Source organism: Eumetopias jubatus, unplaced genomic scaffold, assembly GCF_037043125.1.
Source record: "Eumetopias jubatus isolate StellerSeaLion01/CBP00866 unplaced genomic scaffold, mEumJub1_p1.0 scaffold_12, whole genome shotgun sequence".
NCBI lineage: Eukaryota > Metazoa > Chordata > Mammalia > Carnivora > Otariidae > Eumetopias > Eumetopias jubatus.
Window position 1 is genome coordinate 11498180 of NW_028274818.1, and position 66830 is coordinate 11565009.

Here is a 66830-nt window from a genome sequence, read left to right on the forward strand (position 1 = left end):
TCTGTAAATTGGAGTGGGTCTTGCTATGGTTCCTCTATGATCTGCTTTGAATTACCTTGTAATCCTAAAAACTGTGTTGCGATGTTCCAAGACAACAATGCCCCCAGAGCTCTTTCAGAGTCTCAGGACTAGATGGATTGTTTAGCTGGTGGTTTTTCCATTGAAGACTCTAAGAGGTTTGGAAGGGGATTCCAACTACTCTGTTTCTAACAGTTCTAATTCTTAATTGATCTGTTATAAGGTAAAGAGACTCAAGTTATAAAGCTTTGCGTTTTATCATGGCCTCCATATCCAGCCTTCGAGTCATTGATGAACATCGATTAAGGCTACCAACATAATGTGGTACCAAACTGATCTACAGGTATTTCCTCAGCCCTGGAGGTATTTGGTTCAATGGAAGAACAGGTGCACAGACTCTCGTCTTTCTCCCCTAGTGACAAGAACCACGTTTCATTCCTTCTAACTTTTCAGATCTCCTGGAAGCTAAAAGAACACTGGTGACTGGTGAGTAGTTAGAATCTATGTCCATTGAGAGGCCCTGGGACTCAGGTGAGATCCAAGTCTCCACTTTGCCATGTACTGTATGAGACCTTGGCCAATGTCTCATAACTTCTTCAAGGTTCAGTTTCCTCATCTCTTAGATGAAAGTAATTATAATAACTACTTCTCAGGGTTTGTGTGAAGCTCAAATAAGTGAATTGATACGAAGCTTCTTTGTATAATGCTAAACCATTATACAAAGGGTAAATAGGGAGGGCGAGCCTTTAAAAGCTTGATTCTAACATCACCTGTCAAGGTTGGCACGGAATTGTCATTTTTGGATTATTTTAGAGACACAAATTAAGACCAGATGGCTCATAAAATTCCTTATGTTCTTTTGGCAAATCTGTAGCAGCACCTGCTAACAAATGAATCCAGATCTTTAGAGCCAGTCTTTCAGGCCACAAGCATCTTATAAAAGTGCAGCACCTATTATATGCCACATCTAGGCTAGATTCTCTGTGGGAGACGCTGGAAGAAGAAGCAGCTCCAGATATCAAGAGTTTTATATCTTGTTAAACTCAATCCAGTTAACTCAATTAATCAACCAGCCCTCACTAGAACATTCTACACGCCCAGCTCTGCCAAGGTGCCACAGGAGAGACATTCTTGCCCTATAGGAATTTGACATCTGAATCATTTCATGGCTCCCTTATCTTTAAAAACGGGGACAAGAGTTGTTATAAGGCTAATAATAAGAGAAGGCAAGAGTCTACCTGGAAATGAGAAAGCAGTCCTCACCAAAAGTAGACTGGAAGGTCAGTCATGAGCTTAGGAGTTCTCAGGACAGGATTACCATAGCGACTCAGCATTAGAGCTTGGAGATTCCGCTCCTTAATGAGGTACAATCAGTGTGACTCTTTCAACCCCTCTTTTGTTGTGTGACCAACTTACTGGTACTGCCTGTCCCTGTAACCATGGGAGAGGGAGATTCTGAATGGTCTTTGTTGTTGCCAAGACCATACCCATTCATGTTTTAATCAACCAGAAACCTCCAGTTCACTTGGCATGGAGTGCCCCTGTTTAAGGAAAAGTCCACATCTGCTTCACCCAACAAGGACAGTGAATGAGTTTGGTTTGCTCCAGAAGAGCCTGCCAGCCTGGCAAATACTGCAACGGTCCTCTTTAGAAAATGGCTTTTCTCCCTCTCTCCCACACTCCTTATTTTTCTCCCCCACACTGAGAAAACAACAAGAGTCAGAAAAACAGCCCAACGGACTGGAATAATTGGGGGACAGTTTATAAAAGAGGCGGGGAAGAAACTGAACCTTGAAGATGGGGTGACACCAGATATCCAAGAAGATAGAGATGCTCCAGACAGACAAAACTGGTTGAGCAATGACAAGACTCCCCAAATGAGCTTCTCTGTAAGTCTATAACTCCCTTAAGTACAGCAGTTGGGACTCACTGCTTCCTCTTGCAAGTTGGGAACAAAATAGCAAAGGGAAAGTGACCACTTCTTTTTGTGAAGGAGTTATTCTCTCTATTGCTAGATATTGATATATGTATTTAATAATCAAGCTGAAAGTTTTTTTCAGCTTCCACACTCCAAATTAGGCTTTCTTCATTCTGGTGGTGATTTTTCTCCCTTCCCAGGTGTGGCCTGCTGGTTCACTTGCTAAGAATAATAATAGCAGATTATAATGCTAAATTTATAGACAACCTTACTATCAGTTACTATATTCAGTTCTTTATGTGCTTCATCTTGTGTAATCACCATTATGCAATGCGTATTATAAAAGGAGACTCTACCAAGCAAATCATTAACAAGAGAAGGAAGACTCCCCCCAAGGAAGTAATATTTAAACTGAATTTTCCCAAAATACGGTGTAAGAGTTCTGGTAATCAAGTCTGGGAAAGACATTCCAGGCAGTGGGATTGGCATCAAAGAGATAGGAACAAGCATGAGATGTTCCAGAAAAAGCAAGTGGTTCACCACCATTAGATGATAGGGTCCTTGTGGGAAGGGGTAGAGCTGGGACCAGACACGCTGGAAAGGGCCAAACTGTGGGGAGATTTGTATGCAGTGATTTTATCAAAATGCAACAGGAATCCCCCAGCATGACTTTAGCAAGGGAGAGGCTTTGTCAGATCTGCATCTTCGAACATGTGGGGCTGTGTGGAGCATGGATTCATTGAGCAGGGAGACAGGAGGTCGGGGCAGCCCGCTGGGAGGCCATCACTATGGTCATCCAACTGAGAGATGATGAAGAACGGAACTGAGCCAGTGATGGAGGAGAGAGAGGATCCGCCTCAGTCAAGAGGTCTCTGCCTCTAGGGCTGAGAACGCAAGAAGACTGGAAATGCTAGCAAGCAAATCCCCTTGGCACCAGGCTGGAGATGCGTGAAGCCAAGGGGACAGAAGCTAAAATTGGTGCTAGGCAAGTTCAGAAGAGGGAGTGTTTACAGCCTGGGGACTCCAGCGAAGCTTCCAGAAGGGGTGCTATTTGAGCTTCCTAGCCACAAATGAGTAGGATTTTAATAGACAGAAATATCTTGAAGAGCATCCCAGGAGGGAACAGCAAATGCAAAGATTTTAAGAGTGGAAAAGCATGAGGCTGACTGGGGAGATAGCAGGACAAAAACACGCTGAGAGGCCAACCTCCCCATGCTGCCCCAGCTGAAGAAACCCTTGAGCAGGATCCTGTCAGCTTTCCTGCTCAGGCTGGTAGGCGCTCACTAATAACCCCTTCCAGACAGGGGTAAAAGAAACGATACATTGTCTTTATCATAGAAAACCACAGATAATGGTCTGGACAAGCTCAAGGGCCTGGAATACCACTCCCTCAGTAAAGCCCAGAGCACGTGGCCAGGGCTATGGGATAGAGGCTTCATCAAAAGGAGTTTCTGTTACAAATCTGTTAGGCTTTCTTATACTCCGTTCCTAGTTTCCTTTGGGCAAATGGCCCTGCCTCTCCCAGCGCTTTGTTGTCCTGCATCTCCTCTCAAATTGTTTCAATAACGAGTCTTCCATCCTCAGCAAAAACCAAATGGCAAAGCAGGGCTGGTGGCGGTTGCTGCAAACTCAGGTCTTCAGCCTGGAGGCAGCTCAGGGCTCCCCGTCTGCAGGCTCCCTGGGTCCCCACCTGGGCCGAGAGGCCTGCAGGCTGAGGGCCCCATTCCCGCCCTCCTCCCACCTCTCTTTATTCACCGGCAGCTCAGAAAGCTGTTTAACAGCAAGTGAAACATTTATCCCCTAATTCTCAGATGTATGTGATCTGAAAAAAATAACAGAGGAGAAAATATCCTGAGGACGTCAGAGGAAGGGAAATGTGGAGAGCAGATGCCACTATTTGGTTTTGTCCCCGTTTTATCTTTTAAAAATACATAAAACATGAATAACTAGGGAGAAATAGTTCCAGCTTTTGGATAAAATCAAAAAAGGGGGTATTTTATAGTTTGGGTTGCACTTCTTACATTTTAAGTTGTTTTGCTACTCAACACACTTCATGAAATCATAAAATTCTGGAGCCGGAATAGAACTTGAGAGGTGACTTATTCCAGTTTCTGGTTTTTAAGTTGATGAATGAGCAGCTAGGCCAGAAAAAGCCCTTTTCCTTTCTTACTCAGTATAGAAGTTTCCCCTCTTGGCCATGCTAGCCTTATTGTACCAGGCAGAGAGGCAAAAAGATTTCGTTAGGTACAAACACTCATTCACTGCTTTTGTTCATTTACTAATTATCTACTGAGCACCTACTAAATACGAGATGCTCTGAGAGACAGTGGAAATGCAGACATGATTCCTGAGTCTCACTTACTGACTGGTCTTACCAGAGAGGGTGGTGTGATGTCACAGTATCCAGAGGACACCTGAAGAGCACAGCGTGGAGGCGGACAGCTGAGAGAAAAGCTCAGCCAGACCGATGATGAAGCTGTGGTAGGATGGACCTCATTTTAACGTAAGCAGTAGAAATATCCAACCATAAAAATACCTGTGTGTCATCCTTTGGTTATAAAAGGATGTCCACAACAATCTCCTTGTTTATTTTCCTCATGGTCGTGTGAGGTAGGTCTTATTATTATGCCTGACGTATACATAGAGAAATGGAGGTCCAAGTTTTCCAAAGTAGTAGGTGACTGACTCGGAAGTCAAATTCAGGCCTCAGGACTTTTAGATCTCTTGCTCTCTTCTCTCCCTGAGGTGGCCTTTCCATTATCATTTCAAAAAATAAACGAATAGTATGGAGCATCTCTGGTGTCAGGCACCGTTGTTTATGTTTGTTGTGGCAGGAGACAGTGGGTGGTACAGAGATGAGTAGACCCTCAGAATCATATAGTCTGAGAGAGGAAGAACCATAGAATCACACACAAAGAGAAAACGTGTTTGTTTGTTTTACAAAACTGAGTCACCAAAAAGTAAAACAAGCAGAGATTGTTACTGGAGTCTGGGGAAGGAGACATCACCACATCATGGGCCAACGTGGTGTCATGAGAAGGATGGGCCAATAAAGTTTGCAGTTTGGGAGTAGAGTCAATTAAGGGGAAAAAAGGAAAACCATTAATTTTTTATGAAAGTGGTTGGAAGCATGGGCTGTCGAGTCAATCAGGGGTGGGTTTATATCCCGGTCCTGTCCCTCTGTGGTAAGTTGGAGTAATTCACTCAAACCCCACCAGACCACGTAAGCATTCAGTGAGATCATGCACGTAAAGCACTGATCACAGACCAGGAATACACCAATTCCCAATAAATGGTGGGGATGGGGATGGTGGTGACATCACTGCTAACATCGTCGTCGTCGTCAACCCTCATTCTCTCAGACAGCCCGAAGAGGGTCCCTCAGGCCACCCCTGAACATGGCTCCCTGCCACTCACCCAGGGGCTAATCTAAGAGCCGCTTAAGAAAATGTGGCTCTCTCCTCACCTCCCCTCCTGTCTTCAGTCCCCTGTGCCTGACTCTTGCAGAACAACCATTTCCACAATATGGTTTTTCCTTCAGGATCTCCTTGTTTCCTGGAACTTTCTGTGGAAGTTACATTCCTCTAGAAAGGACAGTCCTTCTCCCCAAGGACCTGACCAGTGACTGTTATAGTCCCCAGTGTACCCTCCACAGATAGGAGTCAGGGGTACCCTAGGACGTGTCTGCTCTCCCCTAGAGATTCTCTCTTGGTCTGCTATTATTTACTGCATAACTCTGGGCTGCACTATTAGCAGTCAAAGCTGTAGGGGACCCAGCTGCCATGAAACAGACACATAAAGGAAAAATGTGAAGCCAAAAATGAAGTGCTGCAGCTGAAATCTGTGAAGGAGGCAGTGCTTCTATTTAGAGTCTACCAGCCTCCCCAGCAGGCGTCCATACACTACTCTCCTCCCCCAGCCCATGCTCCCTAAGCCTCCTCCTACCCTCCAACAAGTTGTCAACTACTCCCTGAAGGAGAAGCCAGAAAGTGTGCCAAAAAAGGGCCTTGGCTGGGAGTCAGGACCCTGGGGTCCAGGTTGCATTCTGCCAATGATGAGCTGTGGGAACTTTGGCAAGGGACTGAATTTTTCTGAGCCTTCATTTGTAAATGACTAGACCAACGCTGCAGCTCTAACCCTTGGTGATTCTGCTGCTGTGCTCATTTCTTAGCACATATTTTATAGATACACACACACGCACACGCACACGCACACACACACACACGCACGTGTGCACACCCAATCACTCATTAGTGAATTATATTAACATTCATAACAGTTATCCAGCTGTCAGTTTGACGTGAAAAGCAAAAGAATTCTCATATTAATACTACAGATAAACATTACTTTCTGTAAGATATAAAATCCGATTCAAAATTACAGGAAAAAAGGGAAGTTTTAAAAATAATGTGTAGAGAGTATGAATAGATGATTCATACAAAAGAAGGTGTAAATAGTGAAAAACACTGGAAATACATTTTCTCTTAGGAGTAAAAATATAAATCAATACATAAATTAATAAATATAATAATATATAAATATGACATAATAAAAATAAAGTAATAAGTATATTGATATATTAAGACATATTATAAACTCTTATTAGTCAAAACAGAAACTTCTGCATCAGAAACAAATATATCAATGGGACAGCATAGAGAACTCAGAAATTAACATGTGTGTGGGTTTGTGAGTATTTAGGTGGGTGGGTGTATACCTAACATATGATAAAGATGGCAACACAAACCAATAAAGGGAATACAGATTATTTAGTACATGGTTCAGGAGAAATCAATTCCCATATGGAAAGTCAATTCACAAAAGAAATAGCACAGATGTCTAAAAAAGCATTTAAGGCACACTCGAACTTGCCAATAATCAGAGAAGCTGGATTAAAACAATGAGATACAAAGTGGTAACTTTTATAGTTTTCAGAAAGAAAAAACAGCTGGTGAGAGTGTAAACTGGAACTGCCATTCTAGAAAGAATCTGCCAGCATTTAGCAAAACTAAACGTTTGTTTTTCTTGCCCAGTGAATTCACTCCTAGGTATAAATCCCAAAGAAGTTCTCCCATGGGTCCATAAGTGTGCGTGTACAATAATGTCTCCTATGACATTGTTTGTAGTTGCAAGTAGCTGGAGGCAAGCTAGTTTTTTATCACTAGGGATAATGAATAAGTCATGTGCAAGAAATGCAAGCTAAAGCATACTGTGCAGTAATAAACAAAAAAGCAAGGATAAATCTCAAAAAATATATGGCAAGCAAGAAACAAAATGAAATTTCTAACACAATTCCGTTAATGTAAGAATAAAAAGAAGAAGACAAAAATGCATACACAAGAATCCCAGTGTATCACTTATAAAAACACAAATTCAAGGACACATTAGAACGGAGTCAGTCAAGAAAATTCAAACCCCCAGGCAAGAAGGGATTGGGGTGCACTCAAAAACACTGGAAGGGCTAAAGGTGTGAGGGGCAGAGAAGACCACCACTAGTTCCCAAGTTCCCTACCAAACTTCAAAAAATAGGAAGTTGATACTGTCACCCATAAGAACTAAAGGAAATTACCACCAATAGTACAACTGCATTCGCACTGAAGCAAGTGATTTATGAGAGAAGCCCAGAGGTTGCTGCAAGATTTCATATCCGCCAAAGCCCACACATCTGCTTGCAACTAGGGAGGAAAAATAATGTTCTCCTAATTCTAATGACAGCATCTCTCATGAGTGAAGTATAAACTAGCACCCTTCTGATAATGGAATCTGGAACATATAAGCTTCTAGCTTGGTGAGGCAGGGAGCACCTGAAAGGACGTAGGAATGGCACTGAATACCAACAGACACTCTTCTGGCTGCCCAGGACCCATTCACACCCTTCCGTATTTAACTTCCAAACAACAAGAGTATCAGCAGCACACTTTCTGCCTACATGATGCGATTATCCCTCATGCAAATAAAGAGGCATTCACCCTCTCCACAAAGAGGTTCCCAAGTGGAACATCATTGCAATCATTGCCTAGTTCAATGTCACTGAATCAATCTAAAGACATGTACTTAACCACCAACAGCATATTTTACATAAAATAGTAGGGGAAAGGAAGAGGGGAAATGGAAATTCTATATTGCTTAATATAGACAAATAAAGACATAGGAACCTATACCTAAGAAAATATGAATGCTGCTATAGACATCATTTCTACAATCGATCCCAAGATTATAGCTGATCTTTTAACTCTTATTCCACTACCTATTCCATGATCTCTTTGTTCTTCAACAACCACTTCCACTGACCATGGTTCTTGATCTAGGACGGTGACCCAAAACTTTATTCCTAAAGGGCCTGAACCATTAGTGGCCCTGACTCGGTTGGGCTACCATAGTTTTCCACTAAATTTTTCACTGGCATGAAAATACTAGTAGACACCCCTAATTCCCCAGAATCCACATATGTGCTTTCTGATTCTGTCTTAAAGCAGCAAATCTATTTAAGAATTGGTCCCTTTAGACAACACAGGAACACCCCCTCTTCTGTGTCTCTTGGATCAGTGACGTGAGGAGAACAAAATGGAGAACCTTCCATTGCATTGTAATAAAAACTAAAGACAAGGAAAAAAGCTATCAAAAGAAGTCACAGCTTTCCTATTGGGAAGAAACAATTTGAATGACAACTTCATAGCAGAAACCACAGAAGTCGGAAATGAGTGGCGTAACATTTCTCAAGAGCTGGGGGGGGGGGGGGGCGGAATATCTCAACCCAGAATCTTATAAGTAGTGAAAATATCCTTTGGGAATCAGAGAAAATCAGACATTCTCAGATAAAGAAAAACTAAAAGAAGTTTTCCCCAGCAGGGCTGTCTTAAAAATATATCTAAATGAAAATCTCTAAAAAGAAAGAATATGATAAAATAGGGAACTTTTGGAACCTCAGGAAGGAAGAAGAATGTAAGAAAAAATATGAGTAAATACAATAGGCTTTTGTCGTTGTCCTCCTGCATTTTCTAAGTCATATTTAATGGTCGAAGTAAAAATTATAACACTGTCTGATATGGTTCTAAATACACATGTATATATGTATGTAAATAAATGTAGAGTAAATATTGAAGAAATGTGTATCATAGATGGGCCATCAGATTTTTTTCCCCCAGGAGACCTGCTCCACAATTCATCCTAAGGATTCTAGGTCCACAAACGTGTTTAGGAATGGAAATTGGATCAAGGGCCATAACTATTATGATGACTTTAAGACATAAAATATTTTTGTTTATGCATATCAAGTAAGACTTATATAGCTTTCCACCTATTGATTCTTGGAAGAACATGCTCAATTATATATCAAAGATTTCTGGAGGTCGAACCCTTATTACCCACTTTAACCCTTCTATGGGTAATCTGCTCATTTGGTCTCTGTTGGTTAAATGTTGCTTTTTGGTCTCTGCTGTTTGGGAAGAAGTGCATTTCAATGGCACTATCTCCTGCCTTCATTCTCAACTTTCAGAGAAAGTCACTACAGAGCTTTCAAAGAATGCCAGTGCTCCCCTCACCAATGTATGTTTTATGCCTTTCTGAAGGAAGTGTCATTTGGCCCCTTTCCAATGAGCCAGTAAGGAGATAGGTAAGTAAATTCTGGCATATCAATTTATTTACTGTGGGACAGAGTTAAATCCAGTCTTCAACCTGTATCAGTTAACCTCTGCTGCATAAACAATCTTTCAAAAACCATAGATTAAAACTGCAAATACGATTTCTGGGATTCTCTGGGATTATTGAGCAGTTCTTTGGGCTTAAGAATGAATGATTTAGGATAAATCACATATCTGAGGATTTTTCTCCAAGTCTCCAAGTTATCACTCATCCACCAGTAGCTAGCCTAAGCTTGTTCAAATGGTGGCAGAATGGTTCCCACCAGCAAGAGAGTGCAAATCGCAATGCCTTTGCTTGGATCATGTTTGCTAATGTCCCATAACCAAAGCAGGTTAAATTGTCAAGTCCAGATTCAAGAAGTGGAGAAAGAGTGAAATCATTTTGATGGAAGAAGTGGTGAAGTCCCATTACAAAGGGGTGGGTATACAGGAGTGGAAAGAATTATTGAGTAAATTTTGCAAACAAATCATCACAGAGTCAGCCAACAGAGAAAACTGTAGAGTCATTCCCAGCTGCTGAAATTGACACTCTGAACCCATAATTTTTTGATAATGCACCCAAATCAATAACTTCAACAGATCTCATGTTCGTTTTGATTTATCCTGTAATGGGCAGGTGGGTGGGGATCAAAGATCATCAGCCATCTCTTCCCCAGTCAGACTTGTACTTGTCCCTCTGGGTTAGGCTGGGCTCTGACTTTAGTTACAAGTCTATAGGTAATGAGAAGTGGCGGGAGCAGGTTTTGAGAAAAACTAAGATCTACTTATAAGAGAATTGCTCCAGGCAGTTCCAGCAAGCTTGCAGTCTTTTCCAGCTACACCAACCTCCTCAGATAATGGAGAAGCTGCTGGGAAGAGAATGCCAGTCAGATGTGGGCTTTAAGGCAATCAGATCCATCCAACTTTTCCCACATGTTCCCAATTCACTTTTTATGGTCCCTCCCTTTGCAAAGCAATGTCATAATTTTCACGTGTGACATAGCAAGGCTGTGAATTCAACCTGCAATGTAATTCTATAAGACACGGGATCAAATTGTGGATCTGACATTTTTATACATTGGCCCAGCAGGCACAACATCTAAGAGATTCTTTTAGCTCAGTCATCCAGGCTCCCTGGTTCCCCGATTGTGCTTTAATCAGATAATTTAAATTCTCTAAAGGAGTCGTAAGCCATTGTCCCACTCCATAGTCCCAGTAGTCTTTATTTCCATCCTTAAAGTTTACTGCAACTGCTTCTTGGTCACTCAAAGTCTCATCTTCAAAAGAAAATTTGCAGGCAACAACAGGTGATAATTTGAATAATACTTTCGTTAGTGCATGCCATGGATTAATACCCACACCACTGGCAATGATATCACCATTGCTTTCAAATGTAACTAGGTCAAAGAACAAATCCAAGTTTTCCATCTATAAAGATATATTTCCTACAACCACTACTGATACAAAATATTTTATCAGTCAAGATTCGGTCAGGAAAACACTAACACGCAACGTATTTTGAGCAGGAAAGGATTTAATACAAGTAATTAGGTACTTAAAAATTGACGGAGTTGCTGGAGGAGTAAAAGGTCAAGGAAGGTTGTTTCTACCTCTCAGAGAATTAGGAGGTTTCTGTCAACCAGGTCAAAACTGCAGGAATTCACTGTTGCAGAGGATGCAGTAAAATGTTGTAAAATCTCATCTGTCTAAATCCTGATGTCTGCATGCCACAGAGGGAGGAAAATTAATGACATCTCCATCTATTCTCTATATCCTTCCAAATCCTTTATAAGAATTTTTCGTTGACAAAATATAAAGTGGAACTTTACTGTCAAGAGACTCTGAACACTGTAATTCCCAAGGATACTTGGGGAGAACATATAAGAAAGGTGGGATTTGGAGACTGAGTGGGAGTAGAAATTGAAAAAGGAGAAAAATAAAATAAATTTAAACAAGAAAGAGGCTTTGTACAGATGACGACAATCTGCTCTGAATTAAGGAATATAAATAAGACAATTCTCTGCACCTGAGGTCCAGTGGGGGGGGAGACATGAGAAAATAAAGAAGCTCATTCACTGCAAATAGATAGAGCTCCCTGGGAACCTAATGTGTATATTCATATCAAAGTCAAAAAATTATATCTTCTTACTTCTTCCTTATTCAAAAGAAATTATTCAAAAGAATAGAACATATTGCATACATTAAAATCCTTTTTAGTATTACATATGAGAAAAGAATAGTTGACCTTGATATTCTCAAAAGCTACAGCCTGAGAATTTTGAGTATTCTATATTTGCGGATTTGTTTACTTTTCCCTTTAACTTGGTCATTCTTTTGTTTCATGTATTTTGAGGCTATGTTATAAATTATATACAACTTTAGAACTATTCTGTATCCCTGGTGGATTGGCATTTTATCATTATCAACTATCCCTCTTTTGCTACAGTAACACTTCTGGACTTTGTCTTCTTTATCCATCAGGATAGCTATTCCAGCTTACTTTACATTATGATTACATCATACCTCTTTCCATCATTTTATTTTCAAAATGTCTGTATCTTTTTATTTAAGGTCTGTTGCCTGCAGGCATCATATAGCTGGTTGTGATCTTTAATCCAGCCTGTTATCCCTGTCTTTTAATAATGTCATTTAGTACATTTACATTTACTGTATCTACCAATATATTTGTAATTAAACTATTATTCTACTGTTGGTTTCATAATGTCTTGCTTATATTTTCCTTTTACTCTCGTTTCTCATCTTCTCTTGAACAAAGTCTCAAAGTTTTTTTTCAGATTTCTGTTCTCCATTATTAGCTTGTTAATTATACATTCTTCTACTATTTCTTTTTAGTGGTCACCCTGAAGATTAGAGCATCTATCCCTAACTTTGTGACGTCTAACATAAATTAGAACTTTTATGTCCCAAGATAAAACATGGACTTAAAAACACTTTAAATTCCAGAGTGCCTGGGTGGCTAAGTCAGTTGAGCCACCGCTTTTGATTTCAGCTCAGGTCATGATCTCAGGGTCCTGGGATCGAGCCCAAATCAGGCTCCGCACTCAGCAGGGAGCCTCTTGATGTTCTCTCTCCCTCTCCCTCTACCCCTCCACCTGCTCGCACTTGCTCTCTCATCTTCTCTCTCTAAAATAAATAAATAAATCTTTTTAAAACAACATTTTAAATTCCACTTTTCTTCCTCTCTTTTCAAGCTTTGTTGTCAAGTATTGTATTCACATATATTTCACACCCACAGGACATTATTATTATTTTCTATGAAAATAGTAGTTTATATCCATCCATGTAATTATCCATTATATTGTTTTGCGTTTCCTTCTACAATTTTTTTCCAATCTGGGATCATTTTACTTCTGCCTGAAGAACTCACTATAGTATTTTTTTAGTATAGATATGCTGATAAGTTGTTTCTGTTTTTATAAAATGTGACTTTATTTTGCCTTCATTTCAAATATTTCTTCTGAGTGTAGAGTTCTAAGTTGACAGTTATTTCCTTTCAAAAATAAGTACATTATACCATTGTCTTCCAGCTTTGATTGTTTCTCTTGAGAAATAGTTAAAGTCTTATTTTCTTCCTTTGAAGACTCCTTTCAAGGTTTCTGTAGCTGCTTTCAAGTTTGTTTTTGTGTTTATTTTGTCTTTGACTTTCTTAAGTCTTATTATGATATGACTAGGAGTGGATTTCTTTTAGCGAGTTTGGGATTTATAGGGAGTTTTGAATTTGTGACTTGATGTCTTTTGTCAGTCTGGGAAAATCTGTGGCTTTTAATCTCTTCAAACATTTGTTCTGCACCATTTTCTATCTCTTCTCTTCTGAGGTTTGAATTACATTGGATCTTTTCAAAAGTCCCAATATGTTAGTTACATTATTATTTGTATTATTCTTTTCTCTGCTCTATACTTAAGTTTATATGTTTTCTGCTGATGTATCTTCTAGTTCATTAATCCTCTCTCCATCTGTATTTAATCTATTATTAAAATAGTTTTCTTGGGGAGCCTGGTGGTTCAGTTGGTTGAGTGTACAACTCTTGGTTTCAGCTCAGGTTGTGATCTCAGGGTTGTGGGATGTAGCCCCACATGAGGCTCTGTTGCTCAGCATGGAGCCTGCTTGGGATTCTCTCTCTCCCGCTGCCCCTCCCCCTGCTTGCATGCTCTCTCTCTCCCTAAAATAAATAAATAAATAAAATCTTTTTATAAAAGCCTGTTTCTTTTTCCAGATTTTTTAGTTTTAGTTCTCAAATTTGTTTCTTTTTTATAGATTACATTTAATTTCTAAAATTTTAGTCATGTATTCTTTTTTCTTAAACATATTAATCACAATGTTATTAGGTGTCTGTATATGATAACTCTCTCTCTCACTCTTTCTCTCTCTCAGATACACACACACACACACGCACACCATTTATCTATCTGACAACTTTTTGTTAAATACTAGGAACAAGTGGACTACGACTACTGAGAGTATAAATCGGTAAAATCACTTTGGAGAGGTGTCCATAGTATCTAGGAGAGCTAAACATAGCATATGCAACATAACTCAGCAACTCCTAGATATATACCCAACAGAAAATTATTACCTATGTACACCCAAAGATATGTACAAAAATGGTCATAACAGCCTTATTTGCAATAACTCAGAACTTGAAATAGCCCAAATGTCTATCAACAGTAAGATTTAGACAAACTGTGGTAAATCTTACAAGAGAATACTATGCAGTTATGAAAATGAACTACTGCTACACATCATGATGGATGAATCTCACAAACATAATGCTGAAAGAAAAAAACCAGACAAGAATATACACCATATGATTGTGTGTGTGTGTGTGTGTGAGTGTATATATTTCAAAAGAAGCACAATTAATCCAGGGTGTTAAAAGTCATGATTGTGGCCCCTTTTGAGAAAGAGGGGATGATAGTAAATGGAAAGGGACTGGTAATGTTCTACTTCTTGATCTGGACATTTGTTACGTGGATGGGTGTGTTCACTTTGTAAATATTCATCAAGCTATACAATTATGATTTGTACACTTTTCTGAGTGCATAATTCCAAAACCCTATTAAAAATAGGAATGAAACAACAACTCAGTGGACTACTCTTAAATTACTAAAAGTTATTTTTATTTTAAACTATGGAAAATATTTATGATATACTAATACATAAAAAGTAAGATATAAATTGTATCTGTATTACAACTACAATTATTGTATAAATAAGTATTATATGGGAAGTTTTGGAAGAAAATAAACCAAAATGATGAACGGTTATGTTAAAATGAAGACTCAGTAGGAAATTTTTAGGGGCACCTGAGTGGCTCAGTCGATTGTTTGTCTTCAGCTCAGGGTCTCTGGGTCCTGGGATTGAAACCCATGCCGGGCTCCCTGCTCAGCAGGAAGTCTGCTTCTCCCTCTGCCTCTCCTCACTGCTCATGCACTCTCTCTCTCAAATAAATAAATAAAGTCTTTTTTTAAAAAAAGACTAAATAAGAAAATTTTAAAAGCATTTTCTTTAATGTCAATTCCGTTTTTACAAAGTAGAGCACTTTTATAGAAAAAAAGTAAAATTTTGTAAATGTTGACTTTTCATTTTCTTAACACTAGTAAAAATCTTAACAATCTTTTTTTGGAATTATCTTTGGTATACAAAAAGCTAATAGCAGATGGATATCAGAATTACCTGTTGGTGTCAAAGACTCCCAAGCTCTACCACTCTCTTTTGATTATTAACCGATAATGTAAATTAGTCACTAATCTCAGTGAACTTTTTGTGTTATGGGTCATTTGATAATCTACTGAAAATTATGGAGCCGCTCCCTGGAAAAATACATATGCCTACCTATGATCAAATTTGTAAATGATTTCCATGAATTTGTGAATCCCCTGAAAGCCAAGGACACAGATCCATAGTGATGAGGCAAAGCCCCCTGTCAATGAAGAACTGAATCCTCTGAGCATCAGAAAGTCCACATTTGTCTAGAACTTAGTGTAAGAACAAACCCTCTGATCCAACTCCTCACTTCACACACAAAAAACTCCAAACTTGGACGTCCATGAGACTTGTGCATGGTCCCAGGGGTACTCTGTAGAAACACTGGAATAAGCACAAAACTGTAAGAAAAATACATAATTTAAAAATATATATATTGAGGGCGCCTGGGTGGCTCAGACGGTTAAGTGACTGCCTTCGGCTCAGGTCATGATCCTGGTGTCCCGGGATCGAGGCCCGCATTGGGCTCCCTGCTCATCAGGGAGTCTGCTTCTCCCTCTGACCCTCCCCCCTCTCATGCTCTCTATCTCTTATTCTCTCTCTCTCAAATAAATAAAAATAAATAAATATATATATATACACATATATATATATATATATATATATATATTGAGCCTTCTGAGAGTCACCATTGATTTTAGTGCCAAATCCCCCTAGAAGTGCTTTTTCAGGCCCCTCTGTCCTGTATTTGTCCACACTGTGAGGCTCTCATTCCTGCCTTCAGTAAGTCTCCCAGTTTACCAGCTGTGTGACTTTAGGCAAGTTGCTTAATCCTCCTTTGCTTTAATTTACTCTTCCATAAAATGGAAATGATAGTAGGACTCACATCCTGGGATCGTTGCTTTGAACAATGCCTGCAAATTGCCCAATATGTATATCATCATTGTTTTTACCATAGCACAATTAATTTGTAGAATCATTGTGTTAGGTATCATTAGCCTGTGAAATAATACATATGCATGTGCTGGGTCAACATTAAAGCAACTTCCATGTAGAAGACATCATTATTAACATAGTTGGCTCGATAATGATGATAGTCATAGGTCATAAAATTAACAGGGATGGAATATTTAACCTTTTTGAAACCTTGACAGTTGTTCTGTTTGGGGAATTGAAGAGAGCGGTCCCAACAGAATCCCAGAGAAGAAAGCTGCCTCAGAGGAAAGATGACCCTTAGATAAACAACCATAAACAGATTTCAGTATCATCATTAGGGCAACAAATCACCCTTCAAAAACACCAGCTGACAGCTCTGTGATCCAGTACTGATGGGAAAGTAAACCCTGCTGGGGTGAAATAATTGAGGGAAATATGGCCGGATTAGATGTCATCTGATGAGTTTACATTCTATAATAATTTAAGCAGTCATCAGATCTCCGACCCTGCCTTATCCAGCTCTGCAATACTTAATATTTGTGGCCGCTCCTGGTGGCTCTCCCTCAGCCCTAACTCCTGGTCCAGGATTTGTTGAAGTAAACTGGATTTCCTGGGCGTGATTTGAAATAAATTAGCCATGGGATTGCCATCTTTCCACCAGGTTCCCACTGGGTTCCTGTACATACTGCTTTATTCCCTCTTTAAAAAAAAAAAAGGATTTATTTATTGATTGAGAGAGAGAGAGCATGGGGGTAGGGGCAGAGAGAGCGGAAGGGAGAGAATCTCAAGCAGACACCCCGCTTAGCATGGAGCCCGATGTGGGGCTTAATCTGACAACCCTGAGATCACAACCTGAGCAGAAACCAAGAGTCCCACGCTTACCCAACTGGCCATCCAGGCACCCCCATACTGCTTTATTCCAAGCGCTTAGAAGCACTTTTTAACAGCATCTCAGCTGCGTCGAGAGAAGAATTAATCATTCATCTGCTGGTCCCATCAACCAGGAGGAACCGATTAAATTACCAGATTTCACCATGTGCCTTATGTGCAGCATGAAAAGCTGGGAAACAATTGTAGGGTTTGAGTCAGAGCAAAAGAGGCAGCCCTGAGAAGGGCCAGAGCACAAGGCTGTCCCATGGTTTGTTGTGGTCCATTTGGGCCGTCCACCTTCCTGAGCTGATGCGGCAGCAGCTCCCCTCTGTCGGGTTGCCTGGATTCCTTCACGAAATTCCACTTTCATATTTTCATATTTATGAGTTTGCATGGTCGTGTTCTGCCATTCATTTCTGCCCCTTCCCCATCTGTTTCTATGAGGCGGCCACATGAGAGGAAAAAAGAAGACACCCTAGAAACTAATTCCTTGAAGTAAGAATTTACTGTCTCTGCCACGTAGGGGAGCACAAAAGAAGGGGAGAGGTCCTACTGTAATTCACTCTTGAAAATGTGACAGCTGCTGGGTGTCTCAGGTTGGGGATGGGAGCAGTGAGTTTTATGTTCCAGGACCCAAAGTTTGTCTTCCTTCTTGATCTGGGCAGCAAGGGGACTTCTTCTGAAAGACTGACCAAGTTCATGAAGCATTCAGTGTGAATATTCAGCTGGGTGATTCACTCAGTGTTTTCACTGTCATTGAGAATAAAACAGTGTCAAAGTTTGAACGGAGCTGAGAGATTATTAAATCCTACCATGTTATTTTACAGATGGGGAAACAAAGGCCAGAGGGATCATTATTTGCCTGAGGTTGTATATGAGGTATGTGGCAGAGCCATGTCCAGAAGCCTCAAAAACTCTTCACTCCCCAGGCCAAAGGATTTTCCGAGAACGAGCCTCCTGAGTTCCATGCATCCCTATCTTGTCTTGAGACCCCGATGGAGCTCAGACTCAGAAAATTGCTGTCAGTGACAAAGAGGGCACTGCTCCTACAAGTGTAGTTCCGCACAAACTTTCTAGATGACAGGAATATTCCCTGTGATCCAGGAAAAAAATCCACTTCAAAGAATATGTTCTAAAGCATACAGATGTGCAGAAAGTTGTATGTAAAAATAGCTTCGCAATTAATAATACAGAATTCATATTATAAAAAGATCTCAAAATTATATGTATGATAGCAATCTTTAAATTACAGAGAGTGATTTGAAGGACATGTACCAATTGTGGTTAATTGGATGATAAAGAGGATTTTCCTCTTGGGGTCTTTCTTTTCTCTTTTTCCCAGAGTAGATGCATTTATTTTTTATATGCAAATATACGACGCTTGGAGGAATATAACATAACAATTTAATTTCTGAAAATTATGTCTGCCAGAGAGATGTGTCTTCCCCTTGATTCGTATGCCTTCATCCTTCGGTGCAGAGCCTCAGCACTTTATGCTTTAAGCAAATCAGAAAAAGGCTCTGGAAAGAAGAACCACTATCAGCTCAGAAAAGAAGAGTTCCTTATCCTTTCTTTCTTTTTTTAATTTTACTTTATTATGTTATGTTAGTCACCATACATTGCATCATTAGTTTTTGATGTAGTGGTCCACGATTCATTGTTTGCGTATAACACCCAGTGCTCCATGCAGCACATGCCCTCCTTAATACCCATCACCGGGCTGACCCATCCCCCCACCCCCCACCCCTTTAAAACCCTCAGTTTGTTTCTCAGAGTCCACGTGGTTCATCTTTCCCTCCGATTCCCCCCCTTCATGTTTCCCTTCCTTCTCCTAATGTCCTCCGTGCTCTTCCTTATGTTCCACAAATAAGTGAAACCATCTGATAATTGACTTTCTCTGCTTGACTTATTTCACTCAGCATAATCTCCTCCAGTCCCATCCATGTTGATGTAAAAGTTGGGTATTCATCCTTTCTGATGGCTGAGTAATATTCCATTGTATATATGGACCACATCTTCTTTATCCATTCCTCTGTTGAAGGGCATCTCGGCTCTTTCCATAGTTTGGCTATTGCGTTCCTTATACTTTCTGGGTTTATTGAAATGAAACAACATGACTTCTCTTGTTTTACATCAGACACTAAATCTAAAGTAATAATCTGAACAAATGGGCCAGTTCTGATTTTTCTTCCTTATCCCATAACATAGCTCCAGTGTGACAGAACATAAAATTAATGGCCCCAGTGTAAACTAATGTTGCAGAAACATCACATTTAATTTTTTATCTGAAATAAACAATATAAAATGTAATTTCATGGTCTGAAATTAAAGGTTACAAGTCTTAAGCACTTGGTTTTCCAAGAAGAAGAAAAATATATCCAATACTATATTTTTATTTATACTCCTAAAACATAAGGTCTTTGTAGAAATTAAAACAATACTTAAATCAAGTACAGATACAATACAGCCTGATGAATTGCATTAGAAATCCTTAAGAAGTTTGCCCTGCATCAGGCTCAGTGCAGAGTGGGGAGTCTCCTAGAAGATTCTCTCTCTCCATCTCCCTCCCACCTTCCCCCCACTTGCTCACTCTCTCTTTCTCTCTCTGTCCTCCTCTCTCTAAAATAAATAAATAAATCTTTTTAAAACAGAAATCCTTAAAAAGTTGAAACACTTAAACAAAAATAAAAGTGAATAAAAGTAAAAAATATTGCAAACAAAAATAATTTATGACCCTATCCTGTTCATCGTAGTGCACAGCACTAGATTTACAGTAACAGGTACAGTTAAAATGAACACTGAGGTCACTTTACATAAGTAAGATGATGATTCTCAAATGACATTAAAAACAGTTGCTTTGATCTTTGGGGGCTTTGGCTTTGTAATAAGTATGTAATAAATATCTGTACTACCTTGTCCATGTTAAGCACTTACCTTTCTCCATTTGAAAGTCTTTCTTTGGAATCACACTGTCCCACGCAAAGATGTTTAACTCGAAGACTACTTAAACTCTGGAGAAAAGGCAGCAACTCAGAGTTAGGTATATTTGAGTTGTCACTTGCTTTCTTTGGCAAGAAAGAAGAAACTGCATTTTTAAGGTCACTCTCAAGAAGAGAATGGTTTGGGGGTAAAATTTTACACAATCTGACATATATTTCCTCCACCGGTAACTGTGGAATTTCCCCAGTGCAAGCATTGAAGGCTTCAGTCACAGTTCTAGATGTCAATCCAGTTTTGCAAGGAAAAGGTGTGGAGGGTGACTTCTCCAAGGCTCCTGAAGAACAGGACGATTGTAGATCAATCACACATCGGCGTCCAATATTTCCCCAAACTGACTAAAGCTGCTCTCCAATGGGAATACGATGCTGCTCCTAAAATTGAGCCATATTCATCAACTGCTGAGCACCAGGTGACAACTTTGACCCCATGATTCCATGATAGTTTGGACCCTCTGGAAGTCACTCCTCGGTCACAGAGCTGGAGAATCTGTGGAAAACTACACCATAACTTTATTGAGGAACACCCACTGCTTTTCACCAAAGGAGAGTAAATTTATTTTACAAGCATGACTGGAGGATGCCAATGTGAAATATCTTTTATAGAAAATAATTTTGTGCTCACTGCATTAGGGTCACATCTCAGGTAAAAGAAGCAGGGGTTTTCATCTTGGCTGTTCAGGCCTCTCTTCAAAATCACCAGATCTCGGCCGCAGAGCAGATGGCACCAGCAGAGCTGCTCCCAGTCCAACTCCCCGGCACCCAGACCAGCCCAAGTGAGAGGGAAGCACTTGCTGGGCTTCCTCCCAGGAAGAGGCCAGCAGCGGTCAGCAGGTCAGTCCTGCAGCCTCACCCCAGGCTCTATTATGACACTGCCAGCCCAGGCCAACCCTGGAACCTCTCTGTGTTTTTCTATGAGTTTTTTTTCCAAATTATATACACTGATATGTTTGTATTTTAATGTTTTAATTGGGGAAAATATTACTTAAAATAATCCAAATGTTTTAGTAAACATTTCTTCATTTTGCTCTTGAGCAATCCCTCTACAGAGTGCTCCTTTGAAACCAGTCTTCTAGTCCATGAAGTGATTGGACCCCCCACCCGCACCCCACCACCACCACCAAACTACTGACCCATTCTGATACCCTGCCTCTGGAGACTGCATCCCTCTTCCTTTGCCTCCTCCAACATTGGAGCTCTCAGGTCTACTGAACTCCTGCCATGAGATGCAGTCTCACTCAAAAAGCCAATATTTTAATCCTGAGTTCCAGCATCCCAATATTCCAGCATCTGATGTCAGACAGAACCATAGTGCTTAGTTGCCCTGACAACCACATTGACCATTTACTGAATCATTCCTGTGCCTGGTGTCCCAGATATGTACTCCAGTTTGGTCTTCTCCTTGTTCTTGCTAGAATTCCAGTTCAAGTCCCCCTTCCTAGTTCCAACATCCTCTGTTGGCTCTTCAAGTCTAGTGGTTGAGAACCTAGCATACTTTGAGTCTGTATCCACTGGAGCCATGACATACAGAATCAACTGAGGTTGAGATTCTTCAGGGAGAGTTCCCTGGAAGAGGTTCTCATCTTCTGACACTCAAAGCATAGCAGAAAGTTAGCAATAGTTTAAGGGTTTGTGTTTAAAGAAATATTTGGGTGAGCTTTAAATAAAGAAATTCTATTTCACTGTAGACACAAACAAACCATGGGGGTCTTCTAGAACTTGGCACTTTATGGCTTCCAGAGATGGCAACTCAGTCATTTGACAGGAAGAAGATGAGGACAACACATCACCCAGCAGGGATGCTTCCTCTAGCCCCTTATCATCTCAGTAATTTCAGGAATTTATAAAAGAGATTTAAACATAATTTTAGGTGCTCATACTTCTAAAGTTGTTTCTGAGGAAGCTTCCAAGTAAGAAAGCAAGCTCAAGAAGAAAATCAAACCAGAGCTCTGAGGCAACTTAGCTTCCCTTAAGCCCCACTCGTCTATAAAAAAAAATATTTTAAAATAGTTTTCCCTCCAGAGTACAAGAGAGAACTCTTAGGCAGGGTTCATGTGATGGAGGCATGGAGTAGGGACAGTGGAAAATGCACATCCCTGACTTGCCTGTGTGAAAGGAAATGATAGCTTTAGTTTTGCCCATTAAAATCATGTTAGTGTATAAATTTTTGGCAGGAAATTAAATGATGCAAACAGATAGAGAAAGCAGTATCTTAATGCCCAAAGCAGTTTGTCCCTTAAATACAATAATATAATAAAACAGGGGAAAAATTTGTTTCTGAGCATCTGTTTTTATCTCAAGAGAAATTTTCAGAGACTAGGTGGTAAAATGGCTTTTGGAAACATGTGAACGTGAATCAGGCAGAGCCGGTATGAGGGGACAGTTATGGGGCTCCTGGTCTAATGGTCAGACCAAGAAGAGGGACAGCACCTCAGGAGGAAGCTTTACCAGCCACGTAGCACATGGCAGGACCTCGCTCTAAGCCTTTCAGAATCATCCACTTCCTTGGTACTGGAATACCTCAGCCCAGGGCAGGCCCGTTCAAGGTCATTGACTGGGGCCTGGTGATTCTGTCACTGAATCCGATTTCCTTGCGGTATATTTGTTAGCACATTCTACAGCTTCAAGAAGTCAGACAATACAGGGGGAGAAATACACTTGGGGCCAAGAACAAGAATTGAATTTCCTATAAAAATAGCAAACTACAGGAACCTCTAATCCCTATAGTTCTTCCATGCAAGCCATACCCAAACCACATCCCAAAGACGGAGGGGAAGCAACTAGGGGATGGATTATGTGGTCTGTGAGTTGGAAACTATGCAAATACTTGATTGAAGATTAATAGATAGAATATTATGACAGTTACGATTTCTACAAATATGTTATTTCTATTTTACATATAAATGCACTGATAAAGTTCTATAAGGATACACCTGTCTCATAACAGCGGCCCTCTAAATGCATAAGCTCTAGGAGAAGTGGTTGAGGAGATACGCCAAGGCTTCCAGAACTAAGTGAGATTAATTTTGAAGACTATGTTGGAATTACCAAAGCAAACAAGGGAAAGATGGTATTCCAGCAAAGAGCTTAGCCTTTTAGGGTAATTACCAGGATTTGAGTATAGCCAGAATATAGGGGGCTTGGGAAGAGCTGATAAGAGATGAGATTGGAAAAGGAAGCAGGCATATGATCTTGATGGGCCTCGTATTTAATTCAAAATAATTTTAATTTCTGCCTATAAGCTGTAGAGAGTCTGAATTTGATTACAAGTAATAGAAGGATCATCCAAGAGTGATTCAAATAATAACATCTGTTTTGTCATGTATTAGCTCTATTCCCATGAGGACAGGGAGGAAAGCAAGAGCGGATGCAAAGCAGCTACCCGGTTGGACAGGAGACATGTAGCCAGTGGTTTCTGAGATGGTGCCTAACGAACACCTAGGACAGCGGTGAGTTGAGGGAAAGAGCCAGGTGGGGAGGGACTCCCATTTGGGGGTGCTGACATGCTTGGCCAACTTGATTTGGAGGGAGAGCCAGAATTCATCCCTGGTTTGCCAAGAATGCTTCGCAAGAGCAGACAAAACCAACCCAGGGTGGGAAAAAAGTCAGACCGGTGTTCCAGGAGGCAGAGACTTATAGAAAAAGAGCATGAGGGAACTTTCTGGACTGATGGTAATGTTCTACACCTTGATAGGGGTTTGGGTTACAAAGGTGTATCAATTTGTCAAAATTGATTGAAAATTACACCCAGAGATTTGCGCCTTTGTGTGTAGAATTCACCCTCCACCTAAAAAATAAATAAATAAATAGATAGATAGATAGATAGATAAATAAATAAATACACCCTAATCAGACACTGCTTTCTAGTTCGTGAATGCAAAGTAAAGTATTTAGGAGTAACTGATGAAATGGAGGACTTTGAAATGTATCAAAATAGAAGGTAGATTTATGGATGAATGGAGACATGGAGAGGTAGGTTGATATGTGTAAACAAACACAGCACAAGTTAACTGTATAATCTTGGTGGTGTTCACTGCAAAATTCTTTCGAACAATGTTTAGAAATTTGTTATACAAAATACGGGAGGATGTGGGAAATGACCTACAAAAATCTTTTCTCAGAGCCTTAATACCTACACATACTTGGTTTCACATAGTCACACCCCTGGCACAAGACAAACCTGATTATTCTCCGATTATATCGTGCCACAATACTGGCAACCTGAATTCCCAGGAAAATCCTTTCGCTGGATGGTTGTGTAGACACCACCTCCCAAATTCTGACCACATTGTTTCAAACAGAACAGTTTTCATTCTTTAACCAACAGCGGCCATCCAGTAGTCCTTCATCAATTGCAAGAATTAAATTCTTGAAATCCCCAGGGTATGTGAACTGAAGAATTGAAGATCTTATTAGAAACAGTTGTGCTGGAAAACAGAAGTTCCAAAAGAACTTAAAAAAGGAACAAAAAAAAAACTTCTCCTAAATATTTTCATATTTTAATGAAAACAAAAACAGCAAAGTAAATACACAATTTAAATTTTTAAGTATTTTGAAATAATCATTAGTACCACAAAATTAAATATGTATTTGCCATCCTTTCCTCACTAGACCATGGTTTCTCCAACTCAGCACTATTAGCATTTGGGGCCAGATCATTCTTATTTGGGGAGGGGCTGTCCTATGCGCTCAATGATGTTTAGCGGCATCCCTGGTCTCCATCCACTAGATGCCAGTAGTTGGGGTTTTTTTTTTAAGATTTATTTATTTATTTTAGAGAGAGAGCATGTGGGGGGGCAGGCAGTGTGAGAGGTTGAGAAGCGGACTCCCCACAGAGCAGGGGACCCTGAGATCATGACCTGAGCTGAAATCAAGAGTTGGATGCGTAACCAAATGAGCCACCCACGTACCCCTAGATGCCAGTAGCTTTCACCTCAGTTGTGACCACCAAAAATGTCTCCAGACATTCCCAAATGTCCCCAGGGGAGAAACTGCCCCTGGTTGAGAATCCCTGAACCAGATCCTTTTTCTGGTATTCTTTTCTCAGCATTTCAATGAGATGCTTGTAGATACATTTTGCTTTGTTCTGAATAATTCACATACCAAGAGGTACCCGTTCTGTATCAAGTCCTTCATCCGACTGTCCAATGCCTTTCTGGTTATATGGTTCTAAGTTGTTCTGCCTGCTTCAGAAGGAACACAGGAACGTTGGAGCTTGACAGAAGAAGCTTTCACTAACCTTTATCTAAATAATCTGCTCAGCTCTCTGCTTAGATCCTTTTAACTCCCCACCTCCCTCTACCCCTCTTAGACACACACACACACACACACACACACACACACACACACACACGTGTATAAAGACTCCCCTGCACAGAGTCCTTCATGCCAAAGTCCCCTTCCTAAACCTCTCTCTCTTGCTCTGCATCTGGCATGATGTCTCTTTTCTTTGCCCCAACACAAGTCTCCTAACTTTTTCTAATGATCCCCAATTTGAGTGACTCACAATTCTGGGCTTTTCATAATTTCAGTAAGACATGAAAAGCAAAGCTAGACATATCAGAACTTTGGGGAAAGAAATCCAGGCTAAGAGGAGGGGTGACCCGATATTCTGCATTCAATCCAAGGTTTAGAGCTGCCAAGTTGGCATGACAATCCACACTGCCCATGTGGCGTTGGGACTTTCCTAGGTGGGTAGTCTCCTTTGCCACTCTGTGTGGTGCAGAGTCACTCTTGGTATTGACAGGAGAATCCATAGGACTCCTCTTCTGACCTAGGAGGGGTTACAACCCTTTCAGTGGAGACTGCTTCTCTAGCCGTGATGAGATAGTGCAGGAAATTTCCCTCAAATGGCAGCTGTGGGGCCACTCTGGATGTTACCCTAGCTAGAAATGCCCTTTGGGTCTCCTCAGAGCTCAAGTTCCATGACAACTCTCAACCCCACTGTGTAGCATCTTCTGCCCAGACTCCAAGTGCGATGGTGTCACAGACTAGGTATGCTGGCAGGAGGACTGAATCTCCCCCTGATCCTGCTGCCCCCCGTCTCCAAGGCTCAATGCCCTGCTGGGTCAGAGACTGACAAGGCTTCAGGTCCATTGCATTTTCAGAAACACTGGATAGAAACATTCAAATTAGCCCAGCTCTCAGGGACAGGAAAGAGTGATGTCCCACATCCTTAGAGAAGCACCTCTCTTACCCATGATACCTATAACATCACACTGCATCATCCTGACGCCAGCACCCTCCTCTTCCCCATCAGACCACAAGCTCTGTGAGAACCAGACTGTAGATTGTTCACCACTGGTTTCCCAGCACTGATCACAGCACCTGGGACAGAGCAGAATGAGTAGAAAGGAGGAGAAGCAGACTTTCAAGAATATCGGAATTTTACAATCCCTGAGTTGTCACCAGAAGAACCAGGCAAAAGGATGTAAGGATAAGTCTGTACATTTGATGAAAGAATTCCTGCCCCACGAAGAGGTTTAGCCTAACTAGTTTCTCATCCCAGACACAACCCGACAATGCTTCTGGGACCCTGACATTTGATTTCTGGGCCTGTGTTTGTTTAGCCACAGATCCATCGGAGTCACGATGACTGGCTTCTCTCCACACCTTCTTCACAACCTCCCAGAGTTCCAAGGCAGCGCTAGAGCCCCAGAGTTAGACCCCAGCATCCCAGGGTTTTCTGGGCATGTATTGCCCCATCCTCTCAATCCTCCAAGTCAACCAAAACACAATTGCAAAACTTGAGGATACTGTGGGTTCAGATAGTCTGGAGCTGAGGAAGGATTTTCTTTCCTTGGATCTTCATTCCTGTCCCAGTCAACCAATAATACCTTTGACTGTCAGCCAATCCACTAACTATAAGTCAGTAGATGGAGGGTAGATGCCAAGGGGCGTGGCCTGTGATTGAGGGCACACCAGCTGTAACTTCCACCTGGCCTAATTCAAGACCTCTTTTGCAAGCTACATTTCCTTTAAATATGGAAAACAAAAATGGGAGTAAAATTGGTGAAGCACCTCTGGAAAACAATTGGGCAGCATCTGTCAGAATTTGAAATGATCTTACCCTACAACTTCGTATTCTACTTCTCGCTTGGAAAACCCATGTGTGAATAAGATAATAATAAAAGTAATAAAGCAGACACAAGGCTGTCAATTGCAGTGTTTTTTTATAATACTGAAAAACTGGAAATGAACAAAATGCCCAACAACAGGGCACTATAAACCAATAGACGCATACTAACTAACATTGGTTATGGGAAATGAGTCCCAGGTGGGGCAGTTCTGAATGGTGCAGACAGCAGAGGAAGTGCCTGCCACTAAACTCTTTGCACCAGCATGAGTAGGTCTCTAAGACAAATTAAGTTTAAAAAAAAAGAAGAAGCAAATGTAAATAACATGGCAGGCACCCGTGTGCTTAAAGCACACACTCAAACACACACACAACCTGGATATTTTCTATGAACACAACACTAGGCATGTAAATAGATTGGGAAATGTGGGGAAAGGTACCCATCAATCCACTGAACGTGGTTACCTTGGGGTTGAGGGCAGAGGAAAAGAGAGAGGATCAGAGGACCCAAGGGGACTGAGCAAGACAGAGTATAGCCGGATGTGTAATAGTATAGTTTTTACAAGGAGAAAATATTCATGTACAGCCTGAAAAATTAACAATTAAATGCAAAAATGGAGAGGTAACTATCTCTCTCCACATCTGCAGGGGAAGCTATAAAATAGAACTACCAGAAAATAGCAGCTCTTACAATGGGTGCAATGACCTGTGGTAGGATTGTGCCTTAAGATGGGCAGGATGGCATGGTTGAATTAATTCACTGTGAATGCTCCCAACGCAAAAATATAAATCCTTCGCTTTGAGAATTCTTCACTGGGAAGGGATGTTGTGTATTAGGTAGAAAGTTGGACTAGATCCCCATTCATGTTTAATGCCTAGAATGCAGTCTCATCATCCAATATGTAATGACAACAGGCATGGTTTACTGAGCTTAGTGCGTGCCCAGCACAGTGCTAGGTGCTTCACACACAGCCTCTTGGTCAGTTATGTATAGTTATTCCTACTATATAAGTGAGGAAATCAAGTTCATAATAAGCAGTGAGCTGAGGTATGAAGGCAGGTATGTTTCATTTCAAAGCCCATGTTTCATTTCAAAGCCCACTCTCTTAACCAATATGCCACATAGTGCATTAAAATTTGGGGACTCTACCCACTGGAAGAGGATTAGGGTTTTTGGAGTGGTCCCTTCTAAAATGTTTCCCAAAGTTCTGACTAGCCCTATGGCTTATTGGGGACCATGGAATAGTTTTTCTGTGTCCCATAAAATGAAGTTGCCTCTATAGAACATTTTTTTGGATATGACATTCCTCAAATTCTGTCCCAGGAGCGGTGTGATAATGAAGTTTCATTGTCTTTTGAAAAAGGTTGGTGGAAAAGGGAAATGAGTCCCAGGTGGGGCAGTTCTGAATGGTGTAGCAGAGGAAATGCTGTCCCCATGAACACAAGCAGCTGGGTGTCTGGACGCATCATAAAATTTTATTGTGAAATGTGCAGATGATGGGCCCAGCTGCAAAGCATCAGGAGTGTTTATCATGATCTCCCAGTGCATTCTGGGTGTGCTCCCCTTTGACAATATTTTTGTGGGCTTAACCTAATTGAGATGAAGACATCAAAATTACTTCAAGGTGCGGTCCTGCTGGGAGGCACACCATGGGCTTCCCTCTCTGAAGCTCATCATACCATTTGTCATGACGGGCTAGACCAGCAGTGAGAGGAATAAGTATTAAGCATTAATGTGAGAAGATGACATGACCTGGAGTTTAGTAAACCTTTTTTGGTTACTTCCATATCTGACAGACGTCATCAGTTACCAAGCCCACAGGGAGGCCTATGGTCCTATCGGCCATACTTCATCATTGACCAAGATCACCAAACCGTGCTATACAACTATGCATGTGTTGTTTATGTTTCAGAGAATGAGATAATGTACAACCTAAAAATAGTTTTACTCTGTCCACCCATCCCATATACCTTACAAGCAGTTCTATCCTTGGTAATAATCCCTTTTTTGAGTTAAGGCTTTGCATTTTCCCTTAAAGACGTTCTCAATTAGGGTTTCCCCTATGAACCACAGAACCCAGAAAGTGTTGGGGTGACTATTTTCTCGCTCCCAAAGATAGTACATAATTAGTTCTATTTCAGTTGCAGAGGAAAGAAGTTGAATCATGACATACAATAGATGCCTTTCACATACAGCTTAATTCTCTTACTGAACCCCCATTGAGAAGGGCTTTGGGAGGTCTCAAGAGTTCTACACTATAAGATCAAGTCATAGAAGCTCATAAGGAAAGAACTTCTTACAAGTTGAACAGCTCAACATCCCCTTTTTATATGTGATCTCTCAATGATACCCTGAAAAGTAGTCAATTAGCCTCTACCTGAACAGCTCAGCCATCAGAGGCAGCAAACACCATGATGGAGAGCGTTCACGGCTAGAAGTTCTTCTCGGGATGTGGTAGAGAAGCGGCCAAATTGTAGGGAGCCTTGAAAGCTAGATCAACGCATGGGGACTGCGTCTTGTAGGTAGTAGTAAGCCATCAACTCCCAGCTCTCTGCAGGGTCAGAACAACCCCAAGCTTGTTCTCTGATTCTGCCAAAGCCCATTATATTATTGCAGGGAGTAGCACCCACAGAAGTGCTGACAAGTTTCAAACACTGAAGTAGGGCCAGCAGGTAGATGCTATCAACAGGTAACACCATTTGTCTCACTCATGGAGATTTACATGGCAGGGCAGACAGCACCTGGAGGAATGCTATCTCTGCCTGTAACCCACCACGATTCCCCTACCTCCTTGGATAACTTGAAAATACCCCGTCCTGATGTCTTATCTTGTTTTCTCACATCAGGCTTGGGCTGAGGTTTCAGGTGTCAAGCTGCAGCCAGAAGGGAGATTTATGGTCCTGTTATCAGCCCGAGACAGCAAGAGGCTGTGGTCACATGGTGGGGAAACAATAGCCGGCCGCGGAAGGCCGCGAGGAGGGCTGCTGGTCAGCACCTGGAATCACCTGTGCCCACACGGTCCTCACGGGCATGTGGACTGGGCTGAGGGTTGGAAATAGAAATGGCCCGTGGTCCTGGGAAAACAGCTCCATCCACGTGAGTGCTCTGAGCACAATCACTTACTAGCTCGGATGGTTATTGCCAATGGCTAAATCCACTGTCACATATTTCAGAGGTGCTAAATCATTCCAGCAATGTATAAGATGGAAAGCCTATCACAGCTGCTTAGGACTGAGGAGGTCATGATAAATGGAGAGTGAGTGAGAGGACCCCCGGGGGCTTACTCATGCCCACGTTCAAGCCACGGAAGAGGCATCCTGTTGGCTTGTCCCATATGGCAGCTGGTAAACCCCCACCCTCCAAGGACAAAAATGAGATTTTACAAAACAACTTCTACTTCTCGGGCATGGGCAAGACTGGTAGGCAGTAACACATCTCATTATTATAGCAACCATGGGTTTTCTCATTTACCACTGTGGGACTCCATCCCATTTCTAACAAAACCTCCTCAACTAAATATATATATAACAGCACATAATGTATAATATATTATCTACATTATCTATATATAGCTATAGATCATATTACATATTGTAGACATAGATTGTAGATTATAAATATATATTATAGATATAAATGATATCTTTAATATCTATATCTCTATATGTAATCTATATAGCATCATAAAATATAGTATGATGAGCTAACTACTTCCCCATCCCTAACTGTACCCTCATGTTGCTGAACCCTGAACCCACATTCCCTGCCACCATCCCCCCTTGATGTTATGAATGGGGTACGCTAGGAGAGCGCCTCTCTCATTCCCTTCCCTCACCCACAGCTCTCTCCAAGCCCTCGGGTGTGGGCAGGGAAAGCCAGACAGGCTTTCATTGACTTCAGGGAAATCCCAACACTAAGCAACAGGGAGATCCATCTAAATCTTCTTGCGTTCCGCCCGGGCTGCCAGGGGAGAATTTAGATTTACCAAAGAGATTCTTTTCCCAGCACTAGGCTAAAGTCACCACTTTTTCCCCTTGGTCTGCCACACAGATATCGTCGTCTGCTGAGTCAGTCTGGGGCTGAACCTAAGCAGGTGACCCCGAAGGAAATGGCTCTAGTGTGCCCACGAGCAGCTGTCTCCTTCAGAGCCCTGCTCAAAGCATAACCTCTCCAGAGACTCTTCCCCAGTTTACCCCGAGTAATTGAGCAGAGGCTGGACCACACACAACAAATTTTTACTGCGTGCCTATTACACGGAGAGCATGATGTCAGGGAGCCATTTCAGTTCTGTTCAATTCAGCCTACACTTATTTGGAAGCTTCTGTTGGTGAAAAATGGAGTATAATGGATTCAAGAACAAGCTCTGAGCCATCCTGCCTGGTCCACATCCTGAGTCACCATCTCTTTAGATATTTTTAAGTTAAATGAGGTAATATATCCAAAATAATTAAAACCATGCCCAGCACAAAATAAGCATTCCATGTATAGTAATCCTTATTAGGATTACACAGTGGCTAAGCCTTGGGGATGTAATGATCAGTAAATTATTCTCCAGTCCTCTAAGAAAATGCAATCTACCAAGCCAGAACATTTCAAGACAGTGGTGTTTCCCAACCACTCGGCCATCATACACTGATATACCCAAAGCACTTCACAGCTATACTGCCAAATTGTGAACAATGTTTAAAAGGAACATTTGCTATGCCGAGTATAATACAGTTATGTTCATCAGCTAAATCACCGAGCTGAGTGGAGAGACAACATTGTGTAGAGCAGGGAACAATGAATGCCAAGCTTACACCAAAGAAAAATCGCACCTTACTAGAAAATGTAAGAAATGTATTTGGTAAGTGTATAAGAAAGTGCTACTGGCTGGGGCGCCTGGGTGGCTCAGGCATTAAGCGTCTGCCTTCAGCTCAGGTCACGATGATCCCAGGGTCCTGGGATCAAGCCCCGCGTTGGGCTCCCTGCTCAGCAGGAAGCCTGCTCCCCCCTCTCCCATTCCCCCTGCTTGTGTTCCCTCTCTCACCGTCTCTCTCTCTCTCTCTCTCTCTCTCTCTCTGTCAAAAAATAAATAAATAAATCTTTAAAAAAAGAAAGAAAGAAAGTGCTACTGGGCCACAAGTAGTGCTACTTGAACAGCAGGAGTACTTGAGGATACGTTTATCTGCTAATAACATAATACCCAACTAAAATGGGTAGCATATAAGAATATTTATTATATTGATAACAAAAGTTCTCAAGGAGGGTGGGTCAAATATTGGTCCAGCAGCTCAATTACATCATTTAATCCCAGACTCTTCCATCTTTCCAATCTTCAAACCCAATCCCATCAACTTAGTCTTTAAGCATCTATTGCCTAGTTCCAGTCATCACAGGTAGACGTAATAATGTTCAGCACAGGATTTCGATTGGGTCTCTTTTCTTAGAGTCACATGTCCCTCAAGTCCCATGGCCAATATGGAATCATATGGTCATACCCTAGCTACAAAAGAGTCTGGGAAAGTAGGTGTCTCTACTTTGGCCTCTACTTTGACCTCTATAATGGAAGATGAACTGCACCAGGAAAGTGTGTAACCAAGAATGTCTGCATAGTGAATAAGTAAATGGTCTAGAAACTGTGGATGTTTATTCAAACACTGTGAGTTTTTATTGTGCTTGTGCTATAATAGTACTTGTATATTAACTATTATTAACTTGTTGAGTGTAGCTTTAAAACATCTAATCCTTTCAAGTGCACAGCCAAATATTCTAGTATTTCAAAATGCACCGCAACCATGGAAAGGCTGAGCACTAGGTCAGTACGTGGCAGTAAACGACAGTCATGCAAATGAAATACTATAGAGAGAACTGGAAAAGCAGCTGGGAGATCCATATATATTCATATACTCATTCATTTTTTAATTAATTTTTGAACATCTGCTATGGGTCTGGGACCATTTGCTAGTAGTGAAGAAGACGAAGTCTCTGCCTCCATGGAATTTAAGTCTGTTGGGTGTGACCTCATGGCCTCTAGTCCTCAAGACCCAAAGATTCTATCATCCCAGGTTTATAGGACTTCTTATCAATCCCATGCTCTGTATCCCTTCCACCAGGACCTATGTCCTTATATTCTGCAACTCGGCAATTGTGTCGATTGTCTGCAAATATTCTTGCACTTATAAAAGTGTGTCTTGTTTCCATCAGGTCTGCCAACTTCAGAAAATAAGAAAAACAAGACTTCCATTCATTTTGTGCCCCATTAGAGTATAGGCGATTCATCTTATTTACAGTGGCAATTTGGCAGAAGAGAAAAGTGCAGACTGATGCACTCATCCCAGCTTTGATCATTAGCAGCCACAGAGCCTTGGGCAAGTCAATTTCCGAGCCTGTTTTCTCATCGGAAAATGGGCAAGATAATAAGATGTATTGCTATATGATGGTTTCATAGTGCTAATCTTGGTACGAAGCTTAGACAACATCGGTGCCCAATGGCTGGCCTATTGTAGACCATCAGCATACAGGAGGCTAGTAACAGTCTCCACTGCTCTCCAACCTTCTAATCTAATTTGCTCCTTGTCAAATGAAACCAACTCTCCGTAGCAGGTGGCCAGGCCAGTCAATTAGTGCCTACAGATGGCACGGTGATCTGCTAATTGCTCCAAGGCTTCCAAAATCTAAATTGGTGTGGTAGCTCAGCTGCCAGGGACATCAAGCTTTCCTCTCTCCCGTCCCTGCCCTCAGCCCTGCTCCTGAGCATTCCAACGAAAACTCTGATTCTCTGGAGACAGGTCAGCAGTTTGCTCTGTTAAAAATAAGTTGTTTGGACCCCGACCTGACATTTATGAGGAAACAGAATGTACTTAGTGCCATCTTTGATTTCTTTATGCCCATCCCCATTAAAATATATATATATATATTTTTTTTAATCTGTGGGAATTTTGACATCTCTCTCATGGTTGAGCTCTTCACCTGTCACCCAGACTATTCCCTGACTGAGCACGAGGTGAACAGAGGGCCAACCTGAGGAGAGACAAGGAATCACAAGAAAATGTCCAACTCAGTTATTTATTCAAGTGGCAGGGTATGGTACTCACTGCCATGCATTAACCAATTTTTTTAAAAAAGATAACTGAGAATTTCTACATATATAAATATATGCTGTATTTTTTTTCCCAAATAAATAATCAACCCAGTTTCCTAGCAACTCAAACAACCATCTGCTTTTTTGAGCTCTCCCATCACAGATGTCCTTCCTGAGTCTGAAACCACGGCATGGGCCTGGGCTTCCTGCTAGGAAGTATGGGTAGTTTGCCATTTGTTGGGGAAGAGCCTCAGCACCTATTTTGTCATCGTAGGCCAAAAACATGGCATGTTACCCACACATCAAAGCATCGTTGTGTCCCTGGCACCAACTCTGCTATGCGCTTAATACGTGGTGGTTGACTCTTGTGGAAAGTAGCGGAGAAGCTGAGCAAGGAGGGAGGGAATGCAGATGGAGAGACAACACTTCCCTTTGACAGCCTGAAAGGGCCTATGTCTATGGAGCTGTGTGTCCTTAAATAAGAAAAGTGGGAGAAAGAATTTGAGGAAAGGCCAAGCAAAAAAGAGCCCAGTTCTGCCCAATGTCATTCAAGACCAGCATTGATAAGATAAAGGTCCTTTGGAAGTGATAATGCCAAATTCATGGCAAACTTCAGAAGCCAACTGGAGCTTTGCTGCTTATGTTGGTCAGCTCAGGTTGCCAAAACAAAATACCATAGACTGGGGAGCTTAAACAACAGAAGGAGGCTGGAAGTCCAAGATCAAGGTGCCAATTTGGTTCCTAATGTGGGCTCTCTTCCCCGCATGCAAATGTCTGCCCTCTCACTGTGTCCTCGCATGGTCGGGAAAGAGAGAGAGGAGGACACTAATCCTACTGGGTCAGAACCCCACCCTTATGGCCTTATTTAACCTTAATTATCTCCAAATATAGTCATTTGGCAGGGGGCGGGGGCTTCAACATATGAATTTTAGGAGGACACAATTCAGTCCATAGCACTGCTAAAATACTTGCTTTTCCTGAAGGACCCTTCCCGTACCCTAGATATGGCCACCCTCAGCACACACTGCATGTTTCAAGACACAGGGACCAGGGACTTCCGGCTCACTAGGAATCCTCAGCTCAGCTCAAGTTCTATCCTCCCCTGTGGTCGGTTACAGGCAAAAGTCCTCTATCAATATTCAAATTCATATCTGAAAAGAACTGCTGCTTTATCAAAGGATCCCTCACATAACATATGCTGTATGAATTGTTAAGAGGGGCAGGAGTATCTGGGTAGGAAGGGGTTGGGATTCCTGCCCATTGGAAAGTTGTTAGAAATGAAGATAAGAAGGAACTAAAATCATAGCACAGGACAATGGTCGATGGGCTTTGAGTTGTACCAAAATTTCTGGAACACCTTTGTTATAAAACAAGACAAGATACTGCTCATTATTAATATTATTCTTAGTGCTGTCTTGTATAACTCCATTTTTCTCATTTAAAGAAAACTATATGGTATATTCCTTGTATACCTTTATAACTCTAAAGATGATAGTGCTTCAAGGCATGGAGAGGAAAGGGCCAAGGTTCTGTCTTCCTCTCAGATTCCACATACATTCAATTTAATTCAGCCAATATTTATTAAGCAGCTACTACAGGCCAAAGATTATCCAGGCACTGACAAAGCTGAGGTTTAGGAGAGTTGAGCCTTTGCCACATCAGCAGGTCTCTCCCTCTCTCCACGCCTATTTCTGTGGGTCTTGAGGCTGTGCCTGGCAGAGGCGCAGAACAAGACTAGTGCATCCAAATGACCTTCCACCCATCTTGGTCTGGAGTGAGAATAGGGCAAAATCCCGTGCCCATAGAGAAGTCAGTGGAGGACGTGATGGTGGTGATGCCTCTGAAGAGCCCAGGAGGTACCCCACCACACCCAGGTCATTCACCTCATCTCCTTCTCCCTTCTCCTGACTTCCTTCTCTCTGCGTTCTCACCTCTCACTTGACTGTGCCTAAAAGGGCTTGTGTGTGCTTCCTGGAAATTGACAATGCACATCAGTGAGAAGTCTTGCAATAAAAAAAGCTTATTTAACCCAATATTTCCCAAATGCATTTCTTTCCCATAACAGGGGCACAGCCCTGTGGGGTATTGTTGATCAGTTTCCAAAGATTCAAAACAACTCCCTAAGCTGCTTTGATCATAACTCTAAAGATGATAGTGTTTGCTTTCAATTATCTCTCACTCCCTAGCCACATCTCGTCTCCTCACTTTTGGCATCCACCAGGTACCACCCTACCCCTTTCTACTCCTTGCCAACTTAAATATAGATCTTCTTCTTGACCCTCAGATACAGAGGACCACCAAGCTCTACATTTTCCAAACAGAAATTGATACTCTAGGCTGGAATTTCTAACTGGGAACTCTAAGGAATACTTGTCTTCAAGAAATTATTAAAGAGAGAAACTCACAATTAAGTAAGTTTACATATTAAATTCCCCCTCTTAGATATTTATAAGATACATTATTGAAGACTCTCAGAAGTCCGGTATTAGAGAAACTTAGCTAAACCTCACTTTCCCAAACGCATTTGACCACCCTCCCCCTTTATAGTAACACCTAACAAGGGATGAACTACCAGTCCGCAGAATAATACCCTTTGAGAAACTCTGCTGCAGACCAATTTTCTCCTCTGAAATCCTCCTGTCCCATCAAATTCCCCCTATTTGGTGTCTCATTCTGTCAGAATAGTTGAATAATTGAGCTAATAATGACACATTGAGTTAATAATAGCAGCTATTTGGTACTAGTTTCTACTCCCCAAAATATTTTGGAAAAAAAAAAAAGCAGCAGCATCCTCATTTTACAGGTGAAGAAATGAGCCCTAAGGAAGGGAAGGAACTTTCTCAAGTCTTGCCCAACCAGGAGATGTCAGCTTGAGAGTTAAATCCAGGTCTTCTAATGACTCCTTTTAAACCAGCCACTCTTGTCAATAAGGGGTTAATAGGCTCACTTTTCAGAGCTGTTTACATTTTAAAGTCAAAGAGAAAAAAATACTTTAATCCCAGAAGAATGAAATGAATCCCTGTTGACAGAAGTCATGTAAGATTTGGAAGAAGCCAGGGAGGCTGGTTTTCTTTTCCGACCACAGTGCCCCTTCCCCATGGGCTCAAGGAAAGTTTCTCCCACTTGAGCAAGGGAACCTCCCAACTTCTTCTAAACTAAGATTGTAAGACGATGCAAATAGCCATGGATTTGTATGGAGGCACAGCTATAGAGTGGGAATATATAAGAATAACTCAGGACACTCCGATCCGTGCAGCCCACAGGCTGACATCTGTTAATAGCTTGGGTCATGGTTTTATTCCAAGAGGGTCAAACTGAAACATACTGCCCATCATACACTAAATTTTTCTAACAAAAGGGATATGTCCATGTAATGCTAGCTGTATAATGCTGAACATGGTGTCTTTCAAACACAGGTGGTTCACTAGATATTTTCTGAAGCTGGTAATCCTGAGAAATCAGTTCCCATTTCAGCACATTTTTGCCCCCAGATGATTGGTAAATTCCCTCAAGTCCTCAAATCAGAATTTGGGGCAAACTTCAAATGAAGAGATTTTCAGGGCCGCATCCCCTCTAATGTATTCTAAATTCAAATGCCTCGTCTGTGGGGCGCCTGGGTGGCTGGGTCGGTTAAACGTCGGACTCTTGATTTCCACCCAGGTCATGATCTCAGGGTTGCAAGATGGAGCCCCGTGTCAGGAGGAGCCTGCTTAAGATTCTCTCTCTCCCTCTCCCTCTGCCCCTCCTCACCCCTCTCTCTCTAAAATAAATAATAATAATAAATTTTTAAAAATGCATCATCTGTAATGATAATGCAGTCTGCAGCGAAGCAGCCATGGAATTTACCTCCGCCACCCAATGGCCATCTCATTAGACTCCAATCCAGTCCTGTTTGTACTTCTCCATCACCTTTATTTGTTTAAGAGGACTGACAAGGCAAACGCTCCTGATGCGATGTTTACATTGCAGCTTTCACTGGAGCTTATTAAACTCATCGTTACTTCATATAAGCTGCAGATATGTGGCCGTTAGTGTTGACAGTAAGTAACAGACACCCTGTCACAAGGTAACATGTTTATATACTCCATTGGATGCCTGGTGGATTTTGTCCCTGTAAAACTATCACAGATAATGAAGCTACTATCAGATAAGTGACTATAATAAATGACCACAATTAGGTCTCTGGTTGATGAGAACACTTGGTGGTCTCTCCAGCTTGACTTGGACAAATCCCAGGCCAAAAAAAGGGGGGGCGGTAGGGGGAAAGTGGATCAAAACACAAATGCAAATGAGATGGATTTACTAGAACACCATTTGATTTCAAAAGGAGTGAGAGTTCGAAGAAATCAAGTTTTCATCTTCCCTCCTCCTGACCCTCTTCCTTTGTCCATTGCAAAAATAAATAAATAAACAAAGAAAATTCTGGAGCCAGGTTCTTATGGACAAAGCTCTAAAGCACTCGGCCTGCCTCCTCCCCACATGTCCCCAGGATATCTAGAATGGCAGAAAACACCACAGGACGTCTAAACTGGGGGAGGCTTCTCCTGAAGAAAGGACCCATCTGGGGCAGTTACTGCACCCAGAAGAAAAAACTGGAGAAGAGAATAAATCCCCAAAGAGCTCTCAGTCTGAACTTCCGTATAGCTCTACGGTCAAGGCTCCATCCATCCTTGCGGCAGCGCACAAGGTGTGACTGTAATCACTTCTTGAAAGGGTTTTTGTTACACCAGGCAGTCTTTCATTACAGGCCTGCGAAATTATAGCACAGAATTGAAGTGCTCTGATGAAAAGGTCTTTAAAAGACATTTATTTTCTTGTATGGAATAGTCATTTCCAGGATGACTCGTAGATTTACAGTGAGCTTTATATACATATATATATGTATATAACAAGAATGTGCTGGAAGCAGGTGCCTAGGGTCCTTTCGGAGGACTTCTGCGGTGACACGGGTCAAGTAGAAACTGACTAGCAATCAAACATAACACTGCGTGCCCTACGCAATTAAATTCCTTCCGTGGCAACGAATTTGTTGCCGTTGTGCTATGCCCAGGTCTCTCCCCACTTTTCTCCACCATTCTCCCCACTTCCCTCCTCCTTAACACCCCCATTCTCCTACCTCAGCCTCCCTGAATCTCAGCCTCCTTGAATCTCAGCCTCTTTGGATCTCAGCTACAGTTTTAAAATTTGCCTGAGGGGAAATACTTTTCTGTAGCAGTGTGTTGACGCTGGGGGGTTCCTTTGTCCTTTGATTTAATATTTCTAATAATAGTTGCAGGGGAAATTACCCTGTATGGGAGAGTGATTCCCCCCCAGAATAAATGCGCTGGGAGAGGGGATGGGAGCGGGGAAGGGGTGATTGATGGGGCTTTTTGTATATCCCTGTTGCCAGAAGACCTCATAAACTCAGAAAAGCTGCCCAGGCATCAGTCTGTTTACCTTTTCACGACTTTAAAGGTGATTTATTTGACCTTTGAAAACTGGGATCATACTTCTTGCTGAAAACAGTGCACATTTCAGCATAAACGGTGTCTGTCGAGATGGCAAGGTCTCCAGTTTGAAGTCCTTTATCACTTTTTTTCCCATTCTAATCTGAATGGGAAGCGTCTGCTGGATTCTTGGTGCAAACATATTTGGAGGACATTGTCTAAATATATGGAGATAAGTGTGTATTTATGTACCATATGTACCTACAGTTTCCATAACGATTTTTAAAACTAGTTATAAATGCCCTGGGTATGTGGGAACCAAGAGGTGGCATGGGTAAAGAAAAGCCTTGGGATTCCAGATCAGACCTGAGCTCACTGGCTGCTAATTATACAATTTAGCCTCTTACAAGTGAGAACTCTGGAGCCAAACCACTGCCATTGGATTCCCAGCTTTACTGCTTACTATAGAATCTGGGACAAGATCCTTAACTCCTCTGCACCTTGATGTCATGATCTGTGAAATGGAATAATAATAGTGTGAACATCTCATAAGTTTCTGTGAGGGTTGCTTACATGGAAGTGTGTAGATGGCTTGCAATAATGCTTGGCATATAGAAAACAGTAAATGTCAGCTATTATTACTATCTGGAAAGGGGGTGAAATAATTATACCCTACGACAAATACACCATTTAGGAACTAATAATGAAATAGACAATGCATATGAAGCACCTGCTCCAACGTAACACACGCCACAAATGCCACTCACCCCCTGAACTGAAAACTCGTGAAGATCCCGTTTACGTACCTAGTAGTGAATGCTGTGACTAGGTGGGTTTTCATAGCTAGGAAGCCATATGGCAGGTTATTTGTATCTTCATTCTACATGCAAAGAAACTACAGGTGTAAAAAAAATAATTAGTCACTCAAGGTCACACAGCTCTTCAGAATATATGTGCATTATGATTAAGGTTTTATATATCATAATGTTTTATTCATTGACAAGCAAAGGATGAAACAATAGGTATGAGTCCTTTGGGTTTGTGAGGTCCGCTTCCCGGCCGGAACCAATTTCCCCTTCAGAGGGACCCAACCAGCAGGGGAAACAGTTCCTAGAACAGAGTGAACGTCATTAACAAGGTCAGTGTTCCCCTGAGATTTAGCAATCAAGAGAGGAAACAGGGAAAAGCATCCAATGGCACAGACTGGGTCAAGAGAATTGCTTTACCAACTGTACTCTTGGTTTTACTTCTAAGGAACCTTAGAAAGGACATTTGGTATCAGTAAGATTTCTATTTTAAAACATTTTATGTCTTTTTAGAACTCAATCCATCAAGAGAAGAATGAACAACTGCAATGTGAATCCATTCCGTTAAAATAAAAATTGGGTTTATTTCCACTGATGACTTTGCAAGCTCGCAAAATGAGTGGCCAGCAGGAGAGGGTGGGGTACCTGAGTTTTGGAGGGACACTGACATTGATACCACCACACATTTTCTAAATCCAGTTCAAGTTTGTGGGACAGTGATTTTTTTGGAAAGTTCCCTGGAGCCCCATAGGTGCTAAGGGAGGGCTCAAGATACAACCAGTTGATATGCTCTAGAAAGCCACCTTCGATGGGCAGAGGGCACAAGCCTTCTGAGGAATCAGAAGACAAGTCCTTGGGACAGCTGAAACAGGCATTGGGGGTGGCCTTGGTAGCAATGAATGCCTGCCCCCTAAAACCACTAGAAGGCCATCTGTTCTGGGTAAAGACCCACCCACTCCAACACTTACAGGTCTTCAACTTCAACTTCAACTTCAGCAGAAACTACCCCATGGCCATGCACTTCCCATACTCCCAGTATCCCAACCTCCTGTGCACCTCTCAGAAACATGAGCATTGACAGAGGCTGCGGCAAGTTGCCCATCCTTGACCCTGCACATGCTCAGTTCAAAGCCCCATGAACAGAGGGCTCTGGAGTCACCCACCATCTTCTCTGATGACAGCCCATAATTTATGAGCCACTGCATTTCTCTTCAGGACGTGACGATTGCATGTGTTCTAAGGGGACAGCTGAAGACCCATTAATCTTCACCCTGGCAGGGAAGAAACTGATGGTAATTTAATTTAACTGGATGGGTGAGGTAGATATAAAAGACCACAAGGTAAAAAAATGACAAGATTATTAACTGCACCCAGAGCTGTCTGTTCAGCAAGCTGCCTCAATAAATGGAAGCAGGTTGGTTAAACGTGGACCAAGGTTCAAGCAAGGTTTACAGAGGGGAGGTTCTGGCAGATGTGGGTAATGGCAAGGCTCCACATTTCCAGGGAGAAAGCAAAGGACTTTTGTGGTTAGAAGAGGAACTTGGGCTTCAACCAGATTAGCAAGCAGGCTAAAGTTTAAAAGGTCAGGGCAAACTCAGAAATATTTCTCTCCCACACCCACAAAAAGGAAACGGTTGAACTTAATCACCAAGGTCCCCCTTCAAATCCTCCCTGACCAACCTCTCATTCCAGCTAACTCAATTTTTCCTCCTGTCCAAGTTGTTTTTAGAGGCTGAGCGACAGCTCTTTGCCTGAGGGGGAAAAGTCTTCCCCCACCACCCTCCTGAGCCTCTGGAAGGAGCACCTGCCTCAGGCGATCTCTGGGAGCTTTCTACTCACCAGGCCACCCCCAGGAGAGAAAGCGTCAAAGGAAGGATTGTGAATTCCTCTTTGTGGCGTCCACCATGGATTTCCTCTGTGGGACACTCCTAGGTATCTGCCTCCCCACATCAACAAGAAATCCTAGCACTGAAAAGCACAGCCCCCAAGGGCAGACCACAGTAAGGGAGGCAAGACTTCGCTCTCTCCACTTCTGGCTGGCTCGGGATTTGTGCACATAAATGTAATCACAAGCTTCCAGGTGCTTCCCAGTGTGCCACCTTTGTGCCCAGAGCCCAGTCCTGTCGAGGCTCTGCCATTTGCCCTACCCCCAGGTCCAAACCGACCCTGCTGAACTACGGATCAGCAGAATCACACAGGTCGTCCCTAACAAGGGCAAAGCTTGCCTTGAGAAGCCGGTAGGTACTTGATGCCTTATGGTTTGCAAAGCACTCAGCTAAAATGATGGTCACATAGCCCTGGATATGGGCAGAGCAACTATTCCTTCTCCACTTTACAGAAGAGAAAATTGAGATGCAGAGGGGTTAGATTTACCAAAGTCATAAAAAGCAGGACACATATTGGAAGACTCCCACTAGCACTCATTTTACTTTAGTATATGTTCTATGGATATATATAAGCATATTTTTAATATATATTTCCATATGTATATGTTTGTATAAATGAATGTCCTTCTGTGCCAGACACTGTAACTCACCTCCTCAAAAGAACTTGTTCCTCTTTTCTTATTCACAGAACCAGAATTTTGTTCAGTACTGGCCAGAGATGCATTGGTCCCTAGAAATGGACCCAGCCTCTGGTTTCTGACCCATGAGATAAAAGAAGTCTGTTTGAGGTTTCTGGAAAGGTTTTCCTTCCTGATAAGGAGGCACCATGAGGGGAAGCTCTCTTGCCCCACATTGCCCATTTCCCCTGCTATTGAATGTGGATGGGGGAGGGCAAAATGTTTAGGGCAGCTGCAGCTTTTTTGTGACAATGAGGAAGAAGGCCAAGAACATCAAAGAGATGACAACTCAGAGCTTTGACATCATTAAGCTACTAAACTAGCCTTGGTAATGTGCAGAGCACCACACTTCTAGTTCAAGCCATTTTTAGTTGAGTATTTTGTTTACTGGAGCTAAAAGCATTCCCAGCTAATATGCTCCTGGACCAGATGATGAAAAACTCAAGGACAGAGGCCATATTTATGTTTGAGCCCCCTTTGGAATCTGGTCCAGAAATAGTCACTTAACAAATGTTCGCTAGAAGAAAGAAAAGAGTGCTCTCCTAACAAATACATCTTGGTGCGATGAACTTAAGAAAACCAATGAAGTAAAACTTAAATTTTCACTTGCTGGCAACCACTTTGGTCCTTCATTCCTATTGCTATTACTGCCATCATTCCTTAGTCCCCTTTCCCAGAGATCTTCTCACCATCTCCATCTACCTCAACAACTAAAAACATGTTTTTTTCATAAGACTGAACAAGTCAGTAATGCATGTTTGCAATGAAGGTATTTTTCTTATTTAAAAATAAAATTGCTTAAAGGTGACATTTCAAGTCAGTGAGGAAAATAAATCATGAAATGATCTAATAATTATTTGAAAAATAAAAAATAAAAAGATTCCTGGTTCTACACACCAAAATAAATTTCAGGTGGATGACAGTCCACTATATTGCAAGGTAAGTAATTACTGAATCCATAAAAATATCTAAAGGACATATTGATAAACATTTATATAATGTCACCTTTGGAAGAACTTTGTAAGGCAGAAACCACAAAGGAAAAACAATTAAATGTTTAATTACATAAAAATTCACATTTTCTGGGGGCGTCTAGGTGGCTCACTCGGTTAAGTGTCTGACTCTTAATTTATGTCATGATTTCAGGGTTGTGAGTTCGAGCCCCGCCTCAGGCTCCATGCTGGGCGTGGAGTCTGCTTAATATTCTCTCTCTCCTTCTCCCTCTGCCCCTCCCCTCTCCCCTCTCTCTCCCCCTGAGGGGAAAAGAAAGAAAGAAAGAAAGAAGGAAAGAAAGAAAGAAAGAAAGAAAGAAAGAAAGAAAGAAAGAAAGAAAGAAAGAAAGAAAGAAAGAAGGAAAGAAAGCCTTTGATCCATAATATTATTTTACAAATTTATCCTAAGGAAATATGTATCCTAAGGAAATGTATCCTAAGCAAATACAAAGATTTACCCATAAATACGCTTACTGCAGCATTATGTATAAGAATTAAAATTGAAATGAATGTAAATGTGTGTGAAATGATAGCATGTCTGCCCAGAGCAAATGCTCTCAGCAGGAAACGCCTCCACACGGTGTTAAGTGAAACAAGCAAAGCAAGCGAGTCATGAAACAAAACATGCATTTTGTTATTAATGGAAGTTGGTAGCAAGATAACCACATCATAGAATTTTTTTGTCTCTTCTGAAGTTTCCAAATTTTTCTGTGAATCACGTGTATTGTTTTTATAAACAAAAAGTTATTTTTACGTAGGAAAAATAATCACAACCTCTCTTGTCCCAATATCACAATCCTAGTGGCATGCTGTTCCCAGTAGTATTTCAAGTCATAACACATCAGTTCCTAGACTTTTTACATTATCGGCACATACACACTTCACAAAGATACAGCACTAACAAATAATAATAATAATTAATGATTAATAATAATAATATGCATCAATAAACCCTTCTGAACAAATGTTGCCCATAAAATGGCAACATTTCCACATCTACAGCCCCTACACAGACACTATCTTGCATAACCCTACAAAAACCCTCTGAGGGAAGGATGAGCAAACTGAGGCTGGGAGCCCCACAGTGATTTGCCGCAGGGTTGGAGCAACAGGTGCTGGGCCTCTGGCTTTAGCTGCCTGCCTTGGTCCCGCCCACAGACAGCGTGAAGCACGAAGCGCTCTTGTACCTAGGAGCTCCATTGCCCGTGTGTTCCCAAGCACTGTGGCCCCGGGAACCAGAGGCCTGAGAACCCTTTGCAGTCGCTGCCTGATCCCCGATTCCTGGCATCGCTGGTGCCCCTGCAGGGTTTTCCTGCGCTCTGTCTCTGCACCGCAGCTACAGGAGAGTGGAACTCCCACCCACCCCATCCCGGTCTTATGGAAGGGTGGGCCCTCCGAGCAGCATCCGTGAAGAGCCCAGAATGGGGCAGGGCTGCGGCCAGTGGGACTGGGAGCCTTCCTGGAGAGTCAAGTCAAGCGGGAGATCGTAGCTCAGCCAGAACTGCCAAACTGATCTCTGGTGTTTCGTTGCCTGGGAGCCCTTTTCTTTCTTTCTTTTTAGAGATGAAGAGCGTGGGGTGGAGGGGCAGAGGGAGAGAGAGCATCTCAAGCAGGCTCCACGCCCATCGCAGAGCCAATGCAGAGCTCCATGTCACAACCCTGAGATCATCACCCTGAGATCACAACCCAAGCCAAATCGAGAGTCGGGAGCCCAACCGACTGAGCCTCCCAGGCCCTCTGCCTGGGAGCCTTTCTTAACGTTATGCCAGGGATCAGCAAAGGGACCTGAAAATCCAGCTACTCTACGCATGGTAACTATTTCTTCTCTGACTGCTATCGTGTTACATCAGTAATAAGGCTGTTCCTAATAAGTTCCTAAGGATGATCTTAGGAACCCCTTTTGACAGAAAATAAACAGTTTCATGATACAGATCTATTTTTGTCCTACTTTCATGACAGACATACCTGAACTCTAAGCCCCAACTTTAGTCACACTTCCCAGGAAAGCCATGCATCTTTCTGCATGTTATCCACCCAGTCAGTGGTGCCCGGCATCCTCTGAGGCCAGAGCCAACGTCACCACCCTGAAGCCATTGATGTTCTGCTTGCTTCTCCACACCCCAAGTGATTGGAATGCCCCTCATCCATGCTCCCGGGCATGTATCCGCTGCACACACCCCCAGGGCATTTACTGATCATGCTATGACCCGCAGTCTGCTCACCCATCTCCTTCATTGTGCTCTGAGCACCCCGCCCAATTCATCTCATTCCCTCGGTGTCTGGCACAGATGCCCGTAATGGTGAGCGGGATGCTCCAGGGAGGGAAGTGCTCCTCTGGACGTACTCTCTGGAATCCCCATTAAAAAGCCAACAAATTGGAGAGGTGCCTGGGTGGCTCAGTGGGTTAAGCGTTTGCCTTCGGCTCAGGTGGTGATCCCAGGATCCTGGGATCAAACCCCATTTCCAGCTCCCTGCTCAGTGGGGAGCCTGCTTCTTCATCTGCCCCTCCCCCCTCGTGTTCTCTATCTCTCTCAAATAAATAAATAAAATCTTTTTTTAAAAGCCAATAAATTGGAACTCGCAGCCAAATGACAAGGAAAAAATGAGAATTACAGATATTCCTGCTGTGAGATGGAGACTATAACTGAAAAATGAATGCATACACACCTATAAACTTACACAAACACATATACACATGTGTGCCTGCATACATATATGCATACACATGCATGTGGGTACACATGTGTATACATGTGCGTGCGCACATATACGTGTGCCTGCATACACGTGCATGTGCGTATACATGTGTATACATGTGCATGCACTCACACATATACGTGTGCCTGCATACCTATATGCATACACATGTATGTGGGTATACATGTGTATACATGTGTGTGCGCGCATATATGTGTGCCTGCATACAGGTGCGTGTGGGTATACATGTGTATACGTGTGTGCGCGCACACACATACGTGTGCTTGCATACACGTGCATGCGGGTACACATGTGTATACATGTGCACACGCACACACGTGTGTGTGCCTGCATACATATATGCATACACATGCACGTGGGTATACATGTGTATGCATGTGCATGCACATATACACGTGTGTGCCTGCATACATGTGTGCATGTGGGTGTACATGTGTATGCATGTGCATGAGCACATATACGTGTGTGCCTGCATACATATATGCATGCACGTGCATGTGGGTACACATGTGTATACATGTGCGTGCGCACGCACACACACACACACACACCATCCCCCTAGTCCAGAAAGGACCAGACCTGGGGAAGATGTTCACCAGAGAAATGATACAGATTGTTCATGGAAACAAGGGGTGGGCAAGACGACCTAAGCAGGATATCCGGAAAATTACCTTTAACTGGGAAGCGAGTTCCGCTAAGAGAAGCTGGATTGTTTTGATTAATGAAACTGAATTATTTTGATTTTTGAGTTATCTTCACTATTGAATAATTACAGATAATCATTGATTATTACGTGAACCAACCCAGAAAGGGCAGTGCCTGGTGGTGGCACACTTCCATATTTGTTGAATGGAGGCCACAGCACAGCCAAATAAACAGCCAGACCATAGAACAGGAATGAAACAGCCTCAATTCTAACCCCCTTATTGCACACATGCAGAATTGAAACCCAGAGAGGAATTCTGGGTTTCTACTTCAAGAAATATTTCTCATTGCCTGGAGAGCTGGGTTTCTACTTTAAGAAATATTTCTCATTGCCTGGAGAGCTGGGTAGAGAACCCAGTGTCTCAGCTCTCAAGTCATTGGACAGGGATGTCCTCCCTCAGAGTAAAAGCAATAGGGCAAATAGCAAAAAATAATTTAGAAATTTCAGAGAACCTGGTTGTGGGGAAAGTATACTTTTGGATATTAGATGCTTAAAAGTTTTTTTTTCCCCTACTCTTGGAGCTTTTTATCTGGTCTGTATAGTGAAAGGAAAGGGGGAAAGGAACAATCAATTGGAGAAGGAAAAAAGCATCCAGCCTTGCTTCTGCTCTTCTCCCTGCCCTGGACCCAGCCCTCCTTTCTCTGCCCCAAAGGTCTGAACACACTGGCAGCTGGAACAGACCCAGTCTACAGAGAGCTACGACAACCTTTCCCAACCCCCTGGACCCCAAGGTGAAAGTCAAAGACTCCCTTCCAACTCTGAGAGTAAAAGCATGTCTGTGTTACCCTTTGCTCTGCCCGGCCTCCTAGAATCTCCTCTTTGACCTTGGAGACTAAGTGATTTCTTTCCTCTGCCTTGAATGCCAATCCTGAGACCCTAGGTTTGCCCATAAGACTTGGAATCCCCACCGCATTCACAACCTAGTCCCCAAGCCTCTCACTATCTCTGACCCCTAGAATCACAGAACCTTGATTCCTGAGTCCAGATCCTGACTGGATCCCCTCCCAACCTTGCCAAGTCTCAGTAGTGCTTATAAACCTTCCTAGAGATCCTGGTGAGTCATCCAAACACCCAAGCTGGCAACCGTGGAGGGGGGGAACATGTGGCCAGTGCTAAGAAAAATTCTCCAAGCCAGTTTTCTTTGCCCATCTACCAATATTCTGGACTATTACAATATAAAAATTAGTGAGGAAGATACCAAATTATCCCAGAGGTGTTTGAGAACAGTCACTTTGAAATGATGGTTGATTTCATTTTTGTGTTCATAACAGAATAGAGAAAATCTGCATGTTTCATCTTAAGCAACACTAGAGAGCTTAGACCCAGGTGCCAATCCCAGTCTCACCACGAAGGATGCTGTGAGTTTGGGGAAGTTACTTTATCTCTCCCAAAAGTCAGTTTCCTTAACTGGAAAGTGAAAACAACAGTATCTCCCTCACACAGAATATTTCTTGGGATTAAATCAGCTGTGACACAGGGCCTGGCACATAGTAGGTACTCGTTCAAAAATTAGTTCTCCCCTTTCCATTTTCCTCCTCTGCAAATTATTCACAATGTGTAATCCGAGCATGAGAAAACTACCACCACCTGGTGTACGGGTCTCAAAACTGCATACGCAGCAGCAAAGGTGAAAATACAACCTCCACTCACAAAATAGCAAAACCAATGCTCAGAAATGACTGAAAGCTCCACACTTAAAATACTTCAATTATATATGTGGGATTGCAGCCACTGGAGATGCTAGCACGGTGGGTAGAATTAATCCAGGCAAACTTCCTGGAAGAGGTACACCTTATTTTGAAATGTGAGAGATAAAGGAGAAAGGATGCGGGCTAATTGAGAAGAAGAAATGATTTCCTGTGCAAAGTTGGTCAGGTGGGCAGAAGGGGGGGAATCTTGGAAGCAAAAGAGAAAGGTCTGGGAGGCCTCAGGGTGGCAAATAAGATCAACTGGAGCCTTTCGTCCAACCCAGGCTGTTAAGCCTTTAATCACAGAAGAAAATAAGAGATAACTTGAATGGCTTGATGTAAGTCACCCCACTACAGGCCACCTTCCTGGGACAGGCAGCTGATGGAATCCAAACACAGCATCTGTAACCTGTGGATGTCCTCCCTTTGGTCAAGACCTGCTTCCAGGGACAGACGGTGTTGGAAGCAGTCATGTAAGGCCATTGTGACAAAGAGCCTCAGAAACGAGTGGAGATGTGTTTCTCCTTAGATTTTCCCACCTGGTAGGTAGCAGAGGTTGCATTAGGCAGCAAGGTCTCTAACCTGGCTCTCCACTCCCTTAGTCTACATTCTGGCCACACCCATGATGAAATGTGCTGTGCCTTCTCTTTCTTCTAGACCTTTGAAGACAATCCTCCTTCTGCCTGAAAAGCACTTCAAGGGTCCCAGCTGAGAGATGGAGTTTTCCAAAAAGCCTTCTCTGATCCAACTCCAGCACCCAAAAATCCCCTTATCTTAGCATGTATTGTTACATTGTATCATAATTTCTTGTCCTCTTGTCTGCAACTACATTTGACTCTAAATCCCAAGAAGGAATCTTTTTCTTGTTTGTTGCTGTTTCCCCAGGACCTAAAATAGTGCCTGGCACATCAAGGTCCTTGATAAAGATTTAAGAATGTCCACAAACCCCCCACTGAAGTGGTTCTGAGTACCCCAGAAATGAAGGAACTCAGGATAGGGGGGACCTAGGAGCATCCATCTTCGCTGCCCTGAAGCTTGCTTCTGATATGGCTTTGGTCCTGGCCAGTGCTGTTGATCAGCCCAGCACCACCTTGATAGGCTGACTTTGGCCAGGATCATCCCACCGGCCCTCCACATCCATCTCGCCTAGGCTTTGGGGAATCCAAGCTACCCTGCCCCACACCCTACAGCGTATTCTGAGTATAGTGCCATGTGTTGACCAGCCTTGGCAACCGAACTGGGCGTAGTGCTTCAACCATGAGGCTGGTCAAAACAGACCAAGGCCATGCACAATTGTCTCAGAGACTCAATTTTTTTTTTTTTTAATGTGGGGAGAGCTCACCCTGATCCAAGAAAAAGAAGACAAAACTACAAAGGGATCAGGCAGGAAGGACTAAATCTAGAACAACCCAGAGCCCAGACACCTAGACAATCACAATGGCTACTTCCGTAGGTTCCAGGTGACATCAGGTCAAAAGAAACATCGGGATAGTCCTGAAGTGGGAAAGAAGACATGTGGGCAGCTTTTGGAAAAGAAGCAGCATTGAAAGTAGGGAGAGATGTGTGCCACCGCGAAGGACAGGAAGCATCAGCCAACCACTGTACATGACCCTAGGCATCTCTAACACCAGTTGCCAAAGTAACTTCCTCCTCTCTCACTGCGGCTGCCCCTTGGCAGCAGCATAAGGACCTGGCATGGTCTGTAGTGGCGTCCCAGAAACATCCTGAATGCAGGGTTTTTTCTGTGTCTCTACCCCTTGTTCCCTCCTATCGACATCATGAAGAAAAAAAAGGCTCTATCTCCCCAAATCTTGAGGGTGCTTGAGGGTGCCTCTCTTCTGTTACTCTGCGGTGCATAAAAGGTCCCAGGCAGGGGCAGAGGCAGGTGGAGGTGACAGAAGAGTCAGCCTCGGAATAGTGGCTTCTCCCGCAGTGGACTCGGAAAGCAACCTTGCTTCCACATCACAGCACCCACATTTTTCTATCCCTAGGCCATACCCATCCCTTCAGCTAAGTGTGACTGAGCTAGCCCCTTTCTGCCAGGAGGCCTCCCAAACTGTTAGATCCCTCCTCCTTTGCAAGCACCACTATCATTTAGCATTTCTGCCACTTCTTACATCCAAACGGCCATCTCGGGGGGCTGCCCAACTGGTGCAGCAAGATGATTTGGAAGGGCTAGTACCATCAGAGTGCAGTCGTCCCACATTTCTCGCTCCCATCCCTTTTAATCCCCACCCCACCCCCAATTCCACATGTTGCCTTCCAACATGGACGATGGCCTTGCCTGCGCTCTGCCCCACAGACCGATTATGACATAATTACTCTTGCCCTGTGACCATGGGTCTAGCCAAGCCTGACCCTCACGCTATCGATTCGCCCTGAGTCATTTATCAACAGGGTGGCTGATTCCCCATGTCTGAGTAAGCGGGAGAGGCATTTCATCAAGACATTTGACACTTTCCTTTGAAGGGTGAACGACAGAATATATGAATGCCTCTGATTAACATCTAAAGGCAGCCTGGCTGCCCTGAAATTGCCCCTCCATAGAGCAGCTCTCCGTAAATCCAACCGGCTCTCACTGGAGGGACCACTACCATTTCAACTCATTTATCAGCAATTCCATCTGCCTCAGTTTGGGGCATATTCCATGTGTCCGTGATTCTGTCGTGTCAGGGCCAGGGGCTGCTCCCTCAAGTTTCTGGCCTCCACAAAAGGCCTAATCCAGGCCTGTCATCTTTCCCAGCAATAGCTGGGGCAGCTGCTGTTTCTTCCTCCATAGCACGGTGGTTGCCAGAAAGTCCAGGGGGCCCACCATCTGATTTCCATGCTTGGAACTAAATCTGTGTGTGCCTGATCTTTCCCCGAAACTGCAGGAGGGAGCTATGTCCCTCCACCTTTTACTCCAATCAGATTTAACGTCTTTTCGAGAGGAGTGGTGAGCTCATCCCGGATCCCATTCAACTTCAAAAGGCCAACTGTCCCATTAACCTAATTGTCTGACTTTCAGTCACTTGCTTAAATTACCAACGAATGGATGACCATTCCTGTCCAAACAAGATATGTTAAAGCATTCCCACTAAAAAGAAATTGCTTTCAACCATGACAGATGAGTGTCTCCTTTAAAGGATTATTATATAATTGTGGTAGATATGCTTCTGAGCCCTGAGAAATTTTTAAAAGAAAGATGTGAGTGGCAAATCTGTGTAAATCACAACCTCTGGCATCTTTGCTTAGTGAGAGCATTTTGAAAAGTTTGCCATTCAAACCATGCTACGCTAAATTATAAAGACAATCAAATATCAGTACAATAGAACAGTTGTCCTTCTGGGGAAAAAAAAATCCCTCAGGAAAAAATATAATGAAACTATCAGTAGCCCCTGTTGGCTACATTAAAGCTAATAAAATTACCAATGATAAATTTCTCGTCAATGACGGTTCCCTGCTGCGCTGCTTCTGCTGGGCTTTACTCACAGGGAACCAGGCAGGGAGACTGAATTATTAGTTAGACTCATTTTATTGGTTTAGGCTTTGGGGGGCAGCGGGTTATATGGGAGATTCTTTTCATGTTTTGTTTTTTTCCCCTCAAGAAGCAGCTGGTTTTGTCTTTAGTTTCAAATGTCAATAAAAAAAAATCAGGGCAATCATGAGAAGGCAGGAATTTGTACATGGGAGCTTCGCAACACACCTGATGTCGATCCCAGCCGGTGTGCCAGGAGGGGTGGCTCAGGTCTCAATGGGGGAGACAGGTGGAGGAGAAGGGCTGGATTGACATGGCTGATAGGTGGGTCGGGCAGAGGAAGGGAAGGGGGTACCGAGAGGTGTGGATGGGAAGAGGAGCCAAGAGGTGCGTGGGCTGGGGGCTGAGGAGCAGGCAGATGGCTGGGCCTGCAGCACTTGGGGCCGCCTCACCATAACCCAGGCCTGGCCCCAGCCTCTTGATGATCCAAGCTGGCTTTTAGGTTTCTATATGGAGATGCCAGCTACAGTATGCAAGGTATCACAGTTCCACTGCAAGTCTCCAGAACAGCATGGGGTTCCTAAAGACAAGATATGCGGCCAAAGTGCCTGGGCCTGGAACCTTCGAAAGAGAGGGGACTATGCCGATTTCAGAGGGTGCTTTCCTGAGTGCCCAGGATCCCATTACTGCCCCCTTCCCTTTAATGTCAACCAAACAGCCCTTTTCCACCTTAGACTCGGGACTGGGCCTACAAATTAAAATCCAAAACCTGGGCTGAAACTCAGCCTCAAATCTCTCAGACTCTCTCCTCTTATCTGGCAGGGCCCAGACCCAGGACCCCATGAGAACACTGGAGCATGTGTGTGACTGGAACTGGAGCCTCTAACTGGAGCATAATGCCCTCCTCTGAGAAACACAGCTCAGAGTCCAGGACGGCCCTGGTGCCCACCGCTCAGCAGGGCTCGGGTATTTCTGGGCACCTTCAGGCTGGCTCTTCTCCACATCCATGCTCTGCTCTGTTTCACCCTGCTCTGTTCCCAGGAGGTCGACTTCATTCATGGGACACCTTGGCAGGAGATCAGAGTCAGGAGCGTGGGGGGAGAACCAAGAGATAAGCGTCTTTCTTCCTCCTGCTCCCTCCATAAAGGGACAGGGGACGCCATAATATCAACAGCTAGGCCCTCTAACCTCAACTGAGAGCCTTCTCTTCCCCAGCTCCAGGCTCTAGGCTCCAGCAGCATGGCTCCATGTATGGGAGACTGAATAATGGCCCCTAACCATAACCAGTCCCTAATCCCTGGAACTTTTGAAGGTTACCTTCTACAGCAATAGGGGTTTTGCCGATGTGACTAAGGATTTTGAGATGGAGAGTTATCTGGATTAACACAGTTTGCTTTGTAAGAGGAAGACAGAGGGATATCTGACATAGAAGGAAAGGCTGTGTAACCAGAAAAGCAGAGATCAGAGTGACACAGACATAAGCCAAGTTATCCAGCATCAGCCAGAAGATGGAAGAGGGAAGGAGCAGATTTTCTTTCCCCTGCGGCGTTCTGATCCTTCAGCCCTACCAACCCATCCACAACATTAGCCCAAGGAAACTCATTCTGGACTTCTGGCCTATAGAACTGTAAGAGAATACATTTCTAATGTTTAAGTCATGAAGTTTGTAGTTATTTGTGACAGTAGCCTTAGGAAACAAATGCATTCCTCCAGCCCCTTAGAGCTGGGATGATAATGTTTCTCCAACTCTTACTGGTCCCTCTACGTCTCTTGTGGGTCCCCTGAATCCTGTCCGTACCTGAGCAAATAGTCCTTCCCAAAAAAGTCCCTTCAAAAACCTGCTGAGTGTGCCTTCTGTTCCCTGCCAGAATCCTATCTGATATATCCTACTTCATTCAAAAAGAATTTAAAACAAAAAGAATTTAAATAGAATATCAAAAAATATATATTTTTTTATTTTGTTTAAGAGAAAATTTGGGAGAAAAAGAAAATAAGGATAAAAGAAATGATGTAAAGATGAATATTAGTATACAAAATCCATACCACCATGCATACGTACAGCCCGGAACACTTTTTGGGAACTGACCTGCGGAGCTCCCCGGCATCCAACGCAAAGAAAAAAGGCATAATCAATTTTAGGTTCCTAGTTCTTAAACTAGCCTGACAGTAGGAATCTCCTGGATACCTTATCAAACATGCAAATATCCAGTCATCACCTCATCCAAGACCTACTGAAGCAGAACCTGGTCGAAAAGCAGTAAGAACCTGGATTTTAATAAATATCCAAGATGATTAGACAGGTCACAGCATCTGTAAGACAGGAACACAATAGGACCCCTGGGTGGCTCAGTCGTTAAGCATCTGCCTTCAGCCCAGGTCATGACTCCAGGGTCCTGGGATCGAGCCCCGCATCAGGCCCCCTGCTCGGCGGGAAGCCTGCTTCTCCCTCTCCCACTCCCCCTGCTTGTGTTCCCTCTCTCGCTGTGTCTCTCTGTGTCAAATAAATAAAGTCTTTAAAAAAAAAAAAGATAGGAACACAATATGGGAATTGTAGAAAAGGGCAACAGTGTTAAAGATGTAAGAAGAAAGCCATCAACTCAAGAGTTGAGAAGATCTCCAAGTGATTATCTTTCCAGCTACAATCAGGCACTGTCTTCTATACTAGCATGTATAGATGTGAGGGAGGCCTTGATACTGGGAAGGAGACCAGGTTGAGCATGAAGTGAATACAGGGAGGTGAGAAGCCTGCAGAAAACAGAGCCAGAGCCCTGATCAAACCATGCCTGAAACTCACTCTACCACTATACTTTCTCAATCATGGGAAGCAATAAATTTCCTTTATTAGATGTGCCATCTTACACTGAATTCTTTTGCTTACATCTGAAACCATCCTATATAGTATACCTGTTGTGTGTATCTAACATTTCCAACTGAAGATTTTATTTAAATTTTTTTAAATTTAAATTTAAAATGACAGAAAACTAAATTCTTGGAGAAAGAGAAACTTTACCAAAAGGAAGCATTTAGTTCTTTCTAGTAACTACAATCATTTTAGGGAATATTTTTTTCTCTCCTCCTGCCGCACTGCACCAAAAATATTACTAAATATTCTGACTTTTTTGTTCTCTTCATGATAGCTACCCAATACCAGGGTTTGGGATGCAAGCAGAGACTAATCTGGAGCTTATCTTTCTTTACCTGCTATTGTAACAACTGTTTAGGCATTTACTGGAAACATGAAAAAGATCCAGTGACTTAACCCACCAGCCATTGTTAACTCTGTAAATGCATGATGAGCACTCATTTGGGGGACATCACATCATCTTCAACCCCAGGGGATATCCAGTGCTTAGTCAGCAGTGGGCTGTTGGGATCCAAGGGGTTAGAGACAGAGGAATCCGTGGAAATGGCATATTCAGTGGAGCCTGATTACATTTTGAGGACTCTGGCTATCTTTTCCCAACAAGTTCAGCTATTCTGAATGACTGACTAATTGATTTCTTAACTGGAATGGTTAATATTAGACGAAAGTATTGACAAAAATTCTAATACCTGGAGTTCCATTCACATCAACATAAAAATATGACTGAAGGGGAGTTATCATTTGATGGATATAGAAATTCAGTGTTGTAAGATGAAAAATTTCCGGAGATTGGGAACTGTACACTTAAAATGGTTAAGATGATAAATTTTGTGTTTTGTGTATTTTATGCACAATTCTATATAAATCTGAAAGGGGAGGGGGATTAAATTTTATTGTCGCCCAGTAAGGTTTGCAATTTGTATATATAATAATAATATCTCCTGCATACAGTAGTTAGAAGTTTCATTGTGCCAGTACTTAAGTACCTAAGCACTCACTTACTATCTAATTTAATTCTCACAATAATCATATAAAGAAAGCATTGTTATCATTACTATTATTATTTCAATTCCGTGATAAGGAAACTGAGCCAGTGTTGGAGAAGTTCTAACACTAACCTAGAGTCATCTGAGCTGAGATACAAGCCCACTCAGTTTCTCCTGAGTGTAAGCTCCCCACCACCAGCCATACTGCCTTTCCAAAGTTTATTATCAGAAACTCTTGGCCTCATTTCGCAAAAGCAGAAGTTGACACTCAGAGTTAAGAAAATGGTCCATCACCAGGAAGATAGCTGGTGCAGAGTCCAGACACAAATCTAGCCTCTCTAGTTCCAATGTCTATGTCTGAGCTATAAACTTGGAGATGCTCTCAGGAGAGAATCTCAAACATTTTTGGCCTCAAAACTCCTTTACGATCTTAAAAAGTATTGAAGTAACTAAAGGACATGTATCTGTGTGATTCTGCCCGTTTCCATTTACTTCCAATTAGCACTGTCCAGGAGAACTTTCTATGATGATAGAACATCTCTGTACATCGTCACTGTCCAATGTGACAGCCACTGGCCACATGTGGCTGGGGTGACTGAAGAAAGAAATATTTCATTTCATTCTAATTAATTTAAGTGTAAATAACCACGTGGCACAGACACACATGGAAAACCAAACCATATTTTTGGAACGTACTAGAATATGCACGCATTCCATAGGCCTCGGAGCCATGATATCACCACTCCTAATGTGACCTTTGGGAAACTCCATTGCACCCTTGTGGAAAAGCCAAAAACCTTTTATTGTGAGAATAGTTTTGACTTCAGGGATCTTCTGAAAGTGTCCTAGAGACCAGGAGGGGTCCCGGAACCATACCGGGAGTCTTAGGGGGAGCTGGACAGACGCACTGCTCCTTCCTGCTCAGAAGTAACCATTCTTCATGCCCCCCCCCCGGGGCTCCTTCCTCCCATTTGGGGGCCCCCCGTAGCTCGGTTCTCTCGCTCACAGACCCAGTCGGGCGCGCTGCGGCTGGCCAGGGCTGAAGCGCCCTATCACCCCCAAGGCTGAGAACGGGGTGGGGGGGTAAGGAGAGCAGAGATGGTGGTGAGGCTTGCTGCGAGAGCATTCTCCCTCAGAGGCTCCAAGTCTCCAAGGCAGCGGGATCAAATCAAGAAGTAGAAAGAAACTTACAAAGTGAAATTCAAGATGCTGGAAAAGATGGAAAGGCCTCTTCTCCCCGGGGTGTCCCGCTTTTCCCCTCCTTCCGGCAGGCAGGAAAGAGGAGGCCGTTGGAGGGGGAGAGGAGAGGGCTTCGGAGGGTCTTCTGGGGCAACTCAATCAAAGAAATTATTTTCCCACAGACGAAGCCAAGAATATCTTAATGGCTTTTTCCTGATTGAGGAATAAATCTATTAATTTATGGCCCAGCCCCAAACCGGTTGTGTCAACCCCGCCCACCGCCTTTAAAAAAAAAAAAAAGTGAGAAATGTTTCAAAATTCCACTCATTTTCGTGATCTCCATCTTCTCTCTCTTACTTCTTCCTCTTTATTCACTCCGTTATTTCGTAATTCACCCTGCTCCATTTTTTGCTTCTACCTCTCCTCATATTTTCCAATAAATCGCCACCTCCGTTGATGGACGCACCTGATGAGCTCCCACCTCCCCCGAGCAAAGTGAAGACACCCACAAGCGTCGTTAGATGTCCCTGGAGAGAAGCAGTAACAGCGCAGGCACCTCACCGCCGGCCCGAGCGGCCGGGTGGATCCCAGAACACGCGTTTTCGCTAAGCCTGGGTTAGCGAAAAGCTTCCGGGCCCTAAAGCCCCGGCCCAGCTGTAAATCAAAAGAAAGCAAGAGGGCGAGAAGCCAGTGTCAAAGAGACTCACAATGACTACCGCCGAGCGCAATTAACACGCCCCGGGGGTAATTGCTCAATGGCCCGTATTTATGGACTGGGCCACCCCCGCTCGCCTGACCTCAACAGCTCGAGGCTCCCATGGAGGGGACAAGTGCCCGGCCCCTTCCGAAGAGGACTAAGGGTGGGTAAACCGACCCCCTGGGGCTTTCTGTGGAAATTCAGCCCGCCCTCGCCTGCGTGGCTCTTAATAGATTCAAAATAAGTAGTGGTGTCATTAGTTCCCTGGTTTAGATAAGGTAGGCCGTGCAGAGAGGGAGATGTAAATTATTCCCAACTCCACTTACGAACTGCCTGTCCCTTGGTGACTTAATTAGCCTTTCTTTGCCACGGTTTATTCATCTGTAAAATGGGGACACTGTAAGTCATCACCTAACTGGAATTTGGTAAAAAGCAAATAAATTAATAGATATAAAGTTTTCACAACAGTGCCTGCCACAGAGGCACGCAACAATCCGCTACGTGTGAATCAAAAGTTGTGCCCGATATTATTAGTTAAACTGAGTTAGGCTAAACCGTCCTTCGAGGTGCTAGGCGGTCACACTCCATGACACCAGTCCTGGTGACACCGTGAATAAAAAGGACCTGAAGGGGGGGAAATCGGAGGGGGAGACAAACCATGAGAGACTATGGACTCTGAGAAACAAACTAAAGGTTCTAGAGGGGACGGGGTGGGGGGATGGGTTAGCCTGATGATGGGTATTAAGGGGTGCATGTATTGAATGGAGCACTGGGTGTTATACGCAAACAATGAATCATGGAACACTACATCAAAAACTAATGATGTAATGTATGGTGATTAACATAACATAATAAAATAAATAAAATAAAATAAATAAATAGATAAATAAATTAATTAATTAATTAATATAATATAATATAAACGTGAAACAAAACAAAACAAAAAAGGACCTGTCTTGCTCTGGCTGCCTGGCTTCACTCACAGCTCCTATGCGCCGGTGTGGACCGGCCTCGGAAAGAGTGTGGACAGGCTTCGTGCTAACCCGGCAGTAATGAAGCAGGAGCACTCGAAGCTCTGGTCTTGCCCTGCTTTGGCCACCCGCCCCGACCATCTTCGCGCCTCCTCCAGTACCTGAGGCCCAAGCAATTGTCTCAATTTGCCCCGACTTTTTGATGGGCCCTTTTATCGGCCACGGGCGGACTCGAGAAATAGAAGGAAATCTGGGCCCACGGGAGGAGGACCGAGCCGAGGCCTCGACTTGAAGCTGGGAGGAAGCGGCGCGGTGGGGACACCGGGGCGCGTCACCTGTCCGCACTTGGGGCCACGCAGTCCTACACCGGGCCCTGAATCCCACCCTCTAACCCCGTACCAAGGCCACGCTGTCGGTATAGACGCGCCTCCCTCCCAGGGCGACAGAACGCAGGCCTCGGAACCGGTGTCCTAGGCTTGAGGGGCTGGGTCAGGGCGGCTCGGCCGGCACCCACCTCCCCCCAGGACTTTCATTTTCAGCCGCGCCCTCCCGGGGAGGTTTATGGCCTGAGCGCGGCAAAGGAGAGACTCGTGGGCACCATACTTGGCCGCGGCGCCTACGGCCCCAGCTCGCGGCCTCGGGGACGCGCGGGGCCCCATCCTTCTGGTGAGCGGGGCTCTGGAGCCAGAAAGTGTACACAGACCATAAATTTCCTGCGCGTCCGGCGCCGGGCCCCTCGCTCCGGCCCTGGGAGCTGCGTCCGGCGCCGGGCCCCTCGCTCCGGCCCTGGGAGCTGCGGCCGGCGGTAAGCGCTGCTGGGACTGGCCTCAGGTCCAGGCCGGTCGCATTCCGTCTCGCCGCTGCACGGGCACCAGAGCAGCGTGGGGACTCGGGTCACAGCCCGCCAGAGGCTCCGGGCCGCTGCGTAGGAGGAGGAGGCGGAGGGAGGCAGCAGAGCCGGAGGCAGGCGAGGCCTGGGGGAGGCCAGGTGAGGATGGAAAGAGAAAGGAGTGACTAGAAGTGACTAGGAGCTCAGAGGGGCAAGTCTCTGTGCCTTCTAGACTACTCATCTCTTTCCATCTTGAGGTGGAGGGGGACAGTAAGTGCTCGTGGCCACCACTCACTCAAAGATGCTTTTGTAGTGAACTCTCCCCTCCTTCGATTGTCAACCTTGTACACCAGCCAGGGCCCACCAGGAACGCGCTTTCCCTTGGGGCGGGGGGCGGGGGCGGTACAGCAAGACGACTCTTAATGGACTTCTCTGTGGTGGTGTCCACTCGCACAATGTCAAGCGAATATCTGAAATAATGAATGGAGTAATTCAGTAAAAAAGAGAGCAGAGCTTTTCTTTGAACTTTGAACTTTTCTTTTTCTTTGAAGAGAGAGTCAGGGAAGCCCACCAGTTCAGGATTGGGACAAGAAACTGGTGGTCTTCGGGGTCAGAGGCGTGGCCACGCCCCTCGACAGCCAGTACCCGGATCAAATTACCCAACCTCTTTGTTTCCCAAACTGGATAATGTGTCAGATTGGAAGAATAGGATCTTCTCGCCCTATTCTTTGTTGGGAAGGTTGCTGGGAAGGTTAAATGAGATACAAGACTTTCAAATTCTTGCTTTAAAAAGTGGGAAACGACTGAGTCTGTTTCCTCCGTTTTCACTTGCACAGCCCCCTCCCTTGGGTGACTTCCAGGTAAAGACGCGTCCGGGACAGAAGAAATTAGCGATGTAATGGCGGTAACAGCGGTGATAGTCTAATAACCAGTCTCACTTAGTGAGCGCAGGGTAAGTGTGCCTGAGACCGTGCCTACCTCAGTGACTGTGCACCGTATCAGACACGCTCCCTTAACCCATGTAGCCGGGATATGGAACTGCCTCCAGGTTGCTGAGCGAACTGACGGGAAGAAAATGGGAAGGCATAGTGGGAGAGCTGGAGAAGACTCAGAAGGCAGGATGGGTGTCCTCAGGACCATTCCTCTGCAATGGAAAAACCAAAAGAAGTGGGGAAGACTGAGAAAGAAAGGTTCCCGTAGCTAAAACTGTTGGTTCAGACCGTGCACCTCAGGGCACCTCCCTCCAACTCCCACCAGGAGCCGCTCGTGGTCTCTAACCCAGAACCCGGCAGCACGTAGTAGGCGCTCAAATGGTGTATGCGTGTGTTGATGGATGACACGGAGGCTTTGGGTGGCCCCTGTGCGCAGGCACATCTCCCTTGTCTCCTGAACAAAGCTTCTGATGAGGATGGCATCTTTGCACCTCTTTCTTTTTTAATCTTACGGGCCCATTCGTTTTTTTAATAATAAAAAAAACAAAACTGCCTTTCATTTCATTTTGGGTCATGGAGGAGGCTGGAGTCCACCATCTCTGGAGCAGCCTGGTTGCCGGAAACCTACCGTCACACACCCTAGCGGCACCACATCCACATCGCCTGCCCCGATTGCCCCGGAACCCAGCCAGCGTGGCCCAGCGCCTCTTAAAATTCTAGGTGGAAGCTTGCACCAGCGCAGGATGAAAGGAAGAGCCCGGCACAGGGAGTGGAGAGGAGGAAACAAAAAAACAAACAAACAAACAAACAAAAATGGGAAGGGGTAGGGATGCCCAAAGCGAGGAGGGGGACAAGGGAGAGTGGAGAGCGAAGGAAGTGGGAACATTTACATTACAGTCGACATTCGGTTTTAAAATTGTGTGCCACAGAAAAGCCTTTAGTTTGACTCTTTTCTAGTTTTTTTGCCCATTTGTTCAACCCCAAAACTGTGCTCTCAGGGAGAGAAGTCAATAGAGGAGGCAGGGACCTTGCGGGCCATGAGAACAAAGGGATTTGGCTTAGGTCGCTGCAGAGGACCCAAGGAGGGCTTACGGGACGATTTTCTGGGCGCTGCACACCCGTGCGGGGCTGATGTCGGGACCAGCCCCGGCGAGGTCGCGGCCTGAGGGCCCTCTCTGACCTTGGACTGGGCGCTGAGCCGGCGGGTTGGGGATCTGAGAAGAGTGGTGATCGCGGCGCGGAGTAGGCCCCCGCTAAAAGCTTAAGGCTTCAAGCGCGGTCTGCGCAGGGAGCCGGGAGAGCCGGGAGAGCCGGGCCGCACCGAGTCTTGGGACACTCCTTTGGAGGGCATGCGAGGCCTGTGATTCTCTCCAGAGAAGGATCCAGAAAATGGCCAGATGATTAACCGATGCCTGTGGGGATTGCGAGATAAGGAATCCTATTCAGTTATAAATTCATTCGTTCGTTCGTTCATTCATTGGCTCATTTCTTGAGCTCGCATCGCGTGCTGGCAAGTGCGCGGTGCACTCCTTACCGCATTCCGACAAACAAAAATAAACAGCCCTGACAAATCAAAGCAAGGCTGAAATTTGCGGACGCTGAAATCGCCGGAGGCGAGTAGGGGGTGAGGGCAGCTCCGGAACTCCGGGAAACTAACTGAGGCTTTCGTGCAGCAGAGGGAGTAAGCAAGGTGCACATTCAGAGCAGCAAGCTCCCTGCGCTTCGTTGTGCCGAGGGACCCTCGCGCTGATCTTAACGCCCGGAGGCGGCCACCCCGGGAAGCACACAAAGTTTCTGCCTTCCGCCCTGGTCCTTACGTTGACTGCTAGCGAGATGACTGTGGACGAGTCACTCCATACACAGAATGAGGCCAGCGACGCCAGTCTGAGCGCGACGTTCTACACACAGAGGAACGTGCGCGAACGAGTGCGGCCGTCACCTGTATGGAGCGCAACTTGGGAACTCGTTTTCTTGCTGAGCAATGGACTTAGTATCGGGGACCCTTGTGTATCCTCAACCAGATGATTTGGGACTTCCAAGTCCGCTCCTCCCGGGGTCACCACTCAGTAGCTCCCGTGCCTTGTTGCTCAGCTTCTTGCTGTGTTTACAATGCTAACCACGGGATCACATTGTTCCTGAGGATTCACTGGGACTATAAATAACCACAAGGACCACAATAACGTGTCACTCATTTATTCAATAAACACTTCTTAAGGCTTCTTCCCTGTACCAAGCGCTGTGCTAGGTGCTAGAATTACTCCCACGTGAAGCAGAGCCCAACCCTGCCCTCAAGAAGCAGAGGATGCCTTTTCCCAGCTAAATGGACAGTTGATATCCTGTTTCCGTTTTGAAGTCTCTCCCTCTATGCGATTAGTTAAGAACTTAATAAAAAAACTCACAAAATGCCATTTGTCCTGACGTGATCTCACCAGCGGGCCCATAGTTTTCCCTCCTTGGACCCCAGATACTTGCTTAAGTTTCCCTCAAATCGGAAGTGTCAGAAAACTCTAGCTCCTCCCCCTTCCAAGTCCCAAGGAAAATTCCCAACCTTATCTACAAACATTGTCTGAACACCTGCTGTGTGCACAGAGTGCTAGGTGCAGTGCCTAGAGGACAGAGAGGAAGGACTGCCACTGAGCTTCTCATGGAGTCAGTGGGTCTGAGCTCAACCTCCGTGGACACCGCTATCCAAACACTCCGATCTACCCTTTAAAAGGTTTCTCTGGGGGACACTGTGACTGCCCTGAATTCTAATGAGCCTCCATCTAAGGATTTAATTTCTGGGAGAGTAAGGATTTTCTGACACTTTTTTCAACTGTGCAAGTACTAATAAGGTAATGAATACCGCAATTAATAAATGAAGAGAGGAAGAATAATAAGTGTATGGTGCTGATTGTATGCCATCCACTTTCTCATTTCACATTTTATAATGCAATTAATTCTCACAGCAGTTTCTAAAAATCAAAGTTAGGTGACTTTGATTATTTCCTAATGTAGAGATGAAGAAACTGAAGCCAAATGGTTATATTTCCCAAGGTCTCACATTTAGTAATTGGTGAATGAATGGATGCCTCTTGGGCTACTTTGCGTTGGGGTCAGCCATGATCCTGACTCCCTTAACTCCAAGCTCTACCTACCGGCTTCTTCTCATACCCAGCCCCCAGAGTCATTGGAGCCACCAAAGCCTTGAGCTCTGGTCATGGGTCAGGTGGTGTAGCCGCTGTCACCTCCATGGCCTTCTATTACAGGTATGTCACCCACGGAGGACAGTGCACAAAGGGGAGGCTTAGTATCTGCCGGATGGGACCAGGTCCAAGGGCAGGGGGAGGAAGAAGGTGCTAGCACAGCAGTTGCCTAACAAAAATGATAAGGCCTCGAACCCCTTGTGTTGCCCAGAATCCCACATGTCAGCAACCACTGATGGGATTGAAAAAACACCAAGGATGATGCCTTCGCCCATGAGCAGGCTGTGGTCCCGACCTTAGACATATTAGCAAAGCTAATGGTGGCACAGGCTGAAGGGTGGAGTATCAATCAGGGAGAGGCTCAGGTCTGAAACTCCTGGAGCAAGTGTGCCAACTGGAGCTCACAGTGCCCCCCCACACACACACACACAAAGTCTCAGCACCTCTTATGCCCTTTCTAAAAAGCCATTGAGCTGTAACAATCCAGATCAGAATCTGATTGATCAAGTGCGTCCCAGAGGATCCTCTCCTTTTACACCTCAGGAAGCACTAACCCCACAGCCTTATCTGAGTCCTGGCATCACTCTCCAGGGGACGTTGGGCAAGTGTGAAGAACCCAGACTCTGTTACCTCATCCTTAAAATGAGGAAGTCAGAAGTAATCACACCTGTGAGGACATCTATGCTTGTTCATAAAATGACAGAAGGCAGAACATCTAAGGGACCCAAGGGCCAGCAATTCTCTGAGCTCACCTGTCAGAGGCGCAAAGCCTGTGCCTGTTAGAACCTGGGTGGGAGAAGGGGAGGGAATAAGCTAGAAAGTGCACCCAGCCCTGTGTAGCAGTCAGGAAGTCTAAAGAGTGGCTACAGGGGGGTCCCGATGCAAGTTTTAATATCCCCATGCTTTGGAAGAACCCACAGAAAAGGCCATTCATTGGTCTTTAGGACCAGGCCAATCCCCTTACAACCTCAAAGGGAAGACGGTGAGCCAGATGCGTGCGCGAGCACGGTTAAGTCGGGGTGTATCTCCCCTAGCCCAAATACCTGCAGTCAAAGTCCTCCGAAACCCAATAGTTGGGTCTTCACAAAGATCATGGAGTGTGCAACCTCCTCCCCAAAGACTAAAGAAGGGGGGATGTGAGGGCCCTGCATGTTTAGGGTCCTCTCTACCCTCTTTAAAGTAGTGTCACCGCGTCCTATGGGGAAGGCCGAGTTCTCAGTCCTTCAGCCAGCTCTTCCTTCTCAAAGGAGGACGAAGGTGGAGGAGAACCGCCGGCAACTGGGAGGAGGGTGCATCGACCTCAGCCTCCCACCTCTCTTCCCATTTCTTGCTCCAGAGCTGCCTCAGCAACCCCCCCAACACCACCACCCTGCCCCGCAGACCGGGGGTCTGTTGGAGGTCGGCATGGGCTTGAGGGGAAGCGGGGTGTGATGCGGGGATAGATTCAAACTCAATAGGTTAAAGCCACAGGGGTTAAAGCTCAAGTCTGAAACGGCCCCATAATAGCGCCCCCCCCCCGCAGGTTCTGGTTCCTGCCCCGCCCTGGGGACCCTTAAGTTCCCTGAGACTGTGACTGACCGCAAGGAAATCTGGGGTCACCTTCCAGTTAGGTTGACTTCCGGTACCTAGAACAGGAGGGACCAGCGAGCTGGGCACTCAGAGCTCACCTGCTCTGCGCTGGCCTCAAACCAGAACCCCCAACACCCCACTTCAGACCCCAGCTAGAGGGAACAGCCACAGGAAAGATCCCAAAGCCACTGGTCCCCTCTGAGGTGCGCAAGGAGTGAGAGGGATTGATGATAACCGGAGTCGGAGCAAGCCCCCACCCCCAACACACACACGGTACCCACGAATCCTTGCGTGGTAGTGGGGTGAGAACAGAAGGTGATCTCCTTGACTGGTCTGCGGGCCATTGGAGACAGACTTCGCCTTGAAGTGCCACCGGGCCGGACAGCTTTGGTCCCAGGTTGGGGGCGGGGCGGCGGGCAGGGCAGCGACGGCCACGCGCTCCCAGCAACTCCCGGCCTCCGGGTCCCTGCCCGCTCTGGACAGCGACAGACAAATGGAGCGACGCCGGCTTTCAGTGCTTTGGTCGGCGAGGTTTGGCGCAAGGAAACTTTTCTGGAGACCAGCGCCCCACCCACCCACCGTGACAGAAGAAGGCGGCGTGAGGCTCCTCGGCTTTGCCGTCTGGAGAAAGGAGAACGTTATTTGTGTAGTTTTGCTCAGGAGAGGCTGAAATGGCCAGTACCTGGGCTCTCCTGTGTGCGTCTGGGTCTGCGTTGCTGCGCGCCTATGTGAGCATGTGGATGTGTGAGCTACGCGTGTAATTGTGGTGTGCACGCGCGTGCACCCAAGGGGGTATTAGACCCCCTCCAGTCCCCAGCGAGACGCGCGGCCGCCACCCCTCCGCACGCCGGAGCTGCGCCTCGGTAACCTCGCTCCGAGGGCTCGGCGCCGCGGGAACCGCTGCGGCTGGGAGGCAGGATCCGACTCGGGCAGAATTCTCGCTGCTTTTCGGGAAGGGCGAGTCTTGGGCCGCAAGCGGCTGGAAGCGGGGGTGGCGGCTCGGCTCGGCTCCGCGGCCCGCGCGCATCCGCCGCCGCCTCCA

The 66830-nt window shown here is 44.2% G+C and overlaps 1 pseudogene; it reads right to left on the reverse strand.

The window, feature by feature from the left end:
- Positions 1-20016: 20016 nt before the first annotated feature.
- LOC114210442 (ATPase PAAT-like) lies at positions 20017-59414 on the reverse strand (annotated as a pseudogene).
- Between the last annotated feature and the right edge of the window lie 7416 nt (positions 59415-66830).